At 26.8% G+C, this 72,089-nt stretch overlaps 8 protein-coding genes across 15 annotated transcripts in view; 4 read left to right on the top strand and 4 right to left on the bottom strand.

Annotated features, from left to right (window-relative positions):
* LOC122529487 (gamma-aminobutyric acid receptor subunit beta-like) overlaps positions 1-10,044 on the top strand; it is an 11,768-nt gene extending 1,724 nt beyond the window's left edge. For 3 of the 4 annotated variants that reach the window (XM_043655687.1, XM_043655671.1, XM_043655679.1), the window contains exons 2-10: positions 365-507; positions 1,169-1,275; positions 3,225-3,292; positions 3,936-4,081; positions 4,760-4,917; positions 6,738-7,022; positions 7,889-8,119; positions 8,951-9,207; positions 9,762-10,044. In XM_043655687.1, coding sequence (XP_043511622.1) covers positions 455-507; positions 1,169-1,275; positions 3,225-3,292; positions 3,936-4,081; positions 4,760-4,917; positions 6,738-7,022; positions 7,889-8,119; positions 8,951-9,207; positions 9,762-9,914 — 1,458 coding nt within the window. In that variant the 5' untranslated portion in view covers positions 365-454 and the 3' untranslated portion in view covers positions 9,915-10,044. The remainder of the gene's footprint in view (positions 1-364; positions 508-1,168; positions 1,276-3,224; positions 3,293-3,935; positions 4,082-4,759; positions 4,918-6,737; positions 7,023-7,888; positions 8,120-8,950; positions 9,208-9,761) is intronic. The other variant, XM_043655695.1, reaches the window with a different exon arrangement.
* A 5,642-nt stretch (positions 10,045-15,686) lies between these two features.
* LOC122529874 (tumor necrosis factor receptor superfamily member wengen) lies at positions 15,687-35,115 on the bottom strand. Its single transcript, XM_043656378.1, has 5 exons — positions 34,714-35,115; positions 29,988-30,407; positions 28,379-28,562; positions 18,157-18,285; positions 15,687-16,313 (listed from the first exon to the last, which is right to left on the bottom strand). The coding sequence occupies exons 2-5, from the start codon at positions 30,402-30,404 to the stop codon at positions 16,153-16,155; spliced, it is 891 nt and encodes a 296-aa protein (XP_043512313.1). The 5' UTR covers positions 30,405-30,407; positions 34,714-35,115; the 3' UTR covers positions 15,687-16,152.
* An 826-nt stretch (positions 35,116-35,941) lies between these two features.
* LOC122529881 (transmembrane protein 41 homolog) lies at positions 35,942-37,785 on the top strand. Its single transcript, XM_043656390.1, has 4 exons — positions 35,942-36,064; positions 36,743-36,854; positions 36,914-37,042; positions 37,233-37,785. The coding sequence occupies exons 1-4, from the start codon at positions 36,031-36,033 to the stop codon at positions 37,738-37,740; spliced, it is 783 nt and encodes a 260-aa protein (XP_043512325.1). The 5' UTR covers positions 35,942-36,030; the 3' UTR covers positions 37,741-37,785.
* On the bottom strand, positions 37,574-40,550 carry LOC122529849. Of its 4 annotated transcripts, XM_043656335.1 has the most exons (6): positions 39,645-40,550; positions 39,129-39,390; positions 38,842-39,049; positions 38,497-38,626; positions 38,191-38,295; positions 37,574-37,699 (listed from the first exon to the last, which is right to left on the bottom strand). In XM_043656335.1, exons 1-5 carry the CDS (start codon positions 40,063-40,065, stop codon positions 38,204-38,206), a joined length of 1,113 nt encoding a protein of 370 aa, XP_043512270.1. In that variant the 5' UTR covers positions 40,066-40,550; the 3' UTR covers positions 37,574-37,699; positions 38,191-38,203. The 4 variants fall into 4 exon arrangements, with proteins under 4 accessions (XP_043512270.1, XP_043512260.1, XP_043512278.1 ...); XM_043656325.1 differs by lacking the exon at positions 37,574-37,699 and having other exon boundaries at positions 38,133-38,295; XM_043656343.1 differs by lacking the exon at positions 37,574-37,699 and having other exon boundaries at positions 38,133-38,295; positions 39,129-39,237.
* Positions 40,551-40,581: 31 nt separating this feature from the next.
* Positions 40,582-41,899, bottom strand: LOC122529890 (NADH dehydrogenase [ubiquinone] 1 beta subcomplex subunit 9). Its single transcript, XM_043656398.1, has 2 exons — positions 41,650-41,899; positions 40,582-40,978 (listed from the first exon to the last, which is right to left on the bottom strand). Exons 1-2 carry the CDS (start codon positions 41,757-41,759, stop codon positions 40,642-40,644), a joined length of 447 nt encoding a protein of 148 aa, XP_043512333.1. The 5' UTR covers positions 41,760-41,899; the 3' UTR covers positions 40,582-40,641.
* Positions 41,900-42,922: 1,023 nt separating this feature from the next.
* Positions 42,923-45,213, top strand: LOC122529865. Its single transcript, XM_043656366.1, has 4 exons — positions 42,923-43,223; positions 43,712-43,847; positions 43,974-44,427; positions 44,778-45,213. The coding sequence occupies exons 1-4, from the start codon at positions 43,055-43,057 to the stop codon at positions 45,057-45,059; spliced, it is 1,041 nt and encodes a 346-aa protein (XP_043512301.1). The 5' UTR covers positions 42,923-43,054; the 3' UTR covers positions 45,060-45,213.
* A 585-nt stretch (positions 45,214-45,798) lies between these two features.
* Positions 45,799-55,668, top strand: LOC122529827 (FAD-dependent oxidoreductase domain-containing protein 1). 2 transcript variants are annotated; one of them, XM_043656295.1, is made up of 8 exons: positions 45,799-46,071; positions 49,936-50,211; positions 50,411-50,881; positions 51,568-51,707; positions 51,799-51,885; positions 52,140-52,293; positions 53,206-53,446; positions 54,458-55,668. In XM_043656295.1, the coding sequence occupies exons 1-8, from the start codon at positions 45,982-45,984 to the stop codon at positions 54,475-54,477; spliced, it is 1,479 nt and encodes a 492-aa protein (XP_043512230.1). In that variant the 5' UTR covers positions 45,799-45,981; the 3' UTR covers positions 54,478-55,668. The 2 variants fall into 2 exon arrangements, with proteins under 2 accessions (XP_043512230.1, XP_043512239.1); XM_043656304.1 differs by lacking the exon at positions 54,458-55,668 and having other exon boundaries at positions 45,801-46,071; positions 53,206-53,477.
* A 2,247-nt stretch (positions 55,669-57,915) lies between these two features.
* Positions 57,916-62,412, bottom strand: LOC122529841 (rab proteins geranylgeranyltransferase component A 1-like; the record flags this gene model as incomplete). The annotated part of the gene is made up of 9 exons (XM_043656314.1): positions 57,916-58,598; positions 58,721-58,900; positions 59,385-59,545; positions 59,625-59,749; positions 60,083-60,289; positions 60,477-60,699; positions 61,132-61,369; positions 61,932-62,115; positions 62,186-62,412. Coding segments are annotated over 9 exons (1,713 nt in total), but the record flags the coding sequence as incomplete, so codon positions are not given.
* Between the last annotated feature and the right edge of the window lie 9,677 nt (positions 62,413-72,089).

Raw genomic sequence — 72,089 nt, 5'->3', positions numbered from 1 at the left:
AGTTTCTCCACGATTCTGTTTTCTTTTTTTTTTTTTTTTGTTTCGAACGAAATTATCTTCGACGATACTGCACAATTTATACTTTATGCTTTATTGGAGATTTCTTTTATTTAATTTATGCTTTATTTGTTAATCATGCTGTTATGCTTTATTATGGAGATTTCTTTTATTTAATTACGTATTTCTTATTTAATTTTGATCACGGTTAAATCTTTGTATCGTCACTTTTATTTTAAGTAAAGTATTTTATGTAGTATATATATGTGTGTGTTTGTGTGAGTGTATGTTGGACGAGATAAACGATTAGATGATTAACAAGATATGTAATAAGGGTCAAGGACGGGAATGGAAGTTCTGATTGCAGTTTCTGGCAGCTCGATGTCGAGGTGCAAGGACCTATCGAGATGACGTCCTCTTCTACCTGCTGACGTAATTTTGGAGGATACATCACAGGATGTGGCTGCAGCACATCTTCCTCTTGCTGCAAATGATTCACCTGATTGCTTGGTAGCGATTAATTCTATTAAAATTGAGAATTGAATGAAATGAATTTTGTACGAATTTCTCAATCCGTCATCGCCTTCTTTGAATGTAAAATAACAAAGAAAAATAGATAAGATAAGAATAAAGCAGGAAGGATTAAGATAGTTTGATGACTTTTTCAAAATGAATTTTATATTATATCAAACGAATTTTATACTTGGCAAACAATAGCATTGAAATAAATCTGCAAATTGTATTACAAAAAAATGTTAGTTAAAAGTTCATTGGCTTCGATATAGTTATCTTACGTTTAGTAGTATAGAGATTTTTATTAATAATTTTATATTGCTAGATCTTACTTAAAATTATCATTTTTTTTTTAATATAAAAATATAATTCGACAAAATGCAGGATCAAGTAGCTTCTAATAATTTTTTAAAAATGTATTTTAATGAACTTGATAACATTGAAATAAATCTACGAATGTTGCACATAATTTTCAATGAAAGATTTATTAACTTTGGTGTAACATATTAATCTAATATTTAGTTTAAAGATTTTGAATTCTTATATTGACAGTACAACTCGACCTTAAAGTACATTTGTAAAAACATGAACACGTCTTCAGCGTCTTTTATTATGGAGAATCTATTTCATTTCTATCCAAACAATTTGTTAATTTCAGGGCCAGTCTTGACAATACAGGATTATCTGACAGATTAGAAAATGTGACGCAAACTATATCGCGGATCCTCGATGGTTACGACATTCGATTGAGACCAAATTTCGGCGGTAAATATATATAATTTTCATTTTGTTTGTTCAGTTCGTTTAAAATAATTTTAAACAATGTGTCTGTCATTTTTAGAAATTAGTATAGCTGTTCTTTCTGCATATATAATAAATTATGTCTCTGTTAATTAGACCCAATTCGTTCATTTATTTGGCATTGGCCAAAATTTGGTGTAAACAGAGTTCTATCGTATATCACAGTTCTTTCATCAAATTATATTATCTAGAGAACTATTGCGTTCGATTTGTCACCTAAACATGAAATCACAATATAATATGATAATTTTTATATATTTATTAAATATGAAACAATTTTTATTATTTTCTATTTTATATTCAATTGTTATATATTTTATTATTCATTTATTAATAAAATCAAATTTTAGAAAATTATATATTATTTTTAAATTATGAATATTAATTCTATATTATTCAATATTACCATTATTATTTAGATATATATTAAAATGAAATTTTTTATATGAAATAATTAAATTTAATAAATTTTTATCATATTTATATTTATTATATCTATTAATAAGATTAGTATTGTTATTAAAATATTTAATTGTTTTTAAAAAAGTTGAACAATATAAATAAGTGACATAAATAAACATATATATCATAATTGCATTGAATAATTTGCATATTACATATATATCAATATCAATATTAAATATATTAAATATCAATATCATACATATTATAATTACGTTGAATAATTTGCAAATTAACAGAGAATAAATAGAACGATTAAAGAATATTTTCAATATAAAATTTATTCTTAAATTTACTTCATCAAATTACACGTTGTTAAGTAAATTTAAATAAATTGCTTCGTCTCCATTGATTTTTCTTTAAATCAATACTTTCATTGATCCAAAAAAACAAGCAATAAACAACATATATCACGTTGTACTGGATAATTTGTAAATCTACAAAAATAAATACAACGATTAAAAAATATTTTTTCAAAATAAAATTTATTTTCAAATTTATTTTATCGTGAATGCACATTCTTTAACTTAGTGGACATTTGTTTCTCTCTTCTTTTTCTTTATTAATATTTATCTGTAATACTTTTAGATATAATTATTTTTTACTTACAAATATAATTATATTTATCTATAATATTTATCTATTAATAATTAAATATAATATTATAGATATTAAATATTTATATTTATCTATAATAATTAAATATAATAAATATCTAAATATTTATCTATAATAATTAAAATAATGTTATAGATATTAAATATAATATCTATAATAATTAAATATAATAAATATCTAAATATTTATCTATAATAATTAAAATAATGTTATAGATATTAAATATAATATCTATAATAATTAAATATAATAAATATCTAAATATTTATCTATAATAATTAAAATAATGTTATAGATATTAAATATAATATCTATAATAATTAAATATAATTATATTTATCTGTAATATTTTTATTGATTAAAAAAACGAACAACATGTATTATGTATATATGTATATTGTATTAGATAATTCATAAATTTAAAATAAGCAGAATAACTAAAAAATATCTATTCTTTTTAAATAAATAAATAAATAAAAATTAATAATTTTAAATAAATAAAATTTATCCCCAGATTTGCATTGTTAAGCGCACATTCTAACCGATTTAGTCTTTCTTTTCTTTTTTTTTTTTAATCAACACTTAGTGTTACTTGCTTTAAAACGACTTATCTGAAACATTGATGAACTAAAATCGATGTCAAGAAAATTTATTGGGCGAATTTTTTACAGGCCACTGATCACGCCAGAATTTTAATTAATCCGCTTCACGATGCTAAGTAATTTCCTTAATCCACCACTGATTACTCGACCTATTAGACACACGAATTTCTTTTCTTTTTCTTATTCCTTTTTCTTCCTCTTTTACAATATTTTATACGTTTATCTTCTCAGGGGAACCCCTTTTGGTTGGCATGGATCTTACCATCGCGAGTTTCGATGCAATCTCGGAAGTAAACATGGTGAGTACATCTACGTAATCAGGCTCGTGACCAGACTGTGGATGATTATGAAACTTCGTGTAATTAAAAAAAAATAACGTAACTTTGACACAAAATTATTTTACTTATTGTTAGCAAATAATTTTTTTCAAATTATATGAAAAGCTATTTAAAATTATATGATTATTTCAAATTAAATAATTGTTTTTTGATATTTTTCAAATTTGTGTATTTTCTTTTTTTTTTTTTACTTGGAATTCCGCAATCTAAAGTTTCTTATAAATGTGTAGAAATCCACAGCCTATTCATAACTAATTATGTATCCTACTTGTAACTAGATTATGTATTTTCATATTTTTATAAATATACATATGTATTTTGTGTATTTTATGTATTTTCATATTTTTGTGAATACAATTAAAAAAATGAAACCTAAATAGAAATTTGTTTTTTGCAAAGCTGTTACAAATTTGTAATTTGTAAAACAACAAACAAATTTGTTAAATTATATACATATTATAATAACTAAGACTGAGAGGAAGAGATTTAGAGGGGAATTACAGCGTTTGATTAAATATAATTCTTCTACAACCTAATTATTAGATACATTTACAATAATCGTGTGATACGATGAATATTATTAAAATAATGTTAACGTTCACAGGACTATACCATAACAATGTATCTGAATCAGTATTGGAAGGACGAAAGACTGGCGTTTTCTCAAGAAGAGGAGGTTCTCACACTTAGCGGAGATTTCGCGGAAAAGATTTGGGTCCCAGACACATTTTTCGCCAACGATAAGAACAGGTACGTCAGAACATAATTTTTTAAAATCTGTCTTTTCCGTGAAAGAAGAATTAACATTAATATTAAATTTTTAATATTAAAAATATTAAATTAATATTAAATTATATAAATATTAATTATATTTATATAATTTAATATAATTACAATGTATGATAATATTAATATAATTTATATATTAAAATTATTATTTATATATAATAATTAATTATTTATATAAAATAATTATTTATATATAATTCTTTTTTAAATATGTTTTGAAAGTATCAAATTTAATTCGATTTTTATGTAATTTTGTAATATAAATATATATATATATATATAATTATAATTTATTATAATATAATATATTATAATCTTATAATATAGGAATCATAACGTACGTAAAGTGATACATTAATACTCCTCATAACATAACCTACAAATAATATATCTCCTCCATATTTCTATTTATGAAAAAAATCTATCCACATGAGATTTTCTCTTGGAGCTAAAGAAACTTAGTCTAGTTATTATTTTTTATTATTATCGTCAAAAACAAAGGAATTAGTCAGACAACCTGTTTCAAATGCTTTCTTCGTCATTCGTCCTTTTAATATTTTATTTTCTAACTGGAAAATGTACGAGAGTAGAAGAGATGCTGTTAAAGAAAGAAAATGTTGGTTTTCGGTTTGTTCGCAGTTTCTTACACGAAGTGACCGAGCGTAATAAACTCGTTCGGCTGTCCGGAGACGGATCTGTCACTTATGGCATGAGATTCACGACGACCCTGGCCTGCATGATGGATCTGCACTACTATCCGCTCGATTCGCAGAACTGCACCGTAGAGATCGAAAGCTGTACGATCGATGTTTTACCTATCGTAGCTGTTTTCTCTTTTTTTCTTCTTTTTTTTTTTCTTTCTATCGATTCCTTTCGCTTTTCTCTTCTCCGAGTACAGTAAAATGAAAGACACTTTTATGGTATTAACGCTAGAACTACCAAAGTGTCAGTCAAAATTTATAACAAATTTATGATTTCTGGTAGAAATTTTGTAGATGCAAAACAGTTTTTAGAGATTTCTAATGATTTTTCGAAAAACATACAAATGAAAGCTCGTGCAGTTCGTTGTATTCTAAACATCTTCTGTTTTTTCACTTTAATATTTCTATATGTTGAATTTCGTTTTACTTTAGCAAGAATTGAGAGAACTTTCGATTTGTTTCGATATTTAAGGAATCAACATTTTTTTAATGGCTGAATTTATATATTTATTATTTATATTTATATTACTTCTTCATATATTGTTACATTATTTTCCTTGTTAAAAATACGAAAACGTGTTTCAAACAAAAGTTGCATGGTTTACCAGAAGAATCGTTTTGTTGTTATTTTGCTTTCTTTATCGAGATGTGACTTTTAGTTTTTCAAGCGTAATAGTATGTCTTCTTATCCACTAATTGGTGTAGCTCAATACTGTCTACAAAAAATGATTAATATATGTAGTTTTGATATGTAATTAGTTCAGAATTAATGCATTGAATTCTGAGAAAGAAACAATATTTACTTTATTCTTCATTCGAATATTTTAATGACCCATTTTATAAATTCAATTTTTTATTTTATAAATTGGAAGTATACCTTGTCTGACAAAAGGAATATATATTCAATCCCAAAATCGAATGAAAAAATAGTTTTGATATGCAATTTAATTCATAACTAGACTACGGATTTTCATGCATTAAATGGGAAATTTCAGGATGTAAAATTATATCAAAAGTAGAGTGCTCGTTGCAAAATTTGATACTGGAAATAAATATTTTGTTTCAACTATATTTCTTTGATAATTGAAACTGCATAAAGACCCGTAGTTTATTTATATTAGGTTGTTATAATAAATTCGTTCGCCTTTAGTGTTACATTTTTAATATTAAAACTATGTATAACAAAAAATCTAATGAACAATAGATAATTCATTACACATTAAATAAAGGAACATATGGTGTGGATAAATGTTGCTTACAAGTATAAATAAAAAGAAAATGAATTAAAACGAAATTGAAAATATAATATAACAAACAATATTTAAAATATTTAAAAGATCATTTATTACAAAAAATATTGGACTTATAATTGATGAACGATTTATGTTTTGACTGCACTATTTAAACATTGGAATATTCAACATTTCAACATTTCAGAAAGAAAAATGTTCTTTACAAGTAATAATCATATAATTCAAAGAACGTGGAAATATAACAAATTAACCTCTTTTCGCTGGAATGACATTGCCACACGTTGAAAACTGCAATATTTTCTCAGTTTTAAGTATATTTAAATATAATCCAGGCAAAACAAACAATAAATTCATTACTTAGTAATTTCTATTCAGTGATATACCGATGAATTCAAAAAGAAGACGAATTAATGTATACGGTTTGGTCTCTTGTTATGGTCTGCGAACCAGTTACTAGCGCAAGAGGTTAAACACGTACAATTTTTTGATAAAAAGGCTTACCTAATTCATGTATAAAAAATGTTAATTCCATCATTGATGGTACGAACGAACTTATTACACAATCTGATACATCTAACGTGACTCGTGTCAACAATTGTTAATTGTTATATGACAATTTGTGACTAATGAATTATCTTATAAATTGAAAGTATTTTTTGCTAGACGGATACACAGTGTTGGACGTGGTAATGTATTGGAAAGAAACACCGGTTCGTGGCGTGGAAGAAGCGGAACTACCACAATTCACGATAATCGGTTACGAAACGAACGATCGTAAAGAGAAACTGGCCACCGGTATATACCAAAGATTATCGTTAAGCTTCAAACTTCAAAGAAACATCGGATACTTCGTTTTCCAGACATATTTGCCCAGCATCTTGATCGTGATGCTGAGTTGGGTCAGTTTTTGGATAAATCACGAAGCAACCAGTGCTAGAGTAGCTCTCGGTAAAGATATGAACTTGTTCCCTTACTTGTCAATCACTATACAAGGTGTTCACATTTTCATTTATTGGCGGAGCAAAGCAAAATTGAAAGAGAAAAAGTGGTATTATTTTTTGTAAACAACATAGTAATGGATTATAGATTTGATGCAATAATGTTTTTTTTTTAATACCAATGTTGTTTCCTTCAAAATAATCTGTATTAATTATAAGACATTTATTTTCACTTTTTCTTTTAGTCTAAAAAACGTCTCTCCCAAAGTAATCTGTATTAACTATAAGACATTTATTTTTACTTTTTTTTTCAATCTAAAATGCATGTCTTCTTTTATGATTTTTCCTCACTGCAGATAATGATAATTATGTAAATCAAAATAGTAATAGTAATATTAAGTGAGACTATATACAACAAATACACTACCATGCATAAATAATTGAACATTGAGTGCAATTTCATTAGAAGATTATATTTTTAGAAGATTGTACTATATTTATTATATTTTGTTTTGCTATTTGTTAATTCTTTGCATTTTCAAGTTTCATTCATTTTTAATAAATAGCTAATATTTCATAAAGTCTGTACAAATTTCTGTGCATATTTCAATCGTTCTAAAATTTCAACAGATTTAATGTCACTCCTACTTAATTATGTATATTCATTTATTCTTATTACTTCTTCTTCATCTGTTGCTCATTAACTATATATGTTGAGATTAAATTGAAGAGATTCGTTTGAATTGTATTTTATTCTGCAATAATTTAGAAGTGTCCAAATACTTGTACACGATAGTTTCAATACAGAAAAATTTATGTAAATCACTGAATCAGTACAAATATATATATAACGACGGTCTTTTTCTCCTTTTGTAGGTATAACGACAGTCCTTACAATGACCACAATTTCGACAGGTGTACGTAGTTCACTGCCACGTATCAGCTACGTGAAAGCTATCGACATTTACCTAGTAATGTGTTTCGTTTTCGTGTTCGCCGCTTTGCTGGAGTACGCAGCGGTTAATTATACTTACTGGGGCGCCAGGGCTAAGAAGAAGACGAAAAAGAAAGACGGTGACGACAAAAAAGTGATCTCGTCGAAATCAGGTAAGACTTTGTTATTTAATTTCGAGTTAATTAAATTCAAAGAAATTTTCTTGGGGTTTCGAGTTTTTGGATATATCTCTTCATAATTTAAAACGATTTATTAATATATTTGAGGTAGTTCTCTATTCGTTTCATTGGGACTCACATTGTCCAAATTAAAGAATATAATATACTTATAAGATATTATATTAATAATAATATTATATATATAAAATTAATAACTTATTGTAATAAATTTAATATAAATGAATTTATATATTATTTTGTATATTATGTATTAGTATATATCATTATAGGTATATTTATTATTATTTATTTATTTATATAATTTATATTTATGTTATAACAAATTATAATATTATAATATTTACAAGGTCGTCATTATTAAACTACAAATTTTTAGAATAGAATGCACACAGTCTACAAAAATATATAAAATGTCTAAAAGAAAATATTGTGTCGTGCATCATACATATATAGATATCAATTCAAGATTTTATAAAATACTTTTATGAGAATATTATATTTAATACCAAAATATCAAGCAGTCTTATGCAACTTTCATGACAAAGAAATAAAATTAAAAAATCATATAGATGAAAAAAAATTTTAATTTTTGCCAAATTTGGTATTAATGATAATTTTGGACATAACTTCATACTCACTTGTTTATTTATCGGAAAGAAAAATAAACGAAAAATAAAACAACGTTTGTTCTAACCTGCAAAATAAAAGTCTTGTCGTATTTTGATTTTGAATTAAACGAAAGGAAAAAGAGAAATGGACATCTCCGTGGATATCATCTCGTAAGAGAAAATAGTAATTTTACAGGAAGCAAAGCGAGTTCTCCTTTTCCTGGTTCGACAGAGGCGGACATAATAGAGCTTCAAGATCTCAGGATGTCACCTTTGCCGAGTATAAGGAACAGATCAGGCCTGGTTAGCAGCAGTTCAACGCCTGGAACCGGAAGAGAACACGATCCGGCCAAGTTTCCTCCGAGCTTTCGAATTTCTAGAGTCGCGGCCTACAATACATATGGGAGGAACACTGGTCTTAGATATAGAGGACCCAAGCAACATAAGCCTAAGGTAAGATTAATAAGAAATTATTAATATTTTACAATTACACAATTTTTTTTTTTTAAATTAAAGTCGAATTTCAACGTTATAACGACCGTTGTTTTCAAATTTGATTTCGTCGAAGACAAAAGTTTGAAGAAAAAATATATATTTTTTTTTTATGTAAATTGAATTACTTAATCAGATTATTTTTTGTAAGTTAAAATTGTTGGAAATTATTATTGTGAAACACTATTAAACATTTATTAAAAACTTATATTATTGAGTTATATTATAGAGTTTAATCAATAATATAATTTTTCTAATATTATACTAAATTAATATTTGCCTTAATATACGTTCAAATTTTTTAAGACAATAATTAGTAAACATTTTCGTTGACATTATTTCTTTTCCATACTATATACTATTAACAGTACATTAGATTTTCAAAGGAATAATTTTTATTTTAATTAAATATTTTCCTTAAGGTTAACTGACTAACCAACTAATAGAAAACAAATAAAATTTCGTAAAAAATGAACTAAGCAAGAACAACGAAGATGAAAATATTATGGTTACAGGTATTACACGCAATACGAAGAGGAGCATCTGTTTTGCGCGTATCGATGCCCAAGATCAAAGACGTGAATATCATCGATAAATATTCGAGAATCATATTTCCAGTAAGTTTTATGCTGTTCAATGCCATCTACTGGGTATTCTATTTTCTCTGAAACTAGTCATCAGTATTCTCCCGCCATCTGCCGTACGAAGAAAGATAAAAACCAAGGACCAATCGATAATCGAGAATTTATTACACGAATTTCAATCAAACGGAAATCAGTTTCTACTCGAAGGTTGAAACAAATTTTGAAATTAGATTCACGAATAGAGCCACGAATCAAATCGAAGTCATTATTTTCGATCGAAGGGGAGCAGGAATCGAAAGTACTGAATCGAAAGCTGCCAATATTTATCGACGAGGGAATATCTTCAAGATTCAATCCGATTTAATCTTGGGATGTAATAATATTTTAGGAAATACGTTCCTATTCGATGTTTCATCAATTCGAATAATGCGCGGTGTTGTTTAAAAATTTTTTAAATAGCATCAATCGGTAAAGTCGGTAACTTCTTTTGGCCGTGCTTGCGAAAACGTTTGTGTTCCATTTTTGGCTGAAACTTTGAAAATACGTTCAATCTGCATGAAAACAATGCCTGCGAGAAGGATTTTCAGGGATTTAAAAGATAACACCTAAAATTCTGGGAAAAGTTTTTTTACTGAACTTGTTTGGCTGAAATTAAAAAAGTTGATTTATTTTTAGATAAATTATTGTATAATTATTAAAATATCTATAATATCAATTATTATTATTATAATTCTTATATCTGTAATTATAGATATTTTAATAATTATTGTATAATTATTAAAATATTTATAATAATGATTAATTATTATAATTATTATATCTATAATTATAGATATAATAATTATTAATATATTATAGATATAATAATTGTAATAATAATTAATAATTATTATAGGTATTTTAATAAGTATACAAAAATTATTATTAAAATATCTATAATTGCAGATATAATAATTATAATAATAATTGATAATTATTACAGATATTTTAATAATTATTTGGAATTACGATTATTTACACTAGCGTGGGAATTATTATTTATCTATTTATTTATTTCCAAAATTTCAGCAACAATTGGAACACAGACGAGCTTTCTAAAGTGCAGCCATCTCTTTTTACATGTCATTTACAAATCGAAGCACTCGAACGATTCATCCAATATCAATTTGAAATTGCAACGAAATCCAGATCCTGCTTCGAAAGTAAACAAATCATTGACCCCCCCCCCCCCCCATAATTGTTGGCATTCGATCATGCGTTTCCACCGAGAATCGCGAGAAACGACGAAGAACCATTCGAAGCGAGAGAACTTAAATTCTAGAAACCAGTATCGCGAAATTAGAGTAGTCCTCGATTGAAAACTTCTAATTACCATTTACCAGTAGCTGAATGATAATGTTGCTGTTACATTTCAGTATTATGGATTTCAGTCTTGCAAAAATCGTGTCGCACACGTGTTATCATAACAAGGGCTGTTACGTTAAAGTTACATGCCCAAAATTTTTTTTCACTCTCGATACGTACGGAAATAAATAATCGCGACAGTTCTAAAGTTTCTCGTTTAAAGATCAACGTTTTTTAATGCATTACATCCTAGACGATCATCTTGTAAATTTTTTAATACGTACGTACATGTTTATGTACATTGTGTACATATGTGCATACAGTGAAACTTCGTTTATACGAATTTATCAGGAGGTAAATAGTTTATACAATATAATATTTCTAGTATTAAAATATTTAAAAATATTCTAATATTATTTTAATATTAAAATATTTAAAAATATTTAAAAATATTCTAATATTATTTTAATATTAAAATATTTAAAAATATTCTAATATTATTCTAATATTATTTTAATTTTAAAATATGTAAAAATATTTTAATATTAAAATATTTAAAAATATTCTAATATTATTCTAATATTATTTTAATTTTAAAATATGTAAAAATATTCTAATATTCTAATATTATTTTAATATTAAAATATTTAAAAATATTCTAATATTATTTTAATATTAAAATATTTAAAAATATTCTAATATTATTTTAATATTAATAATAATTATAATATTTAAAAATATTCTAATATTATTCTAATATTATTTTAATATTAAAATAAATATTAAATATTCAAATATTATAATATTACAATAAAAATTAAATATTTAAATATTATACTGATATTAAAATATTTTTAAATTTAATATTTAAAAATATTTTAATATTATTATAATTATTTTAATATTAAAATACTGTTAAAATGTTAATAATATTTATTTATCATGTTGATTTAGTTTGTTGTTGACTCAAATGAATGAAATTCATGTAAACGAAGTTCTACTATAGTTTGATAATTACTGATTCAATTGTTCATCCACACGGAACGACGACAGGCTTCAATGAACGCGCGAAATCAGATTTAATTTTCTGTTCATTGGTAAATCATGCGAATTTGAAAAAAGTTCAATTATCGATTAATTTATTTACAAAAGTTAAGTTCAACCAATTGTCCAGAAAGCTTTCGTACATTCAGTGAAAAATTATCGACGTTTCAAGTTTCGCGATGTTAATAAGAATTTGAAATATCGATTGTTCTTTTCTAAACGTACGGGAGCTTTCTGAAAGCATTGTCTACGTTTATCGATGATAATAAATAAAAATTCGTTTGCATATAGTCGCACACAGCGCACTGATATTTTTCAATATACAAGGTGTACCGAATTTTAAATTCGGTCAACCGAAGTCGAAACTTCGGAAACAAGTGACGAATAAACTATGAAAAAAATGTATTTCAAAGATTTGCTCGTTTTTGCTCCATTTCGGAGAAAGTCACGAAAGAAAAGAAACGAAAAGGTTCCCCACTTATTTGTTCATTGATATTATCACCTATTTTCTCATCTTCTATATATATATATATATTTATATTTATATTTATATAATTCTATATATATATATATATCATCTGTTTAATGAAGATTACATTAACCACTTGCGCTGGCAACTGATTGCGGACCATAACGAGTGACCAAACCGTTTACAATAATTCGTCGCTTTCTTTTTACAATAACTCGCCGATACGATGTCGCTGGATAGAAATTACTAGAGAAGTAATAAATTTATTATTTGTCCTGTCTATTTTGTTTCGTTTAAATATACTTAAAACTGAGAAAATGTCGTTCTAAGTTTGGTACGATTTGGTACAAACTTGGCGAATAAATAAGAAAAATTAAAACCATTTCGTTTTCTCTTTCTAGCGACTTTCTTTCAAATTCGAGCAGAAACGAGCAGGTCTCTGAAGGAGATTTTTTTCTCAGTTTATCGGTCCTCTCGAAAGTTTCGACGGTTAAACACGAGACACTCTGTAGAACGGAACATAACGTCGTAATTGCAAATGGAAGACAAAGGGGGAAGGAAAAAAAGTATTTTCGGTATCGTTAGTACCAGGGCTTATGAAATCGTTCGAGGATTAATTTGAATGGTAAGAACGGCAAGAGAAGATAATCTAACGAATGTGAGTACGCGTGAGTGAGAAGAGAAAAAAAAAAAAACTGTCTTTTTCTAGGGGATATTTTTCTGAAAGATTCCAAATGCGATCCGTACAGATTGCGCGCGGTGTAACGTTAATTATTTTAATATAAATCGTATCTGTAATTTTAAGGCAATTAAATATAGCGACATGAAACAACTGTCTGTCGTACAGCGTAACGGATCGCTAACCTAGCTGGACGAAATTAGAAATGAAATAAAATTTTTACTCATTTTAAGCATAGCAATTATTACAATATTTATACAATTTTCTCGGACGATTTGGTTGTTTAATTTTGTTATTTAATACATATTTATAAATTGATCATTAGGTAGCTAGCCATTTGTTTTGAAGCGAAACATTTATTGAAAATCGATATCCTGCTGTGAACTGTGCAGGATGTTTCGAAATTTAGTGTTCTGCCGACAGATTCTACGAAAATAAAAGTAAAATGTCCAATATGCAAAGCCTTAGCAAAGCAAGAGAAGTAAATATGAAAAATATGAGACATAATCAATAAGAACAATTTCAACGATAGATTAGTCGAAAAGGATCTCTTGGGTCATCAGACCTAACATCTTCAGATTTCTATTTATGAAAAAATATTCATTATCTTTGATAACAAATATTTACATATATATTATAGTATATATTATATTATTAAAGTATATGTTACAAAAATTTTTTAAGTATTTACAATGTAAAATTACAGGAAATTGATACAAGGATCAAAACTGCGTTTGAAGAAATTTGACAGAATAAAATTCAATCTTCAGTAAAGTCAATGACACTTGGATTTTGCACTGATAAAAAGGAAGTGACATTCTGAAACGTGCACATGAGTACACAAAGCTTCGTTTTATACTTCTTCTTTTATAACTTTCTAGTGAAGTATGTATTTATATAATTTTTGTTACGTGATGTTTCAGTCTCACTTTTATTTGTCAGCCTTTACAGATTTATTACATACTGTGGCAACACTAAGCTTTGGAACATCCTAGTTTACAGCAGTATCTTGATTTTATTTCAGTAAATTATTGAGTAATCACTCGATGATCAATTTTAAAGACGTAATTTGCACTATGTATAATTTTATTATGCAAACGTTTGTTCGTACGTACAAATGTATTATGAAACAATCAAATATTATTTTACTGTATCTTAAAATGCAACTTTATGGAAAAATAGCCAACATAATTGAAAGATATCAAAAATAGAGGATTTAATGGAAATTTACAAATTCTTCAAATTAACAATACTACCTGTGATGTACAAAGTATTTGTTATTAACTTATAAAAGCGTTTTTATTATATAAATGAAAGTATTTCAAAAAATAATACTACAAAAGAATTAACAGTATTAATACTAGTATTATTTTTAATTCATTAATAATTAAAAATAATAGTATAAATAAAATACTGAATGAAGCATAAAAGTATGATTATTTCACAATTAACGATTTTTTAAATTAATCATGATTTGATTACTTATTGTGCCAAAATAAATTACTTACAAAGATTTGTTATTAACTTATAAAAGCGTTTTTATTATATAAATGAAAGTATTTCAAAAAATAATACTACAAAAGAATTAATAGTATTAATACTAGTATTATTTTTAATTAATTAATAAATAAAAATAATAGTATAAATAAAATACTGAATAAAGCGTAACTAAAAGTATGATTATTTCACAGTTAACGATTTTTAAATTAATCATGATTTGATTTGGATTACTTATTATGCCAAAATAAATTACTTACAAGCAACTGGATAAAAACTAAAAAGAATTTCTTCCCCGTATATTTGAATAAATTGAATTAAATTGAATCTCACAGAAGTTGACAAAGAGAGAATAACCGAAATAAATTAATCAATATACATGAGCATTGATTATAACAACTTTGAGTATTCACTGTGTTCATTGATCAGTGATTATTATGTTATTTACTACATTATTATATCATTCAATAATCTAATTTTGACTGAACAGCGTGATTTCATGTTAATTATAATCTCATTATTAATCAAATCACGTTTTGCTCAACTCTATTTCAGACATTCTTCAATGATTCATAAGTTTTAAAAGATTTCACGATGATGATGTCCATTAGCAATCCAACAATCACTGCGTATCTTGTTTCTTGTTTATTATTTACGTTTGCTCGGCTCTGTTTGAAGCTATCTTCAATAATCTACAACGAAGAATTAAAACGATTTCATGTAATGATTATCAGAATAATTTTCGTCCAGCTAGATTGGCGATCTCCGTCACGCTTTTTTTTATTTCTCACGCATAAAGGGTATCACCGCGCAAAGACCAGTCCCACCTGTAAATACCAGCGTTTGCCATTTTATTTCATTTATCAAATACATACATCGCATAGTTATATTACAAAGATGGCGGCTTTTAAAGCTTACAAGAAGAAATAAATAACCGAGCGGGCCAAGTCGATCGACGCTCGATCACGTTCGAGCTTCGAGACTTCGAGCAAGGATTCTTTTAAGGAGGTTTCCTCCTCCTTACTCGTACATCTACTTAAATAATAACAAGAAAAACACATTATATAAAAAGGTATAATTATTAAATTATTAAAAAAAATAATACAAATTGCCTGTTTATAACCGTCGAATGTGATTTTGTACCTTCCGGCGTTTTTCTTTTCTTTTTTTCTTTTCTCTCTCTCTCTCTCTCTCTCTCTCTCCTATTCATTACGCGAATACGAGATATAAATAGAAAAGTAATCCTGGATTTAACATTTCAATTCCCTTCGCAAGTTCACTTTGCGTTCCTACGAATCGTTGAAATTTTTCTGATTTAAAATAGTCTCGATATTTCGATGAATTTTAGCGATTTGCAATTTCTTCCCTTTCGATGGCTCTCCGTCTTCTATGTAAACGTTCCCGCTGACTTCCGGCCAATCGACCATCACGGCAGCCTCTCTTTTCCGATCTGCGAAAAGAAACCACGTGATATATTATATTTTTACAACTACACCTGCAGTGACTGTTATTAGTTATTAATTAGGATACTATTTAGGTCCTCGTAACGGCGAGGTCCTCTAAAATTTCACGTACGATTTTTTTTTTTTTTTAGGTATTTTCTTGAACACGAGAAATACAATTCCAGTTGTGTAATTATGTTATTAATAACAATTGTTTAATATTATATAATATATACTATTATTAATTATTTAATATTATGTAATATGTATTATTATTTATGTTATATTATATAATTATATAATTATGTTATATTAATTATTATTAACTATTATATAATTATATAATTATTTAATATTATATAATATATACTATTATTAATTATTTAATAATATTAACTATTATATAATTATATAATTATTTAATATTATATATTATATACTATTATTAATTATTTAATATTATGTAATATGTATCATTATTTATATTATATTATTATTAATTATTTAATATTATGTAATATGTATCATTATTTATATTATATTATTATTAATTATTTAATATTATATAATATGTATCATTATTTATATTATATTATTATTAATTATTTAATATATAATATATATTATTTAATAATTATATAATATTAAATTATACGTCTGAACGTACCTCATTTGTGTTCAACAAAATAGCCAAAGAAAAAGAATCACACACTTTAGGAAGTCGTTGCTTAGGGAAGCTACTATCTTCAGATCCATAGTAGATTCAGTCGTAAAAAAAAATTAATGTTTCCACACATTGTGAGAGTTTATAGCAAATAAACAGAAAAAAAGAAAGAAAAGTATCTTACACGATGTAAAAACATCTGAGAAAGAATGAACGTTGTATTATGAAAATAAAAATTTCACGCTCCTCCCTGAAAAACGAGTCCTTCTTCACGACTAAATAATTAAATTAATCAATTACTTAAATAAATCGATTTTCATCGAAAAATAAAAGCTTTGTATGAACAAATTTTATTTCACATTAATGCTGAGATTAGACCAATTCTCGTCTTATTTTTTTTTTTTCCCTCCAGAATCGCTCTGTGCTATTATTCTAGTATAATATAAAATAAAATTTTCTTTCTTTTGAAATCTCAGTATGCGTGTGAATATATAATTATACTGATGCTAATTAATTACGACTAATGCTAATTAATTACAATGCACATAGATTAGTCCTTAACTCCAAATTTTGAAGAAACGAAAAAATTATATTATCTATTTTTAATTTATCGACTATCTTCAATTTACTCCTGTCTAGTTGAAGCTTTTTTTATCCCAAAATTGCAATATTTTCTTTAGTTTTAAATATATTTAAGTATAACCAAATGCACAGGCAAAACAAATAATAAATTTGTTACTTCACGAATAATTTCTATCCAGTGACATACCGACGAAGTTCAAAAAGAAAGCGACGAATTATCGTTTACGGTTTGGTCACTCGTTATGGTCCGCAATCTAGTTGCCAGCGCAAGTGGTTAATTTCCTACGCTTTCACTTTCGGAACATTATCATCTAAAGTTCATAATACCGATTTTTCTTACTGGTTAAATCTTTAGTTTATTTTTCTGAACTTATATAAAATTTGTTTTCATGCATTTTTTTTTCTTTTTGTCATAAATGCATAAACGCAAATTTTTTGAAATTCAGGACGTTTTACCTCAGAAAAGTTTCTTTTATTCCGAACCGTCAACATTCAATGTCATTGCAGGTGCATTACATTTTCATATTATCATTTTCTACATTCTCAATGCAATTTAAATTCGAGGCTAATAATATTTCTCAATTTTACAACGATTCTTTACTCACCTAAGAGTTTCTCGAGATATTGGCACCTTGTTTCCGGATCGTCAGGGCTCATGGGTGCGCCAACAACCAGTTCGGCTAGTTCCGCCTTCACTATTAAATTTAATCGAGCCGAGATCTCTTCTAGACCCACTGCAAAAGTTCAACAGTTCTTTACTCTACACGAACTTCAACAGGCTTCTAACTTCTTCTTTATTTTCTACAATTTTTCTCTCTTTGAACCAGTTCTCGCTACTGCAGAGCCTGTTCTTAAAAGAGGTGATACACTCTCGCTCAAAAGCTTTCAGTCTTGCACGAATTCAATACTCGTATTTATCGTAGATGAAACAAATTTTTAAATCATAGCAGCGTCTAGTATTGATGATTCAGACTTTCTGATAATTTTCGTAGATTTTAATTACACATGTATAAATAATAATTAGATAGGTTTAATAATACAGGTGGGTATCCTATAACGAACAGTGATCCTTATTTTAAGTCAAAACACTTACGAATATGTTACAATGAACATAACAGATACGGAAATATCTATTATTTTTATTTATCTTTATATTTATTTAATATAATAATATTTAATTATATATAATTATATACAATATTATACATTATATAATAATTTTCATAATTTTCATATTTTTATAAAATTACACGTGCGTGCAATGTATACAATTTACTATAATATATAATATATAATATAATATATAATATATATAAATTAAAAAATATAATATATAACATATATAAATTAAAAAGTATAATATATAATATATATAAATTAAAAAATATAATATATAACATATATAAATTAAAAAGTATAATATATAATATATATAAATTAAAAAATATATATTTTACAAATTCTACATTTTACGCATTTTGTATTAAAAATGTAGGTACTATCTCTAAATATAAATGCTACAACATAGCAAACAAGATTCTAAAATGTATTAGTTCATATCCCACTATAATGTTTTGTAACTCTACATTATGGCAATAAATGATCAAATTTCATTTATATATAAATTATGAAATTCAATAATTGAACAATTTTTTCAAAACAAAGGAATTAGTACAGTGTGCAAACGTAGCAAGGATCGTAAGTTCTTTGTTATACAGTATGATTCATAACTGATGGTGCTATGGGTACAATAAGAAAAAATAAAATGAAAATGTGAAATGAAACTTTGTCATACGATGGCTTTATTTTTTAGAAAGAATATTTGTCAAATATATTTGAATCTAATTCTGAACTAAAAAGGAATTAATAATAATCAGTACGAGGTTATTCTGCATGCGAAAGATAAGTAGAAAATGCAGAATAAAATTTTTCTACTTAAGATCTCATGTTTTCAAGAAAAACAGACTTTGGATATGTTTAGCTAAGAATTTTAATTTAAGAATTTATGAATTTTCAAGTTGAATTTTCTCGAAAATGAAGTGTCTTGTGAACAGATTGTATTTTGTGTTTCAGATTTATTTTCATAGGCAGGATAAAAAAAAAAGTCTATTTCTCCTTCACTCAGTCTGGAATTAGCTAAATTTAATTTAAACACAAATTGATAAATTCTCAAACCTGATTTCCTCAAAGAACAAAGCTTCATGCTTTTAACTTTTTTCTGTATGTATTTAATATTTATTGTCTATTAAATATTTATATAAAATATATATATAATATTATGTAAGATATAATATATTTATACATATATATATTATATTTATATTATATATATTATGTATTATATTTTTATTATTTATATTATATATATTATATATTATATTTATATATTATTTATATTATTTATTATTATTTAATATTATTTAATATTAATTTATTAACAATAATATATTCATATTATATTTATATATTATTTATATTATTTATTTAATATTAATTTATTAACAATAATATATTTATATTATATTTATATAAAATAATATATATATAATAATAATAATTATTGTGTATTTATCATTATGCACGTGACATTTCATTTGCAACTCTTTCATCATCTAATCTATTCTTCAACGCATTGACGCAAATGACGGCTATCGTCGTCATGCATGTTTTTGCTAAAATAGTAAAAACAAATGTATCGCGCGTACGTATGCATATATTTTCAACAATGGTAATGGCTTTGTATTTAAAAAGGAATTTGAATTGTTCGTTTTGAATTGTTCGTATTGGTTCAGAAATGTGAGATAATACCTTTTAAATAACGAAGTGTACGTCAATCGTTTATAGTTATGAAATACAACGTCAGAAATACATTTCATATCTTTTTCCAACCAGAATTTACAAAATAACTGTTCCAGGTCAGAATTTACAATAATGTACAAAATTGAAGAAAACTGGGATATTTTTAACATTGTGATTACTTCAATTTAATATATCTTAGTCTTTAATGGTTTGACAATTGGTTTCTTATGAAATCTGACGTTCACAACCATTTCCAGTGGTTAGGAGCTCCGTTTCGTTGTTATTTATTTTCAATTGGCAATCCAGTGAAGGAAGTTGGAACGATCGTATCGTCTACCTAAGAATGGAATGCGAGTTGAACGACTATGGAATGCAGTTCTGCTTTCTCAAGGCCCCATGGGATGAATCTAACGATAGTCTCGCTCCGGACCAAAGTCGTGTTGTTCTTTAAAGGGAAGAAAGGGCTAACCAGCTCGGAGCTTCAGTTAAGAAAATAAATGCTACGTGCTTCTTCTGACAAGTATTTTCTCAAATTGTACCCTCCGACATACCACAAGCTTCATTGCAATACCAATAAAAACGATTTGGAAAAATTTAAATGAAGGCAACACTTCAAAATTTCGAATATTTCGGTTTTATTGTAAATTTATACGATAAATTTTATCTTCGACGTGAGAATTTGCTTTCACATAAAAAGATCTTTTCTTTTTTTAAAGAAAATTTTTTTTAACTCTTAACTGACACGGCTATTTATAGTTAAATTACTTAGTTGTTAGTTTCAGAATTTTTAATTTTAGTAAATTTCACTGCGAAAACTTTTAAATTTAAGATTCATCGAGTTTATAAAATATTTTAGTAACATTTGTAAAAATTTTAATTCATCATATTATATATTAATATTAATCATTATATAATATATTAATAATCATATTCATTATATTATATAATATATATTAATATAAATATATTATATAATAATTATATAATATATATTAATGTAAATATATATAAATATAAATACATTATATAATCATTATATAATATATATTACTATAAATATATTAATATATGAATAATCATATTCATCATATTACATATTAATCATTATATAATATATTAATCATATTATTACAGAGACTATACATGTTAACAATCGATATAATTTGAGAGCTTAAAAACTGAATGTTCAGAATGACATAAAAATAAAATCATCGTTCATAGAATATTACAAGATCAAACGAATTATCTAAACCATTTAAAAAAAAAAAAAAATCGCAAGAGAAATAAGAGACTAATATTGCAAGAACAATCATTACTATAATTATATCACGGTTAATGTTACAATTACTTTTATACATGTGCAACAATGCAAATCACTTCGCGAAGATCCGTGTTGGAGAATTATCGTTAATTCGTCATGATTGAAGAACATTGTTGAGGGGAATCAGGTAATGGAGTCTAACAGAGGAGAAGCGGGCTACACTCACAGTCCCCCGGCTTTAGTAAGCAGAGCCAGCAATGAAACGGTACCGAATGCACGATCATTCCGCTTGTATTACCAATCCGTTAGTGAGAATGCCGACAATACCTTCTGTTTCCAATTGAGGAACACGTCAAACACAATTACATTTGCCAGCAATATCCGTGCAGATTTGCTTGGCTAAAATTTATCAAAACTTGGCCCCAACAGCTCTGGTTGAATTCCATTCACATGGATTACACGCTTAATGTAGAAATCAATTAAATTTTCACTCGTTAGACTGTGTTCATCAACGATGCTTCAATATATTGTTCATTTTTTATTTTCATAGATACTCTTGCTTTACCTTTTGGAAATTTTAGATTTCTTGTTTCAACTTCAGTTTTAATAATTAATTTCATTTGAGGGCTTTAAACGTAACTCAATTTTATTTAAGTTAATTTTTAACTTAATTTTATTTAAGTATTTTATGTAAACATTTTTAGTATTTTTATTGTTTCAAGTATGTGCATTACGTAAGTTAGTTTTCATTTAAGTAAGTTCATGTAAGTGTTAACATATATTTTAGTCATTTTGAGTATATTATTTGAAATTAGTTTTATTTCTTATTTGTTTATTTTATTCTGTCCTAGTTTTATTTTATCATGTTAGTGCACTTTACACTTGGTATATTCTAGGTATATTATGTACCTTTATATTTTATATATTCTATACCTTCAGTATATTTTATATATTCTCATAATTTCTTTCAGTGTTTAATTTTTAGAAAGATCAAAACATATTCGACTGAAGGAACTATGATAATTCAAATGAACATACCAAATCTGGTGATTGAAATTTAATTGTAAAATTTTTCTACATATTTACAATTAGACCGTGAGCATTTATATAAATTTATATTTTCATAAATAATACAACAAAAAATAGATAAAAAATTATTTTATCAATTAAATATTATGAAAAATAAAATATTTTGTATCTTTTGCATATTACGTACATTCTGCGCATTGTTGCATCTTTATATTTTTCGTAAATAGATAAAAAACCATTTTCCATTTATAATCAATTTTTTACCTCCGTTTTTTTTTTTTGTAAATCTTCATTTTTACAAACAGAATTCTACTTCTCAGAAAAATAATACTATGGTTATTACAAGAGTAGAGTAGGTTACAGGAAACATCATGCGTGAAACCGGCATTGAAATCAAAATAGTAGTGCTTCATTCATACCAACGAGTCAAAGGTTTTTCACAAATGTCTAGTAGTGATGGGATTAAGTGTAGATCGAATAACAACCAATTACATATTTCCAGCAAGCATTTATATCAATAAACTAATAAATCGTCATAAATTTGTTTTGTAAATGTAATGTTATAAATTTAACTCTAACATAACAAGTAATGTTTTATTTTACATTTCATCGTGTAAAACTCATTTCCACTACTTGTTGGAGTTTTCTTTTCAAATTTCATATTATCTAGTTTATGGAAAAATACAAAGTGTGTTTAACGTCTATGATAAAACTAACAGACTATACAGAAAGTAAAATCGACTTCAGTTCAGCCTGATCAAATCTCTAGCTGCATACTTCTTTACATAAAAATCTAAATTTCTATAAAAATTCAATCTCTTCTTTTAATGTAAAATTTGTTGAAAATTGTTTTCAAAAAACAGTTATCTATATCATAATAATTTGTATTATAATAACTGTGATTAACTAGAAAATCAATTATAATCATAAAAGTTGAATTATAAATAGAATTATTACACATTACATGTTATGTATTATTATTATTATTATTATTATTGTCATATTACATGTTATTAATTAAACTATCACATATTATTATGTCACACATATCAGTTATAGTTATGTATATTTTTATGTAAATACTATATATGCTGCACATATCAGTTATATACTTATATTATTCTAATATTTATCGTATATTGTATACTGTAATTTTCATTACAATACTCACATGATAAATATTCATCGTATCAAGAATGTATGCATGCATAAAACTCAAAAAATTGTCTCTCATAAAAAAAAAAAAAGAAAAAGACACCACGCGTCAGAAAATTTTATTAAAAAAACTACAATTAAAATATCGAAAATTTAAGGAAATAAATAATTTCATAATTATAACAGACACTATAATGTACTTGAATGATCGAGATGCAAGTAAAAATATGCTCGTGATCAAGTCAACAAAAGTAAAAATTATTGGAAAACGTGGAAAAGAGAAGTCATAGAAAACAGGCTGATTCCATTGTACTACAATAATTACAATTCTATCGTTAACCTATTAATCATAAAAATTGAACTGCAATTAACACGCTGTCCAGTGATTATTTTATTACGTGTCACACGTGCACAATAATTACATTACCAGATACTCATTTCACGTGCTATGAAATCATCAGGAATTTGGGAGAACAAATAACAGCACAATTAAACAAACACTGACGCAGCAATAAATGTACGACCGTGTCCGTAAGGCAGAGACGTTTGTGAAAAGATTGAAACAATCGAACGGGTTGATTCCATTGCTAGATAGTACGCTTCCTCGGGAAGCGTGGGTGGCAGCGAGATGGTGAGGAGGAAAAGGGGTGAAGAGGTGTCGGGAAGAACGGGAGAGGGTTCCGGCGTTGATGAGTTCTGCGTAACGCTCGTTATGCAAATGCGGGTAGTAACATCGTACAAACGTTCATTGTAGATCATAACACCATTCGAAACTTCTTTCCTCGAACACACGTGCGTATGCACGGGTAAGTATACGTGCGCGCGTACGCGTATTCGTTGCATTCAACGAGTGATAGCCCGATCAATCCTCGAATACGCGTTCAAGCCTCTCATTTCTGAACATCGGTAACGGCGATTTGCAAACATTGGCCGTTTGCAGCTTTACAACGCTGGACGAACCGTAAGGAATTTAAAGCGGCCGGGTCACGCGATTTCGTACGCTGTGTTATTTAAAACGTTACGAAAAGTTTCAACAGCCTGCCGATTGTCTCTCCCGCCATCGAGCTGCTCAATGACGCGAACAATTAGATGTGAAAACCATCGGAGCCAATGGAAATAACCTTCAGCCTGACATCGACAGTTATTATTCTTATTTGTCATAATTTTTATCCTTTTGCGTAACTTTGTATTCATTGTATGCAGAAATTGTTATATTATCCAATTATGTATTATATATACACGTCGTGAGTGTACATAAATTTGCACGTGAAAAATTTTGCACAAATGTTATATATAAATTTATGTATAAGAAATATGCATAAGTGTATATATAGTCAATTTATATGTGAAACTTTTGTGTAAATGTTATGTACAAATATTATGCGCAAATTTGAATATAAAATAAATATATAAAATAATATTGTACAAATTGTACAAATATTGTAAATTTGCATATATTTTGGATTATAGGAGTATTCAATTTTCTAAAAGAGTCATCATCAAGTATATTTTGAAGCAAGTATGTATGTATATCTTGAAAGTTTGATCTAAACATAAAGGAAGAATTTGAATAATCCGAAACACTTTAAGTTTAAAAATTAATAAAATCAATTAATTCTTTTTTTACATGCTATTTTTATACATGCTATTTTAATTTTACAAGTAAAAATGTAACAAAAGGAGAAAAGAGAGATTCCTCTAAACATAAAAAAAAGGAAGAATTTCTATAATTCAGAACACTTTAAGTTTAAAAATTAATAAAATCAATTAATTCTTTTTTTTTACATGCTATTTTTATACATGCTACGTGCTATTTCAATTTTACAAGCTAAAATGTAACAGAAGGAGAAAAGAGAGATTCCTCTAAAAATTGAGGATTCAACTCAAACAACGTCATGGGTAATTCTATAACAAGTTGCATTCGAATACAAAAGAACTATAAAAGTTAGGTGTATTCCACTTAATAATTTAAACCAACTATTAGAATCATTCTTCATCTTCAACATCTTACATTTTAGTAAAATTGAAGAATCTAAACTCCTCAATTTAATAATAATAGTAAATTATTCAAATACACATCCTGTTTAAAATGTGTGTCAATTACACGTAGTATTACACACATGCACAATGGAATTTTTTGGAAGGTGCTGACATGATATCATGCTTGCTGATAAAGAAAAATTTTTGAACTGACCTCGGTCTAATAAAAGCAAATTAGCTTCCAAAACAGAAACGCATGTTTTACAAGCGACGTGTAATCACAGATGACATAAGTTGGTAAACGAGTACAAAGAGAACGCGGAACGGAGCATCATGAAAGAAATGAGAAGCATCGGACACCGGGACGTCATATCCGGGCGTGATAGATCGAGCCAAGGTGAGCAGAGGTCGTGAGCGGCCCTCTAATGAAGAAAATCTGTCTTGCATTTTAAAGGACTTCTTATCCCCCTCCAAGGAAACACGTAACAATCCTTTGGAATCGAATGTAACAAAATACCAGAACGTGAAATTTTATTAATGCTTAGTACACATGCTGCACCACTTTTGCATTGTATACTTTTGTATCCCTTTGCTGTTGTTGCCCGTACGCTATCGTTTTGCCCATTTTTGGTGGAATACAATTTAGTTATATGCAATTAAAGACTGGCTTTATTAAAACTGTCATAAAATATTGTGGCATGATGCAATTTATTCTTTATTTTGAAGATTAATACCGTAGAAATATTGTATTATTTTTCAATATTACTGAATATTATTATATTATTTTAAATATTGAATATACTGAATATCATTATTTTTGAATATTATTGAATATATTGAATATCATTATTTTTGAATATTACTATATTAGTTTGAATATTATTGAATATACTGAATATTATTATATTATTTTAAAACTTATTGAATATTATTATATTATTTTAAATATTATTGAATATATTGAATATCATTATTTTTGAATATTACTATATTATTTTGAATATTATTGAATATACTGAATATTATTATATTATTTTAAATATTATTGAATATATTGAATATTATTATATTATTTTAAATATTATTGAATATATTGAATCATTATTTTTGAATGTTAGTATATTATTTTGAATATTATTGAATATACTGAATATTATTATATTATTTTAAATATTATTGAATATATTGAATCATTATTTTTGAATGTTAGTATATTATTTTGAATATTATTGAATATACTGAATATTATTATATTATTTTAAATATTATTGAATATATTGAATATTATTATATTATTTTGAATATTATTGAATATTATTTTTATAAATATTATTATTAACATATCGTAAAAGCTCATTATATTGAACTTGTTTGGTTGTCTATAGGTAAGACAAACGAGATCCTCTCAAATTAGTGGAAAAACTATCTATTAATTCTAGCATTATTACTTAAAATGTTACCAATGAACACTTTGATAATGAAGTAATTTTAAGATTCCATTGATTGCAAAGTTTTAAATAAACAATTTATATATTATTTGATATATATATGTATGTATTTACTTGTAAAAAAAATGTATATGTATTTGCTTTCATAAAGAAAACAATAAGAACTACTTTTAATTAATTTTGCTAATACAAATCAATGCACACACTTATGAATGAGAGTATGTTTAATCGAATATTTTACTACTTTGTTTCAATGTGTCTTCAAGATCATAAAAATTTTATCTGTATATTTTTTTCATATATAAAAGGTTCCAGAATTTAAGAATCAAAATTATCTATATTCTATGACTGTAATCAAACAAAGTACACTATTATAAATATGGACCATTTAAAGCTTCATTAAAGAATAATAATAAAAATACAAAATACAAAAAGTAAAAATATTATTTTGACCAATAATATTGCCTCCGGTATCGAAATGAGTTTCATAAGGCAACCAACTTAGCAAAAATATTTGATATAGAATATTATATAACAATTAATGTTGCAACTATAATTAATATGAATTGTGAAGCTATTCTTGTCTCGTAGCATCGTAAAATTAAAAGTCCATTCTATTTATTATAACTTTTTAGTAAAGCTTTATATAATTATGTTTATATGACAATTTTTGTTTAATTATACTCATAGAACATAATGATAAATTTTTGCTGATAAACAATTTGCTGGGACAGATATACTGTATTTCTCACCTAATCTCTTTTGTTTAAAAGCTTTCGAATTGCAAAGGATGTCTTATTAAATAATGAAATATTTTCAATTTTCAATTTTTCTTTGTCTTACAATGTTTTATAAAGTAGATATCATTTCGATATGTAAACAACAAAAAAGTATGATCAATGAACTAAACTGTGAATTTTAAGCAAAAATTGCAAATTAAAAAGTAGAATAATAAGATAGATAATAGATAATAAAACAGAGAATAGAAAATTGTTTTACACGTCAGTATTATGGAAAGCATACTTTAGATACTTTATATATATTTTTCACATCATCACATCCTGTGAAATTTTTCATTCTTGCATTTACTACAAGTGAATAAAAACCTGCAACGACTATTACTAATGATAAATATAAATTCTTATAAATTCCTACCGGGCTCGAAGTTTTTCTTCATCCGTCGCCACTGTCTCGCGTAGAACAAAGCCGAGCATCCTGCGACCAGAAAAAAGAGAATACAGGCACACACGGCAAGGATCAATGCGACTGTTTGCCAATCCCATAGGATTCTCTCCTTAGAAATAGCCGCGCTTCTTGGATATGAAGGCTCGTTCAGTAGCTGAAATTTCATCGTAGAATTAAATTTCACAGACGTTTCAATCACTGAAAAATGCGCAATAATTTTAAATCACTAAAACAGACTACCGCAGAATTCTATTTATCTAAACTTCATTTTTCTATTGAGGTGAAATTTCCAAAATTTAATGCTCCTATTAATAAATAAAGAATAACAAAATTATATTGGAAGTATGATTTTATGAGAAAACATAATTTGAAAACTATGCCAAGTATGTATATCTATTCACCTAATTTTTCATTAATTTACAAAAGTAAGTAGAAAATTTAGAATAAAATTTCTTGGTTTAACACTATACCTACTAGTTTGTGATAAGTAAATGTTTTATATGTAAACCGATATCATTCAAATGATACTAAATAAAATAAATAGATCTAATTATATCTCTATTTAAAATCAACATTAATTTTAACAAAAATAATTGTAAGTTTTTGGTAATTCTAAAAAGATAAACTCTAAATCCTATCGTTTTGACAAATTTGACTGGTTTTAAAGAATGTTTAATGAAGAATTTAGTACATACACATACTCGATAAATTTCCAAATCCGATTTTCTCAAAAACAAAAAGATTTCTTCTACATCTTGTATCTTATTTTCATAGGCAAAACAATCTTCCAGTAAAAAATTAATCAAATACACATCTTTTCAAACTTAATATTTTCAAAAATGAACAAATTCTGTTACTTCTGATGTTCAGCTTATTATTGCTTTAATTCTATTCTACTTGTATATTATTTTAATGACATCTTAATATTACTTTTAACTAAAAAATCTACCTGATTTTCTCAGGAATGAACGCATTTCATTACTCTTTATTTTTATCTTATTATTAGTTTAATATTCTATTCTACTTACATTATTCTTGATTTTTATTTTATTATTATTTTAATATTCTACTCTACTTATATAATTATTATTTCAATGATATTTTAATATTACTTTAAGTCAAAGAATTTATCTAACTTCGTCTGTACCACAATATACAACATACTCATTTGCTAAATCGATTATACTTCACAGAACAAAAAGAGTAAAGAAATTAATATTCCTTTTTAAAATTCTCTTTAAAATTCAAACTAAAATAAACATTACGTATCATTGCAGTGGCTTCTGTCTAACGACATAAAAAATGCATAAAATAATCGTGATTCTAAAATAAATTTGTTTACTAATTACTAAAGAAATGTATTACTAATTATTAAAGAAATGTATTACTAATTACTAATTACTAAAGAAATGTATTGTAAATATAAAAAGTTAAGCGTCAATCAAATGCTTTGGCGCTAAAGTTAAAAGAAAATCCAAGAAGCGAACATAATAATATGTACACACGTACATGAGTCGTTTTCCTTTCAATGCAATAAAAATTCGAGTATAATCAACATCATTGTAGATCTTAATTATACCTGGTTCTTCGTTTTCGACTGACTATCTCGCTCCGAGTTATCGACAAAGTCCTTCGATTCTTGCCTAATCTGTTGCTGGTCCAAATCCGGGAACCTCCACAGCATCTTCGAAGTGACCGCTTCGAGGCTTCTTTGGCCGGTCTCTGGTCGTTTCCTGGTCGAAAGGAAAGACCAGTCGAGCTCGAGGGCGGACAATGGTCCGCAAATAGCATCCTTATAAATCGCGCAGGGACTCAAAGTAAATTCAGGAGAACATCTGGTGCAAGGCCAACAGGTAGCACGCTCGACCGACCAAAATTCGAAACCCGGCTTACAGACCGGATATCGAGGAGCGGATGTTGAGCAGCCAGCCTTGCGGAGACTGACCAATAGCAGCAGCACGGCCAACAGATATCCCCGATTAGGCTCCCGAGGCATCACCTGAAACAATTTTTACACTGATTGCATTTTAAATAATTTCTCAATCACCTCTACTCTGTAATAACCTAATAAACTATGGATTCTTGTGCAAATTCATATCTTTGACTTTGAGAATATAACGAGAAAAAAATTCAGTCTCAGCTCAGAAAATTGTTTGTGACGTTATGAAGTATTATAGGAGGCAAGATATTATCTTGGATATTTTATATACTTTTTCATATTGTGTGCATTGTGTGCATATTACACCTCCACATTTCATATCATGTCCATTACGTGCATAAAAATCTGCAGTCTAATAATTTATTTATTTACTTAGTGGAAATTTTTAAGTTCAAGGCTGCAAAGATAACATTTCAGTGCGATTTTTATCTCTTTGGATTAACGTTTAACTTCAAAATTAAAATCCAATTGTAATCAAGTTTCAGGAGCAAAGAGCGATAGATATAAAATGTAATCAAATACAAATATATACAAGTATATACATTTTTAATCCTAGAGAAATTAACTGATAAATTTAAAAAGGAGAATTTTCAAGGATGAAGGAGGAACAGTAATTTTGCAAGAAGTAACGAAATCGGCAAATAATAATGATGACTGACAATAATTAATATTAAACTTAACAAATAATCATTTCGTTTCAAACTGACGTTCAATTTAAATAATGTAAACAGAAATGATGTATAGATATATGTGTTTCAATGCTCTAAAATTACAGAATGTACTTTAATACTTTAAAAATTGCACGCTTCTCTTCAAATTTGTCCCTAGTATTCAATAACATTCTAAGTTTTACAGAACATTTTCTCATATTTTCAATTTTATGCAATATTGCTTCATTATGTTATATTGTTAGAGTGACGAGATGCAACTTTTTGGCTCAATCGGCACGTACATCGATACGATAATGAAGTGACACTGTATAAGATATGTATATATTGATATTCATACAAAACTTAACGTTAAATTCACTACAGACTATATACATAGATATAGAAACTGAGTGTTGATACATACAGGATGTTCCCGGGTTAAATCGTCAAAATTTAGATGTGAATTTAGGAATCCTAAAACAAACAAATTTTTTCCTCTAGAAAGTATGCTCGCAAATGTTTTCTTCAAGAGACATTTACTTCTAAAGTTATTTAAACCTCCTGCGCCACGCACGTCGAGAATTTTTTGTCCCAAATTGCAACATTTTCTCAGTTTTAAGTATATTTAAATGTTGCCCAGGCAAAACAAGCGATAAGTTTATTACTTCTTAATAATTTCTATCCAGTGACATCATACCGACCATAGTTCAAAAGAAAAAGAAAGCGACGAATTATTGCATATGGTTCGGTCTCTCGTTATGGTCCGCGAACCAGTTGCCAGCGCAAAGGGTGAAGAATTAGGAATGAATAACATTGAAATATCTGTGTTACCGAGATTCATGCTTATCTCCAAGCTGAAGTTAATCATTTCGAGCAACACGTGTAATAATTACAATTATTTTTAGTAATAAATTTCAACAATTTTCTTTAGTAATAAGCCTGAATTGTTTCGATGTATATACGTTACTAAGTCCTATTTAGTAGTAAATATCTCTTGAAGAAAGCATTTACGAGCATATTTATTACGAGAAATTTGTTCGTTTTACGATCCTAAATTGATATCTAAAGTTTGGCGATTTAACCCCGGAACATCCTGTATATGGGTATAGAAAAATTGTAACTGAGCGGATTTCGACGACGAACTCTTTTGAAATTAGAAGTTTATTAACAATACATCGCTAGAATAAAATATCAATTATAACGATGGCGATATATAACAATTGCACGGACATCTTCAATTAATAACCATTCTTTTAGGCAAGTGAATCATTCGTGTGAATAAAAACAATTCGTTCTTTTTAAAACAATTCGTTAAAATAATTGAGCGTGTAAAGCAGTCGTTTAACCGGCAAAACCGGCCCAGACCGTTTCCACTTCCGGCTCGTTTGCGATGTAATTACATCCGTAGTTGTATCGCGAGCGTACAGACTTATGAGTATGCGTACGCACGCGCATTAGAATAGTTTTGACATGAATCAATTGACCGCGATTCGGTCGTGATTTTGCTTAGATTTTTATTAACACTGGTATACATTTTCGATCGATCGAAACGCAACGATTGAACTACTATTAGGTAAAATGCATTTCTACAACCAATACCGATTCCAACGCAATCAATTGGATTAACGTTCTAGGTTAGCAGTTTGCGATATTGTGAACGTTGATACGCGAATGGCCGAGTAGATTGAACGACAAACTTGAATACACGAGAGGGAATGCACGAGCTGATACGATGCAATCAGTTGTCGAACGATTGGAAATAGAAAATTGTGTCACACGGATAGAAAGCGTAAGAATTCTATCTGTGGCGAAGGTTTCTCCCGGGCTATTTAAAATTTGATGCGCGCGCACGCCTCTCAATGGTACTTCTCGATTGCGTGGCGAATACGTACACGCAGTTTGCGTACTAGATATTACGGTGTAACGCAGAACGACTGCACACGAATGAATCTCGATCGAAGCTCTTTCAAGAGTAATAATATAATATAATAGATCTATGATTTCATGATAATTCTAATTTTATAAATAAAAATTAATATCTATTATATTACAAATTATATAATTATATAGATATAAATATAATTATAATATAATTAATTGTATTTTAATATATTTTAATTATATTTTGTATAATAATTATATTATAATATATTTAATATAATTATATTATAATTATATTAAACTTGTTACAAACGTAAACGTAATTAAACGTAAACAACAATTTATTATGATTATAATTATATTATAATTTATTTATTATTATTATTAATTTATCATTATTATAATTTATTATAATTATAATTATTATATTAAACATATATAAATACAATTATATTATCTATTAATATCTATTAAAATTACAAAAATATTAATTTTTAGAATTATATTGTTTTTCATACGTTTAAGTATAACATTATTAAGAATATACTTTTCATTTTTAAGTTATGAAATTATTTTAGAATAAGATATTGTTAGATCGAATTCAATAAAGATAAATATATTTTTAATTGTAAATTATAAAATTGTACCATTTATATATTTATTTCGTCAATAATTCTTATTTATAGAATTAGAATTATCATGAAATTGTAGATCTATTATGAAAAATTATATTAATTGAACTATAATTTGATAAAATCAAATAGAGATTGTAATGCACAATCTAAGTAATAAATTCGCAGCTATTTGCAAATTATTCAATGTTAAATAATTATAATTTGAATCAAACCTAATATAGATTCTTCTATGATATTGATATTTATAAATAACATGACAACAATATATCCCTTAAAAACAATTCCCAAGTATAACAATTCACAAGTATAGTATTTATATTTGAATTAATAAATTGATAAAACATAGTTTAATATAAAAAGAAATTAGTAAATTATATTAATAAACTATTTAAATTGATAAAGTGTTTAATTTTTAAACATTTGAAATAAGATAATTGATAATTAAAAATATTTAAGTTTATATTTTAATTAACAAATCGAAGTAAATATGAATCGAGATATCGGTTAAAAAATTTCACTATTGTTCCAATCGTCTGATTTTCTAAATTTATAAATCGAATTACAATAAGATTTATAATAAATATGTAATATTTGTTGTTCTCCAATATAGAATAAAATTTAATTTCACCGATTGATATCTACGACTCTTAATTTATTAGTATCTTAATAAGCGATTAACATATATTATACTATCATTCATAAGTCTCATTGATATTCTATACGTTTGCTGTGTCATTGAATACACACGTAAAAGTCAATAGCATTTCGTTATATTCCACATTTCACATGTTATCTAATTAAATGTATGTTCTCATTGAACGCATTTCAGACTTTCAACACTTTTAAATCTAAAAATTTTTTCTTTTTACAATTATAATTTTACATCAGATAAAAGAATGAAATAATTTAAATTTGAACTTAAACTTCTCTGACATTCACATCGTATAATACAACTAAGTAAATGTATGTATACGGATACGCGTGTACACACATGAATTGAACATTATACTCCGAATGTTGAATGAATTATCGTTGAATGAATGGGACTGTTTAAAATCTTACAAACGGAGATAGTACAACAGAGGTTTTAATAAACACAGCGAAGTAAAAACCTCGGAGATGAAAATAATTTTCGTTGAATTGAAATAACGCTGACAGCGAGTTTGCACGAAGAAATATTCTTACAGTAATTATACGTACGCTGCCTTCGATAAATGCAGGCCTGTCATGACGCAATCCAATCGATGTATCCAAGATCGATCACCGGAAGAGAAACCGACAAAATATCCAGGGTACACAGAAAATCATTGAACTTCCCATTCGAACAAATTCAAACGAATGATCGATCCAGACGTTGAGCTTCACAAAATTCTACGTCTCCTTAAGAGCGAAGTTAACGAAAATCTCTTTTCCACATATTGGAAATACGGACAGGAAAGGCGGTATTTCAAAAAAAAAAGAGAGAGAGAAGAAGAAAATCTCCACTTCTATGGAATAGACGCGAACCGCCCGCCAACCACAATACAACTGACTAGACTGGTTATTCTAATTTCCGCCCACGATCCTCCCTAGCGAAGAGAACACGTTTGTGAGAAGGAGGGAGATACTGAAAGGAAAGAGACGCACAGAGGTGGAAGAAGATGAAAGAAGACAGAGGGAGCCACGCGGTAAAATAAGAAGAAAGAGAGAGGAAATAGGGATGGCTTTAAACGTCGCCACCTATTGTTGACAGTGCAATAACTAACAGTGAAAGATGTTTCACGAACTTAAAGCGTACGATTTTCTGCTAATGGCAATTGGTCTGTTAAGAAAATAATAAAACGCGCAGGACGTGTGAAAAATATTTTACGTAGATATGATGAGATGTATCGAAATTAAATTAAAATGTCAATCTCTCTTAATACGTTATAGAATATATAAATGGAATTGAATATTACAATTTGAAACAAACTCTGTTTTCTCTGTATAATTTGAGATCGATAACATTATACAATTATCGTATGTGTGTGTGTGTGTGTGTGTGTGTGTGTGTATTTAATAATTTTAATAGTTTCATTTAAAAAGTTTTAACGCAATTTTTATTATGTTTCAATTTTCGGATATGTATATTATTACGTAAGTTTTATACAGGAGATTCTTTTTTTATATTTAGCTGAAATAAGTTTTAAAATCTTTAAAATTTATTAATGAAAATATTTCTAAATTGTAATGGTAAAAGATAACATAGAAAATATAATAAATATTTTTAAAAAAACGTAACAAACGTGAACTTAAAATTTTGATTCAAGTTTATCGAGTTATATCTACATCTATATGTAAGTACATATTTACATAAATAATTTGAATTCGTGTTTAGTGAATAATGAGTACGTTAAATTAGTGAAGTATTGTTAAATTTTTTACAGAAAAATATTAATTTGTTTAACTCACTATAAAAAAAAAAAGATAGTCTTCTACTTTCGCGCCATCTTGAATTGTTGAGCAATTCACTTCGAAGAAAACAGTAACAATCTAGTTATGAAAACAGAAACTAGAATAAAGCAAAGCATCGGTAGGATAACATTTTAGAATATGATCTTTTAATAATAAACTAGATATTGATTTTCCTTTAAATAACTTCTGACTTGTTACTTCAATTTGTTGAAAACAGGTTCAAAATTTAAATGCTAAATGTTAATAGAATTCTATTTAATCTAATTGATAATTATCATAAATATTGAAATTTCAGGCTGCTGATATATTTAACTTTTCAATTTGTTTTATTAATACAAAATCCAGTATTTAATGTATAACGTGAAAATGAAATTAAGAAAATTCTAACCTTAAAATTGAACTTTTATAATACACGTAAAGTAAATGAAAATTGTTATTAAATTATAATTTTTTAATTGTTAATGTATAATACTTTTATACAGTAAATTTTATACAATAGTACTTTGTTAATATAATTTTATATGATTTTATGTAATTTTTGTCAATATAAATATAAGTTTTTGATCTCAAAGAGAATTTTAAACGAAAATTTAGTGAAATTTTTAAATTAATAATTGCTATTTTAATCGTTAAATAGATGTAACTATTTTACTTATGCTTTACTGTATTTGAATTCCTTTATGAAAAATGTACTGCGAAAACTTTAATTGATGATATTTTAATTTAAGTTAATTTAATTTAATTAAATCAAAGTCTTGATTTGTATGTGTTAATAAAATTTTAAATATAATTTCAGATTCCTCCGAGGGGGTATCGGCAAAACAATCAATCTTAACAGTTGGTGTGATTTTTATTACCTCATTATCAGCATTACTTTATGTGTATACTACTTTTCCAGAACTTGCAGAGTAAGAAAAGATTAGAATAGATTTTATATAAACAGATATTTGAATCTGTTATATTTCAGAGATGAACGACAACATATGAAATTACCGTTACACATTGAAGAAGCTAAAAATTTAGGTAAACTTCTTGGACGATATAAAGATCTTTATTATTTTCAAGTGCTCGCTGGATTGTTTATTATGTATATTTTGTATCCTTTAATACTAAATTCTTTTAGTTTCAAAATAATTGATAGACTTTAGAAACACATCATTTCATATTTACCTAGATTATATTTTATTTTTCACGTATAATATATACATTTATCTTCAAATCTTAACATATAGTTGATGTACAATTTAATAGTACAATTTATAGAAAAGCCCTTAACATAAGTTTAGTTTACAAACATTTGCTATTCCAGGTTCTATTTTCCTTTCAATCCTTTCTGGTTTTCTTTTCCCCTTTCCCTTAGCCTGGTTATTAGTATGCACCTGCAGTGCAGTAGGAGCATCACTTTGCTATTTTCTTTCATCACTTTTGGGACGTAAATTACTTTTTAAATATTTCCCAGAAAAAGCAAGAGAATGGTCGTTAACAGTAAAGAAGAACGAAAACAATCTTTTCAATTACATGCTATTTCTTCGAATAACTCCATTACTCCCAAATTGGTTTATAAATTTAGCCAGTCCTGTAATTGGAGTGCCTCTTGCACCATTTGCTCTAGGTACTTTCTTTGGAGTTGCTCCACCATCTTTTATTGCCATTCAAGCAGGTAAAACATTGCAAAATTTAACATCATCTACTGACGCATGGTCATGGAATAGTATTATAGTATTATGTATATGTGCTATATTACCATTAGTGCCTATTATATTTAAACAAAAAGTACAACAAAAATATGATTAACTTTAGAGAAGAGTTTTAAACAAAAATTTATTTATTTAAAAAATATATTTAGTATTTAAACTAAATTATTTTTAAAAAATTCATTTCCAATAAATAAAATTTTATATCTAATATTATTACACTGTTATGTAAGATCATAAACTTGTACTACATGTAGATTTTTTACTTTTCTCAAATTTAATTGTGTCAACAATTTGTGTTATATGTTGTTTAATTTGATGTTTTTTTTATACTGTAATATCGAGCATTTATTACAATTTTACAAAAGGAGCACAAACTTAAACTATTATTTTATAAATGTCAATGTATTGTTCCATTTATGAAGTTTTTCATAAAATCAATTATTTAAGATATTGTTTGAGGAGAAGGAATAACAATAATAAAAACAATTATAGTAGTGTACAGAATTTTTTCAGTAAAAACTTAGTTATATAAAATTAATTCAGTTACCTCAAAAAGTAATTCAACAGAATGAAGTCATGTAACTAATGGTAATAGTAGTTGAATTTAAAGCTGGAAAGCTGACTGGTCGCCAATACCACCAGTTATACCATACTAAAAAAGAAATATAATTCTGGCAATCAAATATTTGAACAATGTTTAATTATCACATGTGTAATATTCAAAACATTTATTTAAATCAAATGTAAATAAACTTACTCTGTTAATGTTATATCAAAAATAAAGTAAATAGTTTAAATAATTAAACTTAAATTAATCTATCTTTTTTAAATGATTATACATTAAGATACATACGAGTTTTTCCAGCAGATAATAACACTGTAAAGGATTCACAAGATGCACTACATTCTGAGCTTGCTATCATTTTTATCAACCTTGTACCAGTTGTACATCTTATCATTATATTACTACATTCAGGATTTGGCTAAAGTTTTGAAAATTAGTATTAATTAAAAAAGTTATTCTATAAACAAAATAATTATTTCTAATATAAGATTATTTTTAAAATAATAGCATATACATATATTCAAGTATGTATTAGTTTTTTTTTTTGCAAGAATATTTTGTACATTTATATAATAATTAATATTTTTTAGAAAGCAATATTTCATGCAAACCAAAAAATAACATCTTACATACTAAAGAGTAAGGTGGTGATTTTGGTTCATCAAAAAAAATAAATTTTTCTGTACTTTGTTCCCACCAATTTGGTGTATCAGTGGGTTTTGGGAATAATTTTCTTAAAATTCTTCCTGCTGTTATGCGATTAATTCTCCATGTAACATGATTGTATAAATTTTTGGAAAGATTTAAATCCATGTTTTTTTCCATAACATCTTGAATGTTTCTAGAATAATGTATCTTTTGTTTAAAACTTTTTATTTAAAGCACTTTAATATTTTTTTTTATGTATATATATATGGTACCTGTAAGTTTTATTGTTAGAAAATACTTTCATAGCATCTGTTTTAAATACTTCTGAATTTTGCCACAATAATTCTTGTATATCTTTCATACGAACATCCGAAAAATTTTCTGTTTTTATATAAGGAATTCCAACATTAAATGATCTAGATATATGATGGCCAGTTAAATCAGGTATAAAATGTACAACGCTACAGGGCCAACAATCCATATCATTTACATAAAAATATGGATTTTCTAATATGCACCATTCGTCATATAATTCTATAAAATAATGTAAAATAAAACATAAAAGAAAAACAATATAAATATTTTAAAAAAACTAAACAGCATTATTGAAATCAATTGTTGTCATTATCATAATGATGCGAGATTTAAAAAGTAACTGCTGATCTTTTATATTCAAATATATATTTATTACATATAATTTTTTAATAATTTACATTATACATATAATTCTATGATCATATAAAGGATTTTTTTATACAAGAAAAATTTAGTCACGTAAATCAACATACCAGATAAAGAAGGATAATGTTGAATTACCGGTATAGCTATTTTTCTAATTAATTTTAAGCCTGGATAGATGGAATTCTGCAAATTCCTCATTAACATCACTACCAAAAACTTTTTGTCAAAGGATATAAAGCATACAATTATTATAAATAATATTACGAACATACTTTTTACAATAAAACAAAGATTAACTTTCTTCTCTTTCTTTTCAAGAATACGAAAGGAATTCTGTAAAGCTTTATCAATTTCATTTTCCGTGATACCATTTTCCCGTGCATATTGACGAATCTTTTGCAATTGTTCTTTATATACCTCTAAATTGGCCATTCTTTCAAGAACATGAAATAAAAATAATAAACAACGAGTAACATTTATCGAAACCGAAGTATGCAATACATTGTGCAGTTTACATATAATGTCCATTACAAAATAAAATACCAGATCTGCAAGTCTACATTTGGTTTAAGTACAAAGCTACGCTCTCTATCAGAACATTGTTAAACTAACTATAACAATATAGTTATTACAAGCCAAGTTAGTTACAATAAACTCAACATACACAAACAAGATACTTTATTTTCCAAAAATATCATAGAATTACTAACAATATTAATAAAAATATTAATAACAAAAAGGAATTTAAATAGATTTGAGGATTAAACACATATTACTGTACAAATCTGTTTCACTGTAATTGTTTCACTTCATTTATCATCATAAATCAAATGTTTAACATCAATTATCATAAAACTACAGAAAGTCCCTAACTAAATTATATCTAAATTTTATCATTGTTGTCGAATTTATTCCCACTAAGATTTATAACAATCAACTTCATAAATGTTACCATTTCAAATTTAATGTCCAAAATGTTTCAAAGAGTGCTTAAGATATATATACTTTTCATTCTTACTCATTATGAAGTAACAAAATCAATACACGTAACAAACAACTTTATTTTCACTATTATATCTACATAAACAATGCATTTTAGTTAAATCACTTAGTAGGGTTTACTTCCTCAGTATTTTTAGGAGGATTGGCATACAATTTTTTATATAATTTTTCATATTCCTCCTTAAGTTTCTCTCTTTGTGCAAAATATTTCGGATATCTAGCTTTTTCAACCGGATCCCAGAAATCCATTACAGAATCTGGTGGCACCACAAAACGTCCATGAGCTATCCCACCTGGGCTATTAGCAAAGATTGATGGATCAGGATGTTTATTTTGAAATAATTCTTCTTCCGCAGCCAATAACAATTCTTTGGCAACGCGAAGATCTTTTATGTTTCGATTTTCTTCGAAACGTTGTCTCAATAAAACTGCGTTGTATCTAAATTAAAGTAATATATATTGATAAATACTTCTAAAATTCTTTTAATATATTACATTTTAATAATTAAATATTAAAACTTGAAGTAAATGGCTACATGTATATAATAAAAAAAGATGATTGTAAAATATTCAAAAAAAAATTCACAATATAAATTTATTAGACTAGTAGCTTATTAATTAATATAAACATTAATTACTAACAATATATACAGAATGAAATAATAAAACTTTAAGTGAATAATTGAACATATAGTACAAAAAAAGATAATTATAGAATACTTGTAGAAAACATTAATTGAACTATATAATAAAAAAAAGACAATTATAGAATATTCAAAAAAGTTCAGAACATAAATTTATCAGACCTAATAGCTCATCATTTAGTATAAATAATAATTTACTAATACATTTAATGATACATTACAAAACAATGATTACAATAATGATTACACCAATACATTAATGATAAGTAACAAAACAATGATACATTAATGATACATAATAAAACAATGATTATATAACAAAACAAGTAACAAACAAATAAAATTACTTGGAAATAAAACAAGCCAAGTTATCAACATCGAGTAAAATTTGTTTATTTATAGTAATTCATATTAGAACAAAAAAAATAATTATACAGTTAGATTTAAGTAAAACATTTCTTTTTACCTATATTCGTGTCTTTCAATATTCATATCTTCTATCGCGCGTAAAGCACGTTTGTAGAGACTACATACTTTTCTAGTATGGTTAATAAATGGTGATGGTAACTGTGCCATTCCTTTTTTTAGATTCAATATTAAAAATTCAATATTACTTTTCTTGAATATTATTGATATCGTTCTGTCTATCTCGAGACTACTTAACCAAGCTTGAAATTAAATGTACCATAGTCATGAACTATATAACACAACTGATGGTACTGTGGTAACGGATGGTATTGATGGTAATGTGGTAGAAATCATGAAATTCATAAATTATTAATTTTTCAGATACAAATATCATTGTATTATAAAGTAAAACAGTAATATATAAAACAACATTAAGCATATAATAGAACATACAATTTTTTGAATTTAATTTCTTTTTATCTTTCGTTTATCTCCTTAGTATTTAAACGAAGCATCTTACGAAAAAATTTTATTCAATACTCTTTACTTTCGTTCGTAGAATATCCTCCTATTAATTATTCTTCTTTGTCACATTCAGAATTAGCTAGATTCAGATATACTTGATAAATTTTCAATCTTTAATGAAAAAATTTTGTTCTTTCCTCTCGTTCCACTTATTTTTTTCACATAAAATCAGCTCTTTGAACTACCTACTCGGTTGAACTACCAGTTACGAGACACTCTGTCTACCGAGACATGGCAACAGTAGCAAAATTAAATGTTGCATTGAAAAGAAAAAAGAAAAAGTAAAACTGATTACGGCAAAATTCTCAAATACATGATACGTACATATAACACAAAGTGCAAAAAACAAATCGAGGATTTCCGGTTAAACAGCGCAACGGAAGTTTAGTTAATCGCAAAGAATGGCGATTGTCGTTTTATTTACGGGTCCTTTGTTTTTCAGCACACTTAACGACCGATTTTTAGGACGCGACACGGACTTTAGCTTCCTTAGTAATTAAAAAAACTTTCAATCACATCGTTCAAATTTTGTTATTTAACTCGAACAGCAATATTCGTGGCAAGGAGCATATAAAATTTAAATTAACCAACAAATCCAACTTTCAATTCCATTCTCAATTAAATAAATTGTTTCAGTTTTTATTTGTAAAAAAGATTTGATCGTAACGTCAAATCTACATAATCAAATCTACACTCATTTTGATCTACCTGTTTATCTGATTCACAATTAACAATAAAAAAATAACCGAGATTGATTTGATTTTATTTTACAATCTTAAGTAAATTTTACGTATTTATATGTATATATCGTGAATCGAATTTGATATTTTCACGTGACAACAAGATCCTCGTTCGGTCATCGAATCGAAAACATAGGATCGAGTTTTCAACATTGACGACGACTAGTTTGCCTCTTCGAGCGATTTTCAACGGACGAAATGGTGCCGACGATGCCGCCTGATTCGCATAAAATTTCGCTGAAGATCATCGAAGCGATAAAACAACATCCAGTTTTATACAGCGCCGAAGTGAAAGGCTCCTCCATCAAGCTTCAGGAATTTCGACAGAAGGTTTGGAAGAGGATCTCGGATGAGCTTGGTCTTGATCGTACGATCTACTTTTCTTCTTTCGCTTTTTCTAGGATAATTGCACGCTTGTATTGTTGATATACGTTACTGTTTTTCATTTACTGGCGATTTCAACGATCACGTGCTCAGCAATTTCGTTTCGTCGATCTCATTTCGGTGAATATCGCGAAAGTTCAACTTGAAAAGATGATATTCGGATATTTACCTAAAAGAACGTAAGCAGCAACGTGTGATAACTTCCAAATTTACGTTTACATGAATATTTAACAGTATGTTAGGAAAAAAATTTACTTAAAAATTACTACACTTAACAGCACTTAAAAGATATTTGAAGGAACATATGTAGTTGTGCATTGCATAAAAATGTTCTGTTTTATTTTTGTATAATTTTTATTATGATATTAAGAATATATATGTATATTTATGTAACATTTTATTCATATTTTTTGCAAGATGTTTTAACTTTATAAACTGGTATGTATGTAAATATAATCAATATGTTTTTAGCCACCTGGGTAAGACTAAGATGGAAAAACTTAAGAGATACTTACTGCCGTATACTTAAATATAAGAATAAGACGGAGAAAGGTGTTCGTAGGAAGAAATGGATTTTTGAAGATCATCTTAGTTTCTTAAAATTTCCGTAAGAATATTATGTAATTTTTTTAACAAGTTTCTATTTAATAGTAATTTTATTAAACTTGCTTGATATATGTATATTTATTTTCTCAAATAAAATAATCGGATATTAATGAAAATGTTCCTTTAGGTATGAATTGGATTATCAACCTCAAAGTATAGAATTAACTGAAGACTACATACAGGATATAAATGCAGGTGGAATTAGTTCTGAAGGTCTTTTAGAACAATTAGAAGATCGCAATGATGAGGACTATAGTGAATATTTAGAAGTTTTAGAAGAAACAACCGCAGATCCAGTTTTGGATCGTGATTCTATGGAATTAAATGATAATGGCGATAATGTAGTGAAAAGTATAGAGGTAGAAAACGCAGTACAACATGATATTGATTCATATGCTCAACAAATTCAATCAAAATATAGAAAAATAAGACCAAAAAAAATGAAAATTGATTCATTGGAAGTGCCTACGACCTACAGTATTTTGAAAACTTCATCTTTTAAAAATAAAACAATTGATACACCAATTTTTGTTACTACACCAGTTGCAAATAATTCTGTAAAAAGTTCTTCTAAAGTTGAAGTGAGTAGAAATGGTACATAAACTACAGTTTAACAAGTTAAGTCAGCAGTAGTAAATAGATGCACATGACTAAGGAGCGTGTTTTGCGTTTTTAAAGAAAATTTTGCAGAAAAGAAAATATGAAGGACACAATAAATAAAGTCAATTTTATGTAATTAAAATCTCTCCTGAATTCAAGTTATTGTCATTCGCTGACCAATAGCTTTGGCTCTTTGTCTTTATCAATAGCTTACTTGACTTTTAGCTATTGATAGCTAAGTTTTGTTTAATACTGCTGACTGAACTCACTTTAACAAACTATAGTATTTTATAATTAATATCGTTTCATAATTTAACATTGTATGTTCTAGGACACACAAAATAATTATGACCAAGTCTACCTGGCCCCTGAAGGAAAAAGTAGTATAGAACTTTTCTTTGATAGTATGGCACAAACTGTCAAACGACTCCCTCCAAAGGCTCAAGCAGATATTAAAATGAACATTTGTAAAATTGTAACAGAAGCAGAGCTTAAGTATTCTGGACGTAATATACCTCAGAGTACTCAACAATTTATTGCGCCACCTGGAATGATTCCAAAATTAGTTCTCATTCCGTGTAACATGATTGATGGACAAAATAACAAAGATTGATTATTTATAACAATAATTATTTCTTTCAAAAGAATTATTGTGATTTACTGTAAATTGCTTTACTGTAGATTGGTTTACTTTATTACAAAAGAAGAGTATTATAATAACAATTAAACTGTGAATAAGTTTAAACATAAATGATTTTTGTATTTAATACTCTGTTTCATTTTTTAACAACCTGGAAGAAGTGTATACATAAATAAACGTTATACGTTAAGCTGTTGTTACACATAAATATAGCTATTTTAATAGAATTATCGTCGTTTTAAAACTTCCCGTTCATACTTTATATCATATCTTTAAAAAAAAAAAACAAACTTAAAATAAATTATCAAATGTACATACGTAAATGAAATTTTTGAATATGTGGAATATAATATATTAAAATAATTAAAAAATAAATAGATAGTATTATCTATAATATATCTATAATGTGTATACATGTACATAATACACTACATATGATATAATTCATCTCTTTTATAATTATAAATATAAAAAAATTGATATGAAAAGTTGTTTCATTTTACAAATTTACTTTTACTCTCATTTTATAAATAAGTTTTTTATTAAGTATATTGTATCTAATTCTATTAATTTGCAATATATTTCAATAGAAATAATAACAGATAAATTTTAATTCAAAATTAAATCAGCTTCTAAACAAAGAACTGCAACGGCGTATTAAATTGCGATAAAATAAAGTTTGCCAACAAAGATTTCTTTGAAGAAAACAAAGATAAAGATGTGCGCGTTATCTCAATGTAGTTTGTCAAGAAAAAAAATTATTGAAGTTTTTAATGTTTATCTTAATGCATGTTATCACGTGCAGGAAATTTTATATAATTGTGAGGTTACCGGTTAACAGCAATGGTAATAAAATTTTAGTCGAGTTTAGTGTAAAACTTGAACGATCGTGAAAATGTTGCGTTTTTTCGTAAAACTGGAAGAACAAAATAATTTTCTACAAAAATGCCTACTTTTACAAACGAAAAGAACCTATTCGAAAAAGGTAATATCGTGAAAACAAATATTGAGGTTAATTGTTATTTGTTATTTAATATATGTTACTTGTTTTGGTTCTGCAATTTATTTTTATTTTTTACGTACAGAAATTTTAATTTACTTAGTATTTCACGTGCATTTAATAATTCACAATATTAAATGTTAATTAATAAGTTTTATTACATTTTATTTGTACAAAGTGTATGGCCTGATACTTATTATATTTCCAAAATTTGTAAAAAAGGAAGAAATGTTTGCTTTATTAATTTATGTATGTTAATGTATATTTATATTTGTTCTATTAATTCATTAATCTGTTTACTATCAAATGAAAATGTATATATATGAATATATACTTTATTTTGTAGAAAAGTTAAATTAATTTCATACAATTTCATAGAATTTTGCAGCAATTTTTACTTTTGTACTTTTAACATATATGAATACAAATGAAATACTTATTTTATATTATTTATAGTTTAAATTTGCTTTGTACTAACTAATATAATAAAATACTTTAAAATATTTTAGTTGATAAAATCTTTTAGTTGATAGCCTAATAATGAAGTAATTCAGAGAAAAATTATTTTTATGTTCAAATAAACTCAGTTATTTCAAACGATTATTTAAAATTACTTAAGACCTTGGTGACCTAAATTTACATGGATGTAAATCCTCAATTAGATCTCTGAGAATTAAAGAAGATCTATGATAAATAAAAGATTAAAAACGCTGGTTTAGAGAATAGGAATGGAAATGTTAAAATTTGGAAAGATAACACTGTATGTATCATCTGTTTCTAAGGATTGCTAGTTTAGAATAACATACATATATTATTTGTTAATAGCTGAGTATATTGTATGTATCATAACTATGCTCAAAACAATTTACTTGGAGGTTTTAGAAACCAATCAATGTAAGTCATTTCTTATTAGAAATAATTTATCCTAAGTAAATAATCTTTTATTGTTAAAATCTTCAATTGATGAAAGAGTTTAATTATTATAATACAATTATTATAGTACTATAATGAAGTAATTAGTAATTTATACATTTGTAGGAAATTTGATGCAAAAATGCATAAGATGCATGTAATTAATACCTAGATTTCATTTTTCAAATTATCTTCATAAAATTACACAGTAATCTAATGACTTTATTATTCTATTGACTAAGAGTTGTGACAACAAAAGTATATTTGTGTGGCACAAATCATCTTTAATAGAAAATTACTTATACTGATGGAAAATTACTTACACTGTCATCCATATGTTGTTTTATATGATAACATGAGTTATATCACATAACAAATTGTTATATATCACATCACATGATATTGTTATGTCACATGATAATAAAGTACCATATCTCAAATCATTTTCTTTATCTTCTTCTTTCTGAAAATAAATATAGATTATAAAATGATAGAAAACTAGTTTGGTCTTGTTTCATGACATAATAGAATATTTTTGTGACACAAAAATTGAATTCAGTACACAATAAAATGAAATTGTAACAATAACTTTTATGAATTTAATTATTTTATATCTTATATCACATTTAGAGATATATCATGTATTTCACGATTGAGCACAGAATTTTTTTAAATCTAAACATGACGTAGTGTGTATTTATGTCTGTATTATTATGTCAACATTATGTGTCAATTATAAATATATTTACAATGATATTTTGTATCTTTTTATTTATTAATATCAAAATATTTCTAATAAAAATTTTTCTAATAAAGAAAAATTTTTTCTTTTATTTTTGACATTGCAAAAATTTGAAAGTATTTGTATGGCACATGGTTAAATTTGTTTTGATGTACGCTTTCATATGATATAAAAAAATGTATAGTATATAATATAATACATGAAAAGTATACATAATATATTAATATAAATATACGGTATATTTAATTAATATAATTAATTAATACGAATACATATACATAAAAAATATAATGTGTTTTATACACATGATATAAAATAAAAATATAATATATAATATAAATTTAAAAATACATATAATATAAATTTAAAAAATATGCATATTTTGTAAAAAATGGTACAAATACAGAAATGACATCATTATATTGTTTTCAAGGAACACTTTTCTCTCTTTCAGCATTTTTCTTCATACTTATTATTTACGAGTAAATCCATGAACATTTTATATTGAAAATAAAAAATAAAAAAAAGTTTATGTACATGGTTAATGTTTAAACAATACATCTACTAATGATAAAAGGTCATTAATATTATATATCAGTATTTGTCTTTTTATAATATAATCAATGTGCTTTTTTATGATATTTCTTCTTCTTGTAATAATATAATTTATAATATTTATTTATATGGAATTTTAACACAAATTGTTAATAATATAATAATAATATAATATCTTTTATGATATGTAGTGTATAAACTAAATATTAATGAATTACTTGACTTATTTTCCCATTCTTGGCTGCAATTAATTGATACTAATACTTTTTTTTTATATTTATTAATATTTATTAATATTTCAAATAAGTTCAGAAATCATTATCAATATAATTCAAATCATCTATCAAAGTTTATATTGTTTAACTATTAAAATTGGGACACGTTGTTACTAGTTTTTAGAATAGTACAATTTGTATTCTTTTTTCAAAGGTCATCGTTTCATATTTCATTAAACTCGTTTTAACGTCATTTACAATATCACATTGTAAAAATAAATGTTGATAATGTAAAAAGAGTGGATGATATTAGAATAATCGAAGATAAGTTTGAAGAAATTTCTTTTTTTATCATAGTAAAACAATTTATCACAATCAATTAGCATGACTCAAAACTATGTGTAATTTTAGAGGATTACTAAGATCGTTTTAATTTGCTCAGATCTCAGAAAGATCTCTTCAGCTCAAAAACCACCAATTTGATGCTCATCATAACAGCAAAATGATAGTATAGTTTCAAAAGTTTGCTCTTTAAATTAAATCATCAAATTATGCAATGTAAATATTTGGAACTTAGACTTCACGCTTGTTATTCTTCTAATGTGTTATATTATTTTTTAAAAACGTTCCATTTCTGAAATATGGAAGAAATAGAAAAATATTATGTAATTGGGAGTTACTTTTTCCTTTGATATTATAATCGTTTGTATTTTACGTTTCTGAGAACATAAAAAAAATTGTTTCATGATTAGATCCACTATGATTTTGAAGATCTAAAACTTGCTTATATTATTTGCAATTTGAAACATTTTTTGGTATTACCAACATCGTTTTGGTGATACTTTGAAGGAATTGTATAAATAATTTTATTATATATGTATATATTTTACGATTTAAAAAAACTATTATATTATTATATCATTCATTTACATGAGTTGATATAATTAAAAAAAATCATGATTTTTAGGGTAAACGAATTTCAATATTCTTCTTGTTATAATTCTGCATGATATTATAAATTGCATCTATAATATAGCATGATATCAAAGTGTCAAATTTTTATAATAATATTTCGAACTTACATAACACTCTTGGTTAAAAGTAAAAGTAACAATTTTTTTTTTCTACCAATAATTTTAAATTTTGTATTATGTGTTTATTGCAGCTAATAAGCGATATATATATATATATATACACATTGTATCAAATGAGAAGTTATATTTGTCAGTTATTGCATTAAATAACAGATTACTTTTTTCGCCGAATAAAATAATATATGTTACAATTCTTTTTAAAGTATATAAATTGTGAAATTCATATTAATAAAATATTTTTTAATATATCTACATGGAATTCTAAGTTATGTGGCATTTACTATTTTGTACATTTAATTATTTAATCTATTATATTTATATAATTTCACAGGATACTCCAAAGAAGATAATACCATTTGGGAAAGATCCTAAATCCATAATATCCAAAAAAATACAAAACAGTTTGGAAAAGGTAAAAGAGGCTCTTGTTGTAAGGGAGGTTGACGATATATTAACAGAATGGATGGGCCGACCACAAATAGTTCCACAAGTATGTGATGTTGTAATAATTGGAGGTGGTGCAATAGGTAGTTCTATAGCTTACTGGTTAAGGAGACGAGTTTATACAGAAGAGTTCAAAGTTGTAGTAGTAGAGAGAGATCCTATGGTGAGTTTGTCAGAAGTAAATTTAAATGAATATAACAGTACAATTTAAATGAATATAATATGTAATTTTATAAAAATGGACCTATTGTATCCTATTCTAAAAGATTGAAATTTGTTTAATTGAATTCAAGTAATAAAGTTGCAATTAAATAAAGAAATCTATTTACATATAAAATATTAATATTAATATTTATTTCTAGTATACTACAGCATCGACAACTCTTTCTGTTGGAGGTCTACGTCAACAATTCTCTCTGAAAGAAAATATTGAAATGTCTCTTTTTGGTGCAGAATTTTTACGCAATGTCAATAGCTATTTGGGCATTGAAGGAGAATCTCCAGTTGATGTATGTTTTCATCCATATGGATATTTAACATTAGCATCTGAAAAAGGAGCTGCAACATTAATAGAAAATTCTAAATTACAAAATTTTCTTGGAGCAAAAAATATTTTACTATCACCTGCTAAATTAAAAGATGTATTTCCTTGGATAAACACAGAGGGTGTTGAATTGGGTTGTTTAGGATTAGAGAAAGAAGGTTGGTTTGACCCGTGGGCTCTTCTTTCTGCTTTTAAGAAAAAAGCAATAATTTTGGGAGCAAAATATATCAGCGGAGAAGCACAAGGATTTTTTTATAAAGAGTCTGGAGATGCACTGGATGGATTAATTGTAAGATTCAAATTTAATTTTATTGAAATAATATATTAATTATCATTTTATTTTTTTATTTAATATTTGTATTACTTAAAAATATGTAAATATTTGCTTACCAAGAATGTAATTTTTATTATATTCAATATTACAAGAAATAAAAATAATAATAATATATTATTAATAAGTATAAATATTATTATATTATTATTATTATTATTATTATTATTATTATTATTATTATTATTATTATTATTATTATTATTATTATTATTATTATTATTACATTCTACTGTTTTATTATTGTGGTATAATAAAACTGATTTTAAATTATTTTACAAGTAAAAGAAAAATTTATGAGTATATTCTAGAAATATTACTTATTGCTAAATATCTGCATAATTTCTAAAATAAAAACAAATAAGATACGCTTTTCTTTTCTTGTCATACATGTAGTCATTTATAAGATTTAACAATATCCTGGCAAGGATACGTTTTATCTCGTCATTATGAATTAATGAAAACATATAGCTATATATTTCATACTGTATTTTTTATTTTTATTTATATTATTCTTTCCTCACCATTATATTGCTATTATATATTATATATTACATATGTATGAACATTCAGTACATATGAATATCTTTAATTATTTCTATTCTATTAGTTTAACAATTAATGTCTTTTACATCTTTTGTCAGATAAAAACGAAAGAAGGTGAAATATGTAACATGAAATTTGCTATTGCCATTGTGGCTGCTGGTGCTTTCAGTGGACAAATTGTAGCTAATGTTAAAGCAGAAGATAAATTAGAACAAATAAGTTTGCCTGTTGAACCAAGGTATAATTATTAAGCACCTCGAATAAGTACGAAATGAAAATTTATATTACTAATCAATGTAATTCTGACATAAATATTGTTAATGTCATAGGAAGAGATATGTTTATTGTTTTCATTGTCCTGATGGCCCAGGTTTAAATACTCCATTAACAATAGATTATACCGGAACATATTTCAGGTAAACTTATAAAATAAAAAGTTCTTTCTATGAATTAATATCTTGAAACTGAATATCTGACTGAATGTTTTTTGTTTTGCGGTCAATTCGGTCAGTCAGCAGACCAATCAAATCTGTCAAAAAACCATATCGTGTGAATTGGCTGTTACATACATACATATTATTAACAACATAGCATAATATAACATATTAATATAATGATAACATATTATTGCACAATATGATATATAATATCTCTCTAATATTTATTTTAGGAGAGAAGGTCTGGCAGGTACTTATATTTGTGGAAGATCACCAGAGGAATCTGAAGAACCTAGCATTGAAGATTTAAGTGTTGATCACGATTACTTTGATGAAAAAGTTTGGCCTATACTTGCGCAAAGAATTCCAGCTTTCGAAAAATTAAAGGTTTGTTTAATTTACACAAATTTTATATTTAAAATGCTAATGTTCTCAATAAAATATAAATTATATTTTTTACCAAGGAAGATGTTTAGAATAAATTTAGAAATTTTTATAGTATTATCACTTGAACTAGAAATAGTATGAACACAAAATAGATAGGAAAATTCAGGATATTCAGGATAGTTTAGGATATTCTTATATTGCTTGTGATTCGAGAAATGTTTAGAAAGTTTCGATATCTGACTTCGGATCAATAATTCGATAATTGGATGCAACTCAGCTTCTTTTTAACAAAAGCTTTCAGGTTTTCAAATTAATCACTTTAAATTATCGGCATTGAATCGATCATTATGTTGAATTGATCTGAAGCCAGACTGTCCACTTGTGCTTGTCGAGGAAGTTATTAATGTTTACGGTTTGATTACATTTGCGGATACAACAATTTATTTCGAAAACACGCCATTAAACTGACCATCATTTCGACAAAGATTTCTCCCTAAAACTGAACGCGATCCCATATATATATATTGAATATAAAATAGGGAGAGAGTATTGGCGAATCTCTGTCGTAGTGACTAAAAGAGTCTTTCTTATTAGAATTTTGGAATTAGCCAAGATAAATCGTTGGTTTTAGCATAGTAACTCATCTCTGGTTATCAGCGAGTCACTCAGTTAGTTATTCAATACTTATGTTTCTAATTGAACTTGGAATCTCTAACAATATGAAAATATTTAAAAATTTAAGTTTTTGAATCTTGGTACATTTACACAGAGATCTTTGCTAGATACACTTAAAATTATTAATTTTATATTGCATAAATATTTAACATTAAATGTAACATAATGTATTATAAATTAGTTTTGAATATGATTTACTTAACATTTAATATTTTATATTTTATAATATTTTTACAGTTAAGGTCCTCTTGGGCAGGATATTATGAATACAATACTTTTGATAAAAATGGAATAATTGGAGTACATCCATATTATCAAAATTTAATTTTTGCAACTGGATTTAGTGGCCATGGAATCCAACAATCACCTGCAGTAGGCAGAGCAATTTCAGAACTAATTATTGACGGTGAATTTAAAACACTTGATCTATCAAATCTCGATTTCAAAAGAATTATTTATTCTAAGCCTATATGTGAGGCAAACATTGTTTGAAATATTTATTTCAATAGCAAAAATTTGTTATATTTGTATATAATAATTTGGATAGTAATATATGAATAACAGTTGATGTATTTCATTTGTACATAATAATATTTAAAGATTGAGCTGTTTAAGATTTAGATTTATTTAAAAATACATACATATTTACTATACATATGTACATACTTGTTTCTCAAATCATTTTGTATAACCTATTTATTATTTTTGTATTACTTATATATATATCATCTGTGATTTTGATAATCATTTTATTTTAAAGAATGATTTGTAAACAGGCAGATTATTAAAAGATCATTAAAAAAAGCAGATAGATATTGCTATTAGAAAATATATAATGATCTTTAATAATTTCAATATTTTTATTTGAAGAAAATAAATATTAGATAAAAAATGAACGATTTGAATTTTCTACTTGTTCATATTAATACTTTTACATCTAATTAAAGTCTTAACTGGTTCAAGATAACTAATTCTATTATTACAATGTGAATAAATATAAAATTTGCTTCAATGTATCAATATGTATTTTAAATAGATAATACAGCTCAGTTGTACTTATACTATACATACTCATTTTGATTTTCGCTGCGTATGTAAAAAGTAAGAAGACAAAAGTACTAAATAAGCGAATATATTGATTATTGGCGGTCATTGATCATTGAAGATCCATTAGAGTCATAATATTAAATAGTATTGCTTTGTTGTTGAATTCTCTAATTATAACTACTAATTATGTAACAAATAAAACTTATTCTAGTTATCTTATTTTTATATATAAGAGATAATAAAATTTTGTTTCTTTTCTAATTTTTTCAATCTATTATTCATGTAAATTGTCTACAAGCTTTTAGTAAACATTTAAAAATATAATAAAGTTTTGATGAACATTTTGAACATTAATGCTTCTTAACTCAGAATACGTCAGAAAACTTAGAAAAATATTTGTTATCTTAATTTGTTTTAATAATTTAATAAAAAATATTTTAAGTAAATGTTATCAATTTATAAATACAGTAACTGTCAGGTATATATATATATACACACCATTCCATTTAAGGAAGACGAGGAAGATCATTTTGACCATTTAATAAAATGAATTCCTTCAAAATATGTGCATTTTGACTACCTTTCGAACTGAAATCGGCAGCACCCGTTGCTGCGAAATCTCCCTTTATAATTTCCTTCTGTTGTAATTGCGTATTTTATACGTTTTTGGAAAATTTACAGTTTTAAAAATATATACAATATGCATATACAAATAATGTATAAAAAATATCCAAAGTAGATAAAATATCCAAAGTAGAATATATTATAACATACTTCTGTTTGGCAGGCAAACGAGTATAAGTCAAAATTATTATTTAAAGAAAAATGGAAAACACGTGAAGTATTTGAAAGTACAGTATAAGATTAAGTGTTAAATTTTGGATGTAAAGATCAATAATATTTGTCTTGGCTTATTGACTTATAAAATATACATTATATTTAATTTCGAAACGTTTTTTTTTTTTTTCTTTAAATTATGATTTATATTACTTTGATCACAGTTGAGTTTGACTTATACTTATTTGATCAAATAATATTTGTGACAGTTAAGAAGTTTTACAAAAATACTTCAATTAAAACACAAGTTGAACAAAACAAACTTTTATTTTTCACAGAAACAGTCTTTTATTTGATAACTAAGTAAATTTTATTCAGTTTTATAAAAGCTATTTAAAAAAAAAGAAAAATATAGTATTTTTTTTAAACTTAGAGAGATCCCCTTTAATTTCCTAGTAGTTATCTCAGAAAAATCTCTTGTTTTTTAAATAATCAGGCCTTCGGTAGCATTGAATTAAAAAAAATTCACAGCTTATAACACTTTATGTGAACTACCTTGCATGTATATTGATAAAATACATATGTGTAATTTTGTCAATACTTGTTTCACATACATTTTATTTCTTTTATTTTAATATTTATTGAAGCATTTATTGAATTGTCTTCTTTGAGAAATTGCCTATCAGTTTTGGTCATTTAAACTAAACGAATAATTAATAACATAGAATACATTTATTAAAAAAGTCGTAAAGATGCATGGCATTTATTACACTACTACTGTTCAAAACTTTTATACAGAATGTTAGGAACATAGAATTGTAATAATTCTTATTGTAATATTGAAAATAAATCAGAATATTTTGTTTTTGTCTATAATCTACATGTGCAAACACATACAAATAAGCTACAAATAAGCTTATAATTTAATAAGCTTATTAATAGAATTAAAATTCTATAATAAAATGTAAAATTCTATTATATTATAATAAAGCAACAAAGTTTGCAATCACAAAGTTATTTTTATTTTTTAACATAAATATTACTATCTGAAAATAATTATTCATGAATTATCTTAGCATAAATTTAAAAAAAATTTGCAACGTACTTACAAAATCGCAGCCAATATAATTAATATATGTATATAATATCTTTTTTACGTTGTATTGAACTAAGTACTAACATAATTCTAAAGTTGTAGCTATTTTCGTTATTGAATAAATATTGTTTTTTTTATATTGATATAATTAATATATTTAATAAATGTTTTCAAAATTCATCATCTTCATCGTTAATACTGGATATAAAGTATTAGGTATAATTTTTCAGTATGTTTGTAGTATCTTTAGTATCACAATTAATGGAATAAAAAGTAACAACGAAAAATAATTTTAATTAGATGAACTTCCATTGTAATACTTATTTATTAAAATAAGATTTATTTTGACTCCTTTTATATAATGCAACAATATGTGCACGTGAAACTTCATCATTTTATATGTATAAATCATAAGCAATATATAAAATAACAAACGTGTATAGCATCATAGAATAAAAGAAATAGTATTGAAAAAGCAGAATAGTAACATAATAAGAAATAATAACAAATAAGTTATAAAATAAAATAAAATTTATCTCCCTATTTAAAAATTAATCACAGAAAAGATAAAAGCTAAATTCCGAAAGGATTTATTCTGTTTGTGATTAAGTTCAAAATTCATCACAAAATCATTTTGTAATTACAACTAAGTAAAAAGTTTTACTATTATAGTTTTAACGTTTTAAAAATTTTGTTTTTATATTTTGTATCTAAAAGATAAAATTAACTTGAAATAATATTAGAATTATTTAATAATCAAATCAATGTAAATAAATATCTCTTACACTTGAATAGGTCACAATAAAAATGGGAAAAAAGTAAAATTCCTTTCAGAATTCGAATCACTATCATTTTTGTAGGAGATAAGTTTGATAAAATAAACTATATTTCAGTTCGTATCAGTTTACTGTATTTCAATGCTGAATACGGCGTATTATCAGTTAAATGCAAATAAATACGCGCACATCGAAGCAGTAACGGCGAGAAAAAGATTATCAATTCTGACATCCAAGCCGCTCTACGATCAATGTGTCTAAAAATTTTTATAGTATACGAGCGGAACCAGCCGATAGCATTTCTTTTTCTTTGCTTTCATTACACAAATTAAAAATATAATTATCTAAAACAAATATATAATAGGTTTAAAAAAATATAAAATAGAAACTTTATTTGTTAAATAAATTTAACAATATTAAAAATCAAAACTGACATTTGAGAAGTATTTATTTATAAATGAAATTTAACTCGGTGAATTAAACGAAAAAAATAAAACAATAATTTTTAACAAATAAATAGTTAACAACCAGAAAAATCAAAATAGTAACATAAAATTGATGTAATATTGTTTAAATAAAAAGTTATCGTACTTATATTAAAAACCGAAATAATGAAAAAATAATGATATTTAATAAAAGTAATGTGATGTTAATTACTATAACAAATAGTGAAAATATAACGTAGCAATAGTTAAATAATTCGAAAAATAAATAAATAGTCGAGGAACGATTGATTTTTTCGCAGTCTAAATTTGTTCTTACACTAATAATATATAATGAGTAAACTATGCTATGCAATATAATGCGTAATAAATATACTAATGATGTATAATACGTATTAATAATCAGATAAAAGACATTATGATATCTTTTATATTGATATAATAGAGAAACGTGGAATGATGTGTGTTTTGTTTTTTTTACATTTACAATGGTCAGAGAAAATAAGATTATAATGAGAATTTATTATAGAATTTTCTCATTGTATTTTTATAATTCAATAATTTATATATGTAATTGTTGCTAAATTGTGATGTAATTATTTTCGATTAAATTAAAAATTGATTACATTTATAAATTATTGAATTATTTTCATATATATTTTATTTAAGATTATTTTTAAATCTAATGTAATTTAATGAAGAATTACTTTACAAATACTACCTATCTTTCGTTTCAGTTCTTCCACATCTCTCTTATATTATTATAAAACTACACTTCACTTCCTCGAAACTCAACACTGGAAATAAATTTGTTTGACCAGAAAAAAAAAAGAAAGAAAAACTAATGCTTCCGGCCGATTGATCCGTAATTTAATAAAAGAGCGAGTGTAACGCAGACTTGAGCGCCAGTCGATTGCAATTTTATTCGAAAATTCACGAACAATTTCCAAATTGATTAGCAATGAAAATTATTCAAAAAAATACAATTTCTTTTCAAACGGTTTCATCTACAAAGAATGCTGGGTAAAACAATATTTTATATAATCATTTCGAAAATATAACAATAATATAATAATATAATTTCATCTTTAATTTAAATAAGTATTTTAAATTAAAATAATATGTATATATTATTTAATATCTAGTATTCTATTTATGGACAAAGTGGCAATTCAGTTACAAAAACAATGTTCGTTAATTATTCGAATAAAAGGTTTTCGACTTTCAAACGAAAGAAGGCGCGTGTAACTTTGGATAGAAAGAGGTGTGCGGCTAAGAGAGCTGGCCTGTGTGTTCCAAGATAAAAAGACGAAAAAAGATCATTTAATCCTCTTTCTCGGCTTTTTCAACATCTTGTTTTTCTTCAGCCTCTGTGTCTCCCTCAAATTTCGGTCCTGGTGCTTCTTCTCCTTCAAGTACAATTTCTTCTGGATCAGGTGCACGTGGGAGGAAATCTTTATCAGGATACATAGATTCAAAGATGCTCTTCGCCTTAAAAAATTTTGAAAATTTATAATAGTATAATTTATAGTTTTTGAATTTTAAGTTAAAACACCTCTTTAAGTTAAAAGCTCAATTATGTTAAGATAAAATAATAACCTGAAAAAATTTACCTGATTGACTGCAAAATCGAAGTCAAGTTCTAAATCTGGTCCTGAACATAGATGAAGGTTACTTGGTGTAGATTCATTTAATTTAATATCACTTGCAGGTAAATTTAAGAACAATGACCATAAAACTTGAGGCTTTGGACTTTCTTCTGTAGATTCTTCCTTGTTATCTTGATCACCCTCCTATATATAAAATTTGATTTTTAAACATCAAAGAAACATTTTTAATCGTTTGTCAAATTTTTAATTTTAGCCAAAAATTAAAATTGCTTTATAAAAAAAGAAAGATAATTCATTGAATTATATTAATTTTTAATAAATTATTTCACAAATAATATTATACACAAATTTATATTTTTAATACTTGAGAAATGAAACACTATATTACAAATTAGCAAAGTAGCTTCCAATTTCTTTTGTAATGAAATTTGTTTCATGATTCTAAGGTAAACCAGAATAATAATGATACAAATTTAATGATATAATTTTTCTGTAGTTCAAAAATTTAAAAATAAACGTATTAGTAGTTATATTTACTTTACAAGGTATGTGTGTCAAATATATGTACATAATGCGTTATAAATATTTGATCCCTAATAAATGATTAAAAATAATTATTATACATGTAAGAAAACAATTGAAAATTTACCATATACAGGAAACATACCTGAATATGTCTTTTATCAGGAGAAACAGTCTGTGTATGGCTATGAATAGATGAACGAATGGCTAGTGGGTCAAGAGGCTCAGCTTTTAAAAATTTATTGACAACATAGGCCAAGTCTTCTTTTGCATTTGTTGTTCGTTTGCATGTCATATGAACCATAACTATTTTGGAATAAATTAACAAATTCTCAAAATCTAGATTTTTCACGTATTATAAATTTTGTATAAATATAATACATACACAATCCTTGAGGACAAGCATTTGTAGATGGTCCCAATTCAATCAATGTAACAGGTTCTTGATCAGGTTGTTCTGGAGGATAATATAAAAGTGTCAAATTTTCCTTCTCACCTTGCATAATTGACCTACAATAAACATTTTATTTGAAAATTTTACTAGCAAATGCTAATTTGGTTTAATGGAAAATAAATATTGAAAATTAATTTCAAATTCAAGACCTTTTATTATTATTGTAAATTTATTATTATTTATAAAAATAAATATCTTCCTATTAAAAAACTTTATTTTACAATTTATACTGCTTGATTATATTAATTCAGTTTTCATAAAAAGAAGAATATTTTTGAATTGCAGAATATATTTTTTTTATTAAAATTATAGTTCAACGTAATTATTCTTCTTTTTGTTTTTTATAATTATAATTAATTGTTCAACTTTTTATTTTTTATAATTATTACCTGTCTGTAATAAAGATTCCACGTGATATCCGCTGTTCTCCTTCGGACGCTACAACTTCCGGTGGCAAATGACCTTGACCAAGAACTAAATGTTCCAAACTTATTTTTTGTTTGCCACTAATGATAGCTTTACATTTATTTTTATGTATTACTACACCATCAAGCTGTCTTTTTAAACAGTAAACTCCTCCAAATACTGCACATAATCTGTAATAGTAGTAATGATTTTTTTAATTATAATATTTACATAATTGAATATTATAATAATAAATTATTATAATTAATACATGTTTTAATAATACATTATAATAAATATTACATTACATTATAATAGATAATAATAGATAAATAATAAACTATTATATAATAGTAGATAATTATTATATAATTATACCTGCAGAAACACTGAGGTAATTCTCCACTACCATACATAGGCCAGAGAAAGGGTGTATTTCCATATCGTCCAAGACTATTCAAAAAATGTTTTGTGCGGTTCACACCATCTCTACAAGAGGTTTTTTCAGTAGCCATAGCAATCGCTTGAACAACATAATGCTGCACAATTGGCGTCAAATTTTTTGTATTTAAATATTCTAAGAAGGTTTTATCACGGAATCCTATGAATAAATATTATTTAATTAAACAGTAATAACAAGTATAATTAATAAATTACATTGATTTGAATCTTACTACGTAATATCTTACATAATTTCCCAATAATATCATTTTATGCACAATTTCCCACGAATTATTATTTAATTATTGTTTAATTATTGTTCGTAATAGAATTTAAATTGACTCAATAAATTTTTTTTAATACATGTTATTCGAATAATGAAGAAATGATATTATATATATAGCTATCTTGTTTTAAAAAGCAAATAATTATTAAATAAGAGATATACAAATCTTATACTATCATAACATTCTACATGTATATATTTTTTTAGACAACATATTACTTTATTATATTATTATATAAATTATCATTAGACATTATATTATAAAATTAAGTTAAACCGAAAAAAATGATACCAGTAAATAATTACCATCAAATTCTGGACTATCTGCACCTTGCTCCATGCATGAAGTAAGTAGTTGCATTAACATTCTTTTCTCAACAACACTAACAGTTTTATTTGCAAATACATCAGCTCTTGAGCAAGGTACTTGTGTTAATTTCCCATCCATAAATGTAGCTACTCTAGACACTGCACGAAATTCCGCATAACGAGCAATGTTACTGGAGATTAAGAGCTCAACCAGTTCACCTCGTGCAAACAACAACTGTTTTAGAAAAATAAAATTTTAATTAATTGATAGCAATTTTTAATACAATGTATTTTTATGTAAATAAAATAATTATTGATAAGAAAAATATTTATATAAGACAAATAAGAAATGTTTAAACAAATTGAAATAATATCGATTAAATAGACCAAATAATATCCAAATAATTTAGATTTAATTACATACTGCATCTTTTTTTTCAGATCATTTTAAAATCATAAATAATCAAGTACATTTAAAGGCAGAAGAGATTAAAAATATAGTTATTCTGAATATATCCTAAAAAAAACCTTTAATTCTAAATAAATATTTTAAGTCTGGCGAATGATAGAAAGACAAAAAAATAGAAGATTCAATATCCATTAAACTAATTAACAAATAATTCAAACTTAATAAATAATTTATATTTTTAGCTTCAATAAATAATATTAGATTCATCAAACAGAATTTAATTCTGAAACATATTAAGACAAAATTATTTCCTTAATGATTTATGAATATAATTTTTATAATTATTTGTCTTATACTTAATATGTAATGATATTTTATATCTTCATACTTTTGGCGCCAAGTCAATATTAAACTTTCTGTATTCTTTTCTTATACGATCTATACTCCATTGTTTTACATTTTCTTTTTTTTCAACTTTATCATCATCAGATTTTTCATCACCACTTCCACTACCATCTCCAGTACTATCAGTCTGAGTATCTTTTGAAGAAACTACTGGCAGATCTGCATCACTATAATAAGAACACAATTAAAAAAAAAAACAGAACACAAATACACATGCATTTATAAAAACAAACTTACTTTGAAATATACCACGTTTCTTCAATATTTTCAACAGTTGAATATTCATTACTAGTTTTTAAAAATGTTTCTTCCGATTCCAAGTCTACTTCAGATACATCCTTAGTGCTGGTTTTAGAAACTTTTAAGTCTTCTATCCATTTCTGTAGACCATCAAAATTAAATGTTGCCCATAGACCACCATAATATTCATCACTACAAATAAATAAAGTATAATTATTCACTATTAATTAACAATTGAAAGTAATTATTACATTGAATAATTGTATTATAGAATTCAGAAATATAACGAATGAAGTCTTATTGTTCTTGAGAGTAACAAGTGTATATGTGAAGTTTGGGAGTAACAAAGTGTGCTAAATACATAATATTTTATTTTTTTCATGCAGAATCATTTCTTTCAATAATATTCTATATAACTATATAACACTAACTGTATAACTATGTACAGAGAGGATCATCTAAATGATCACCTTTGTTGTTTTTAAAGATAAACTTTTTAAAAAAAATTATTCAATATTAAGAAGGCCATAATGATTTTTTTGTAGGTACACATCCACTTTTTGAGATGTAATGATATATTTTTTTATCCATCTCGACATTCGCTATAAAAAAAGGATTCTTTATATGTTGAAAAACTGTTAGTTTAGGAGCTATTTTAATTTTAATTCTACAAAATCTATGCATAAAAGATAGTATGAATACAAGAATATTGTCTCTGTCTTTTCTTCTCTTTCATACACGTGCAAAAAAATTATTACTGCTATATTATGGTACTATATTTAGTACTGAATAACTTGTATTAACAAAGTTTATCTATGTCTCTAAAAACAACAAAGTTATTTAGATAATCCCATTTAACTGGTTCGTCCTGTATATTATGAATGTATAAATTTCATTTTTGAAACAATTTCTCTTTTTGCAAAAAAAAGTAAATAGGATACAAGATAGTAAAAGAAAATTAAATAATAAAAGATAATAAGATAATTAAATAATAAATAATAAAAGAAAATTAACTGTATAGCACTACCTAATTTTATGTTTGTAAACATCAACTTGAAAACTAGAAAAAAATTTTCTTGAATATATTTAAAAAGTTAAAAACAAATCCATTACATACAATATATGGTAATTCAATTCTTAGAACAATTTTATATACAATGTTCATACGTTAGCCCCCACGATTTCTTGGGTGGATAGACAAAAAAGTCTCAAATAAAAATTAATCAATTTTCGGTACAAGTTGCAACTTTTTTTTATTAAAAAATGTTTTACAAAATTTATTTTTATTAAAAAGTCAAAGCGAATTCAATGATCTACTGTATTATGTCTTTTTCAAAAACATAATAAATTCAGAAATCATGAATCGTTCCAGAATATGTAACGACAATAATATGAAATGAGCATTTAATATGGGACTTTTGCATTAATAAACATTCATAAATTGTTTAATCTGTTAATTGTTTAAATTTCTAGTAATTTAGTCAAGCTAAATATATGTACTACATGTACTATAATAAATTAATTGTTTTTCTTACAGAGAATTTTCTTGCTAAGAAAAGTTTTTCCTTTTCTTGTTCTAAAAGCATTTTACTTACTCTTTTATGAAAAATTTTCTTTGTTCAATAGTAGTATTAATAATGAATTATTTTCGATAAATATAATTTTAAATTATTACAGAAATTGTATATTATAATTATACGTATTAACTACATTATAACTATATTTATTTTGTATTCTATATATTTGTACATTGTTTGCGTATTATTTATAGTAGTTTTATTAAATTAATTCTGTTTTGATATATTAAAACAATTACGTTAATTTTTCGAACATCGCAATCTCTGAATATTAATAAGATATATTCATTGCATTATACAACACGTTTAATAATAAAAAAAATTTAAGTTTTAGACACCATGTAAAAAGTTTGCATATAGCAATCATTCAAAAAGTAAAATTTGAAAATGTTATTTAATAAAATCTAAAAAAAAGTTAGTCTGTAACAAAATATTATCATTAATACAAAAAGACCATAAACTTTCAATGGATATATATTGTTGTAATTATTTGATTGAGTGAATTAATATTTCATAGAAAGAGACGTAAAATTTCGTTTTTCATTGAAAGCACGTTGGGCACAATACTGATTTCATAACATTTAATTGCTTTGTTATCATACAATTTTTAAATCAAATCGCATAAACGATCAGTCGTAAATATTTACTTACATAATATCATTAATTTTACATTAGAAATATCGACGATATGAATGGAAAGTTTATAGTCCATCTAACGTGTATTTTTTTTTTTTTTTTATCTTCTAGTAAATACCATGAATTTTTCAAATCTTTTGTCATCCTGTATATATATATATATATATTTTTTTTTGTTCGCTTTATTTTTAATTTTATTTTTGAAAAAAATATTGATATCAATGCAATAAGAATGTCCACATTTGTTTAGGTATTTTCGTAAAGTAATCCCATGGAAATTTAGAAATACAAACGATATTAAATTATATATTTTGAGATACATGGGCAGGATATTTCGTAAATACACCTAATTAACCCTTTTTATTACCGATCGAGAAAATTGTATCTAAGCAAAAAATATTGAGCCAAGTTGGTGTAAGGTTTGAAAAAACAAATATAAAAATTCTGTGAAAAACGATAATTATAAAATTCAAGAAAAAACATATTAAGAAATAAAAAGAGAATTAATGTACTCAACAACGAATGTTGATTCAACAGAAATTTAAGTATATATATATATGTACATAAATGTACCTTTATTTAACGATACTTAATTTTATTAAATTTTATTTATAAGATTAATAAGATTAATTTCAGAGTATTTAATATATATATATTTTTCTAATTTTACGTAACAAATGAAAAAAATATAGAACATAAAATAGCATTGCTATACCACAGTAAAAAGATAATACATAATAAATTCGGATGTATCAAATATCAAATTAAAAAAATTTTTTAATATTCTAAAAGTAACGTTCCCGAAATATAAGCGATAAATATTTATTTATAGAATACGATGCAGCGAATTATACGATAATATATACGTACAATATTTTCTTTCATTAAGAGGTTGCATATCTCTGATAAGGACGAAAAATGATTTTCCAAAAGTTGCACATTCTATTATTACGATTCTTCTATAATACCCTAGAACACTATAGAAAATAACTTCTGCCAGTATCTAATGATAGATAATTGAAATTTCACGAAGCGTTTTTCTCGAAATGAAATTTTCAAAATCGGTACCAAAAATGAATGAAATTGGATAAAAATTTGTGACAATATTCTCAAAGCTATTGTTTGGTATTCGATAAAGCGAAATTTTTAATTCATGCATTTTTTTCTTTTTCTTCTCCTCTTTCAACAAAAGGAGTTGAACATTTATGACGGGAATTGAAAAATTGGTATTTTCAAAATCGGCTTCGACTAGCTTCTTTAGACAATTACAGTTTAACGTAAAATTAAAAAAAATTTGCTTTAGACAAAACTACGGAGATACACCTAACAACACTGCAGATGATGTCTCAATGAAACAGCTACGGCTAAATACGACTGCCATGTCTTGGTACCTTCGTACATTTGGTGCATATTTTTAACAATCACTGGTTGAACATACAATAAAATATGCATATTATTTTTTTAATGAAATTGTAATCCTATCTCCAAAATGTCTTTAATTTTCCTTATTTTGCAACCATTTAAAGGTATGTAACATAAGAAAATATCAAAACTCTATACATATTAATACAATTAAACTCTAAGCATATTAATTTTTTATTCGATATTCGAATATTCTTTTAATCCATAATCTTTGCACCTTTAAATAAATTTTTGTCCATAAGTCTGTTATTTACATGAACGTACATATTTTTTACTTTGCATGCTTGCGAAGTCATTTTGTAATTATAACGCAGAAGTACTTGGATATTCGTGAAACTCGACATACCAAACTTTTACATTCTACATAAACCGACGTGTTACACAATATTCAAGCTTTTGTAGCAATTGTAACACGTTAACTCGTACGGAAAATATATATATATGACAGATATATATTACAAAAAACATGTTAAAGAATTTAGTCTTTTTTCAATTACTTTTAAATATAAATTTTTATTCGAGAAATTACAAAATAAGAATCATAAATTAGTTGATACTTAATACCTAATAATACAATATGGAACATATGAAGTGGAATAACGAACACGCATAATGTAGAGGAAGTGAAGGAACATCCACAGGTGAAAAAGGAAAAGAAATGTAAAAGAAAAGAAAAACGTGAACGAGCAAGAAGCAAGATGTGGAAGCAGAGAGAGAGAGAGAGAGAGAGAGAGAGAGAGAGAGAGAGAGAGAGAGAGAGAGAGAGAGAGAGAGAGAGAGAGAGAGTTTGAAAAGAGCTAACAGAGGAAAACTACATGTTTCACGAGCGAACAGCCGAGGATTGTCGAGCCCGAGGAACGGATTGAAATCTGTGTTTGCGAGGAACAGTGGAATTTCCACTGGCACGTCCACCGTTTACCGGAGCAACGATCGTTCGGTTCCACCGACCTTTCTCATGCGGCCGATTACACAACGCCTGACACTGGCACTTATCCCGTTACACGGTATACCCTCTTTCCTTTCTCATTTCGTCGTTGCCATACGTTGCTCGTCCGCTCGCCTCCGCTCCAGGCGCCACCTTATACGACGTAATTAAATTCTTCCTTCATCGAACGTTCGCCAAGTCGGCCACTCGCCGAGATCGATCGTTTCGTGCTTCGGTGAGTTCCGCGCGAGACACCGGGTACATCACGGGCACACCGAGAGGAGAAGGGAACCCGTAATTGCTGCGCCGGTAGACCGATTGTTTGACCCCCGTGCGACCACCCGTGTGTTTCGCCAATTTTGCACCGTTATTATTGCAAATTGCAATTGCATCGTTCGCTCCTCGAGAAACGTTCGTCCCGCATCTTTTAGTTTTACAGCGAAACGTTCGTTCGGTCTTCGTGGAACTTTAATTAGCGTCATACGGCTGAATCAATCTCTGATTTGGCTGGATCCACTTGGAACGTTCGAACGTGGACGAAAACTTAGAAACAATGGAGTTTTACGCGGGATTTTTACGAGGTTAAATCGAGGATTTTAATTTCGCCAATTTTGCACCGTTATCATTGCAAATTGCAATTGCATCGTTCGCTCCTCGAGAAACGTCCGTCCCGCATCTTTTAGTTTTACAGCGAAACGTTCGTTCGGTCTTCGTGGAACTTTAATTAGCGTCATACGGCTGAATCAATCTCTGATTTGGCTGGATCTACTTGGAACGTTCGAACGTGAACGAAAACTTAGAAACAATGGAGTTTTACGCGGTTACAGAGATTTTTACGAGGTTAAATCGAGGATTTTAATTGGATTGAGATTTTAATTTAGATTAGAAAGGAATTTTGTTTGCAAACTGTATCTCATGAACAAAAATTCATGCTGCAAGGAACTTTGCAATTAAAATTGACCAAACAAAATGTTAGATCACCAAAGCTTAAATTTTATCTACTATTTCATTGTTCACATTTTATTCCGCGTTTCGGATTACCCGCGATGGAGATTAGTCATCGAATTCATAGCATCGAGTAATTTAATCGCAATTTAATCACAGCAACAAATGACACAGAGTCAAATATCAATCGACACGAATGTCGTACGATTGCTGACAAAAGTTAGAAACTTCTTACAGTTTGGACACATCTGTTGGATGAAACATTTTGAAACTTCATCGACGCTTAAAAACTGAAATATCAAAAAAGAAAAGAGAGAGAGAGAGAGAGAGAGAGAGAGAGAGAGAGAGAGAGATGGAAGAACGCGAAAAGAAACACAATATCCCAACACTCTAACCAGCATCTAAAATGGATCGGCGCGAATTCGACTCGAATTCGCGAATTCCTCATTCCCGTGTTTGCGAAATCCTTCATTTCCTAGCAGTTAACAACGAATCGGTAGTCGGCCGATGGAAGAATTTCGGTAAACAGCCGGGGAAGCGTTAAAATCCACCTCGAAATCGCTGATCAAATATTCCCTCTCGTGCATCGATAATCGTTCTCGGTGCACGGAAATGGCGATCGACGGATGCGCGCACGTTTCGCCCATAGGTGGTCTTCTCTCTCACCCTCCTTCGTAATATTTCGATTTTCCGTTTATAAAAGCGGAACGGCCCAACGGTTCAATTTGCCGGGGCATTAACGACACTTGTTGGGAATTAAACGACCAGGGCTGGTGTAATCGCGCTGATTACCACCGGATTCTGTCCGGTCGCGCTGATTGTCCAAGCCGAGGCCAACGTGGGGGGTTGCCTCGGACACGAGGATATGAGGCGTGACACCCCCGAAATGTATAAGAGATTTAGGAGAATTTAATGGAACTAAATATTTTTAAAAATTAATTGTATAATTAAATATTTGATAAATAAAAAATCTTAATCATAATGATAAAGATTAATAAATTAAATAATAAATGTCTTGTTGAAGAAAAAATATACGGAAATAATCTAAAAAAATTTATAAATATAATAAAAAATATTAATCTTACAGCAACGAATTATACAACAACGACGGGGAGGGGTGGATTTTCGGGTAACGCGAGTCATTTGCGGCAGACGTTAATTAATCTCTTGCGTTGGAATGACTTGCCACGCACGTCGAGAATTGCAACATTTTCTCAGTTTTAACGCTAGAACTACCAAAGTGATCAAAATGACTAATTCATAATTTTTTTTTTAGACATATTACAGATGCAAAATAGCATGTTTTTAGAGGTTTAAATGATTTTTTTATAAAATACATGAATAAAAGTTTGTGTATTCTATTGTATTTCTATTCTTTTTTTTTTTTTTCACTTTAATACATCTGATGAAAATTCTATGCGTCAGTCCTTGGTAGTTCTAGTGTTAAGTATATTTAAGTATAACCCAGGCAAAACAAATAATAAATTTATTAGATTACTTCTCAATAATTTCTATCGAGTGATATTATACCGACAGCATATCTTCTTCAAAAAGAAAGCGACGAATTATTGTATACGGTTTGGTCACTCGTTATGGTCCGCAATCAGTTGCCAGCGCAAGAGGTTAAACGCAGCAACGTTTTCAGTGTTCTTTGTATCGATCGATGACGATAAAGAGACGGTAGGCGAACGAGGAAAATTTAATTTTCAGTGTCAGAATCACTGCACCGGCGAAGAAGATTTGCAACGATTCGTCTTAAGAAATTTCGAATGATTCTTTTAAATATGGAGAATGTATCAGGAGGAGTTCTTCAATTTCATTTTTGTAGCATTCGGCACACAAAACTGTACGTGCAAGACACAAGATAGTACGAGGGTGTATAAAACACTCGTGATATAGTGATTTTTGTATATAATATTTTATACGAAAAACAATTTTCCGCCGAGGTTCTATTTTTTTTTTTTTTTTTTTTTTCTATCTGCGAACCTCACGTGGTCTCGTTAAATCAATATTGTCAATAGACTGCCGATGTTCGCGTGTATTTATAGGAAATTTTCAAGCTCAAACTTGCAGATTACGCGCGTAACGCGAAAAGATACGTAAAATATTTGAAACAGCGATTTCTGTGACATTTCACACGTTTCTTCTACCAAGGTTTTATTCTTTCAATTACATCGTCAAAAAATGTGAACTGAATTTATATAAAAATCCGCCAAAGAAAAAATTTACGAGCTTCGTAGACTAATGAGAAACACCAACCGTGTCTTTAAACTTCGCTTTGGCGTATTAATAAAATTTATTGCGACTGAAAATCGGATTGGGCTGCTCGCGAATCAATCTTGTATATCGACTGGATTCTAAGAGAACTGAAGAACGTGAAGGGGTCGGGCGCTCGATATTGAATAGGGTGTCTTTTAACAAAAAGAAGTGTTAATCCACTTCTCCTCGATCTATTTAACCGCCTTTGTTCGTCGCCACGTAGCGACACTTTTACCCTCGGTCGGTTACGTTTAATGTTCACCATTCTTTTTCACACCTTCTACCCGACACTTGTTTCTCCGATCGAGGAAACGCAACAAACAATTGCTACCTTGTTAAAATATCGATTAACCCTCGGACGACATGTAGTTGTATATTCGCATAGGAGTGACTAGGTCAGATCTGACCTAGTAAATTTTTTTTTCTATGGTCGAAAGGAAACTTTTTTTTGCATTTAAATCCTCTGGGTTGTTCCGGTATGGAACAATATACCAAATATTACTATTAACAGTAGATATTTATATTTGTATACTAAATATTATAGACTGAATATTTTAGTTTTTAAAAATATGAATGTTACATTTCTGTTTTATCGAATGTTTAACACATTTTGTTGACTTCTCAACTCACAAATGGTAACAGTAGTGATTAATAGACGAAACAAATTTGCATGCTGGTGACAGTAATGTAGTTAATACTACTAGAATTAAATTATTAGAATTAAACTGCTAGCTTAAAATGCTAGAATTAAATTCAAGATTAATCCCAAAATTAAATAATTCAATTCTCCAGGCAATTTCCAATGCCATCCAAGAATTAAATATATAGCAACCGACGAGAAAACCACATTTTCATTGGAATGGAAAGATTTGTAAGATCGCCGTAATTTTCCAGAAACTCCAATCTCTTTACAGAACAACCCTCATTCGTGCCAAATATTTATTTCACGTTCAGCGATAAAAAGGATTTCGATTATCATCGATTGTTAATCCTGGGAGAGAGAGGCTGCGATCAGACCTTTTGTCTCGAGATAATTAGGAAGCACGCAGCCAATGGTTATCTTGCACGCAAATGTGTTCGTAAACGTGGCCATTAACGAAGCCGCGGGATTAAACCGTTGATCGCTCGCGTTGGAACGAACGTGTTAAAGGACTGCCCTGGCATCGCTATAAATCGTCTACTAGATTACGCCATTTATCATGCAACGGGATGCGCGCGGCTGTATCATTCGCGGCCTTCGATCGCAATCGAAATCCACGGCGGTAAATCAGCTCGGGGAAAGGGGAATGATGCACAATCTGGATCGAGATCTTCACGATGAAAAATCCCTTCGAATTCACGTCTAAATCGCGCGACGATGAATTTTTGAGTAAATTGCGTACAGAAGGTGGATGATTGCACGACTATGAAATAAATATACATCGTACGAAATATAATAAATATATGTTACATTCCATATATTTAATTTTCTAGATGGTAACAGTGAAATTTTTCGATTTCTGAAGTGTTCGTTCGACTGCATGATTTTGGTATCTTCAACTTTGTCGTACGATCCAACATTTATCACGAATAAACTGAATTTTCTTCAGCATTGCAATTACAAATTTCTCTTTCTTTACAGGAGCACGTTCGCTCAAGCAACTCGTTATTTCGTTTGGAACCTTAACGCGCGCTTTGCGCCTAAAAATGAAAATCTGCAGTACGCCACTCTCATAATTGCGCGACCCTTGTCGATACCACCCTTCCAATTACCGGTCGTGAATTAAAAACAATAAATCACGATCGCCGACAGGAACGCGGCGCTAACCGGGGCGCGTGTGTCCGAAGATAGAGGCCTTTGGAATGCAAACCCGTGCGAGTGGCGACGAAAGAGAAAGAAAGAGAGAGAGAGGGAGATAGTGACAACAACAACGGAGAGGAGGCCTCGAACGGATGGACAGTTTAATCTAGTTGTTAATTTATAGCGTTTCGAGCCGAGTCGTCCTTTAACACGTTCGTTATCACAAGCAGCGAATAACACAAAGGACTTAATCTCGCCGGTTCATTTGCATGCAAACCTCTTGAAGCGGGCGGGAGACGATGCGCCCGATAGATGCAATTAAGTTATTCCTAAGCTCTCTCCTCTCCTCCCTCGCCC

This window comes from Frieseomelitta varia, unplaced genomic scaffold, assembly GCF_011392965.1.
Source record: "Frieseomelitta varia isolate USP_RPSP 00005682 unplaced genomic scaffold, Fvar_1.2 scaffold_131, whole genome shotgun sequence".
NCBI lineage: Eukaryota > Metazoa > Arthropoda > Insecta > Hymenoptera > Apidae > Frieseomelitta > Frieseomelitta varia.
This window is presented reverse-complemented; position numbering and strand designations above follow the sequence as displayed.

Bases quoted from the DNA above. Each gene is read 5' to 3' on its own strand.
- LOC122529874 (XM_043656378.1), bottom strand. From the start codon at position 30,404: ATGCCTCGGGAGCCTAATCGGGGATATCTGTTGGCCGTGCTGCTGCTA. The intron at 28,563-29,987 runs GTATAATTAAGA...ATGAAATTTCAG, and splicing joins AGTCGAAAACGAAGAACCAG to CTACTGAACGAGCCTTCATA. The intron at 16,314-18,156 runs GTGAGTAAAGAA...TTCTTTTCGCAG, and splicing joins ATATCTCGAGAAACTCTTAG to ATCGGAAAAGAGAGGCTGCC.
- LOC122529890 (XM_043656398.1), bottom strand. From the start codon at position 41,759: ATGGCACAGTTACCATCACCATTTATTAACCATACTAGAAAAGTATGT. The intron at 40,979-41,649 runs GTAAAAAGAAAT...ACTTTAATTTAG, and splicing joins ATTGAAAGACACGAATATAG to ATACAACGCAGTTTTATTGA.
- LOC122529865 (XM_043656366.1), top strand. From the start codon at position 43,055: ATGGTGCCGACGATGCCGCCTGATTCGCATAAAATTTCGCTGAAGATC. The intron at 43,224-43,711 runs GTACGATCTACT...ATATGTTTTTAG, and splicing joins GGATGAGCTTGGTCTTGATC to CCACCTGGGTAAGACTAAGA. The intron at 44,428-44,777 runs GTGAGTAGAAAT...TGTATGTTCTAG, and splicing joins AAAGTTCTTCTAAAGTTGAA to GACACACAAAATAATTATGA.
- LOC122529881 (XM_043656390.1), top strand. From the start codon at position 36,031: ATGAAAACAGAAACTAGAATAAAGCAAAGCATCG. The intron at 36,065-36,742 runs GTAGGATAACAT...ATATAATTTCAG, and splicing joins TAGAATAAAGCAAAGCATCG to ATTCCTCCGAGGGGGTATCG. The intron at 37,043-37,232 runs GTATCCTTTAAT...ACATAAGTTTAG, and splicing joins TTGTTTATTATGTATATTTT to TTTACAAACATTTGCTATTC.
- LOC122529827 (XM_043656295.1), top strand. From the start codon at position 45,982: ATGTTGCGTTTTTTCGTAAAACTGGAAGAACAAAATAATTTTCTACAA. The intron at 46,072-49,935 runs GTAATATCGTGA...ATAATTTCACAG, and splicing joins AAAGAACCTATTCGAAAAAG to GATACTCCAAAGAAGATAAT. The intron at 53,447-54,457 runs CAAACATTGTTT...AAATATTTTAAG, and splicing joins TTCTAAGCCTATATGTGAGG to TAAATGTTATCAATTTATAA.
- LOC122529849 (XM_043656335.1), bottom strand. From the start codon at position 40,065: ATGGACATTATATGTAAACTGCACAATGTATTGCATACTTCGGTTTCG. The intron at 39,050-39,128 runs GTACCATATATA...ACATTATTCTAG, and splicing joins TCTAACAATAAAACTTACAG to AAACATTCAAGATGTTATGG. The intron at 38,627-38,841 runs GTATGTAAGATG...TCAAAACTTTAG, and splicing joins AATCACCACCTTACTCTTTA to CCAAATCCTGAATGTAGTAA.